The 71,765-nt window shown below is 45.2% G+C and overlaps 2 protein-coding genes and 1 pseudogene across 3 annotated transcripts; all 3 read left to right on the top strand.

Moving 5' to 3' along the window:
• Window positions 1–21,083: 21,083 nt before the first annotated feature.
• LOC115091456 lies at window positions 21,084–22,020 on the top strand (annotated as a pseudogene).
• A 9,189-nt stretch (window positions 22,021–31,209) lies between these two features.
• LOC115091455 (olfactory receptor 51G2-like) lies at window positions 31,210–37,469 on the top strand. Of its 2 annotated transcripts, none has more exons than XM_029601676.1 (2): window positions 31,210–31,235; window positions 36,554–37,469. In XM_029601676.1, the coding sequence occupies exons 1-2, from the start codon at window positions 31,210–31,212 to the stop codon at window positions 37,467–37,469; spliced, it is 942 nt and encodes a 313-aa protein (XP_029457536.1). The 2 variants fall into 2 exon arrangements, with proteins under 2 accessions (XP_029457536.1, XP_029457535.1); XM_029601675.1 differs by lacking the exon at window positions 31,210–31,235 and adding an exon at window positions 33,287–33,321 and having other exon boundaries at window positions 36,551–37,469.
• Window positions 37,470–52,489: 15,020 nt separating this feature from the next.
• On the top strand, window positions 52,490–68,965 carry LOC115091590 (olfactory receptor 51G2-like). Its single transcript, XM_029601766.1, has 3 exons — window positions 52,490–53,395; window positions 59,705–59,734; window positions 68,717–68,965. Exons 1-3 carry the CDS (start codon window positions 52,490–52,492, stop codon window positions 68,963–68,965), a joined length of 1,185 nt encoding a protein of 394 aa, XP_029457626.1.
• Window positions 68,966–71,765: the final 2,800 nt, after the last annotated feature.

Here is a 71,765-nt window from a genome sequence, read left to right as displayed (position 1 = left end):
CCCTGTATCCCAGTTACTACTCACCTTACATGTTCCTGACACGTGAGCACCCACTGAATGAGATCTGAGGGCTGAGTGAGGGCTCCCACTGCTGCACCTGGGGCCTGGGCCTCCTCTATGTCCCTGTATCCCAGTTACTACTCACCTTACATGTTCCTGACACGTGAGCACCCACTGAATGAGATCTGAAGGCTGAGTGAGGGCCTCCCACTGCTGCACCTGGAGCCTGTGCCTCCTCTATGCCCCTGTATCCCAGGTAGTACTCACCTTACATGTTCCTGACACGTGAGCACCCACTGAATGAGATCTGAAGGCTGAGTGAGGGCCTCCCACTGCTGCACCTGGAGCCTGGGCCTCCTCTATGTCCCTGTATCCCAGTTAGTACTCACCTTACATGTTCCTGACACGTGAGCACCCACTGAATGAGATCTGAAGGCTGAGTGAGGGCTCCCACTCCTGGAGCCTGGGCCTCCTCTATGCCCCTGTATCCCAGTTAGTACTCACCTTACATGTTCCTGACACGTGAGCACCCACTGACTGAGATCTGAAGGCTGAGTGAGGGCTCCCACTGCTGCACCTGGAGCCTGTGCCTCCTCTATGCCCCTGTATCCCAGGTAGTACTCACCTTACATGTTCCTGACACGTGAGCACCCACTGAATGAGATCTGAGGGCTGAGTGAGGGCCTCCCACTCCTGGAGCCTGTGCCTCCTCTATGCCCTGTATCCCAGTTAGTACTCACCTTACATGTTCCTGACACGTGAGCACCCACTGACTGAGATCTGAAGGCTGAGTGAGGGCTCCCACTGCTGCTCCTGGAGCCTGTGCCTCCTCTATGCCCCTGTATCCCAGTTAGTACTCACCTTACATGTTCCTGACACGTGAGCACCCACTGAATGAGATCTGAAGGCTGAGTGAGGCTCCCACTCCTGGAGCCTGTGCCTCCTCTATGCCCCTGTATCCCAGTTACTACTCACCTTACATGTTCCTGACACGTGAGCACCCACTGACTGAGATCTGAAGGCTGAGTGAGGGCTCCCACTCCTGGAGCCTGGGCCTCCTCTATGTCCCCTGTATCCCAGTTAGTACTCACCTTACATGTTCCTGACACGTGAGCACCCACTGAATGAGATCTGAAGGCTGAGTGAGGGCTCCCACTCCTGGAGCCTGGGCCTCCTCTATGCCCTGTATCCCAGTTACTACTCACCTTACATGTTCCTGACACGTGAGCACCCACTGAATGAGATCTGAAGGCTGAGTGAGGGCCTCCCACTGCTGCACCTGGAGCCTGTGCCTCCTCTATGTCCCTGTATCCCAGTTACTACTCACCTTACATGTTCCTGACACGTGAGCACCCACTGAATGAGATCTGAAGGCTGAGTGAGGGCTCCCACTGCTGCACCTGGAGCCTGTGCCTCCTCTATGCCCCTGTATCCCAGTTACTACTCACCTCACATGTTCCTGACACGTGAGCACCCACTGACTGAGATCTGAAGGCTGAGTGAGGGCCTCCCACTGCTGCACCTGGAGCCTGTGTCTCCTCTATGTCCCTGTATCCCAGTGGCTACCATTGCTGTGAGATGGTGGATAGAGGTAGAGGTCTGGCACTGTGACAAAATAGCCCTGGGAACTGTTTAAGGGCCCCTGAATTTGGCCCTTAAACCAAGAGGGGGTTCCACACAATGAATGTGCATGAGGTAAATTTTACTTATTTATTTGGCATTTGTTTTCTGCGACATCCGACGCATTTCTCCGTTCTCTCCTTTGGGTCCCTGAACAATATCGCATTCAGTATAAAGTAGCTGCCATTATATTCAGACTTCTGGGCTCTCATCACCTCTGAGACTCCCCTGGAAGTGCCCTCCCCAGAACCGGCACACGTGAGCATCACTAGCCACAGGGCCTCGTCCGTCGCAGGCCCACGGACCTGGAATGAATTAACAGACGCACTACGAACCGTCTCGTGTACAAAACGTCGTAGGAAAGCACTTGACGCTCTTCTATTTCTCCAAGCACTTCAGTCCACGACGTGTTCAGGCCAAAGAAATTCCGACAGCTTAGCTCCTCGCATTGTGATTGTAATTTTAATTCTTTGTTTGTAACTTTCATGAATGTTTTAACCTGTAAATCTGCTTTGAATATTCCAGAAATACGGAATACAAACCTTTTAAATAAAATAATGAACACATTATCCGGTGCGGATCACATTGGAGACAGAGTGCGTATGTTAGACCTTTGTTTTCAGTTTTTATTTTATTTTTTGCTGATAATTTGTCAGTGTTTATTGAACAAAAACAGGAGGAAAATCATTGGGGAAAAAATGAGCCAGGATAGGGGCAATAGAAGGGTCTCGGCTGGCTGGTGCCATTTTTTTAAAGTGGCAGCACCAGGGCACTCTGGCGCCCCCACAAGGATGAGGGAGTTCAAGGGGTGGGCTATGGTGGAGGTGGGGGGACAGGCTCTGGTTTTTTGTTTGGTTTTTTTTTTTTAATAAAAGAAGGGAAGGAGTTTGGTGAGGAGCCGATCCAGCTGCACCAGGGCCTTACACTAGTTTTTAAAAACTCTTTTTCCTCACTTCAGCCACCTCATGGGGGTAGAAGGGGCAGGACGAAGGTCCTCGTGTGATCTCCGTGGCTTTTCTGGGCAGTGCCCCCATCACTAACAACGTGCTCTATTGACCTAGCCATCTCCAAGTGTGGTTTGGGCAATGTAGAGGGGGAGGGCTAATCAGACCACCAGGGGCCCTTTAAGAAGATGGCTGCCTCAGGCTGTGGGGCCACCAATATGTGGGGCTACTAATCCCTGTATTTTTAGGGATGTGCATTTGTTGCTCTATTCGTTTCATTTTGTTTCGTGCATATCTCATGAATGGATAATAAGTGTGTAAAATGGATGCAATGCATGTATGTCTAGTTGTGCATACCATTCGTTTTGCACACCTACTATCCATTTGTGAGATATGCATGTACTGCTGAAATGAAGGAAACGAAATGGAGCAATGAATGCAAAGGCTTATTTTTTCTGCAGTATTTTTACTGTGGGGGAAAATACCATGGGATTTACTTAGCTGCAGTACTCACCCTCCATAGAAAATACCATGGCATAGTAAATGACCCCCTTAGTTTGTAAGCCTCTGGGGCAGGGAAATACCCAGGAGACCTGATTTGTAACTTACTTTGTAGGCAAGTAATTCAAATAAATCCAAATGAAATCCTAGATCATGAATCTAAATACAATTATTATTGATTGTTAAATTTGTAGTTTTTTAATAAAATTACAGCTCCCTAGAGACAACTAAGTTACAATATTAGCAATGGGGTAGTGCCCGGAAAAGCCACAGGGATCCTAGGAGGCTGGATGTTTTGACAAAAGCCACACTCATTTTGCTGGCTGTTAGATTATTGCAAAACTCTGTAGGCTGGACATGGGAAGGGCGGGGGTGCTGGGTGAACTGCATGAGGGATCTTGTATCCTCATCTACCTGAGATGGTGGGATACAGAGATGAAAGCTGGCAACATTCTCTTGGATAAGGAGTGATGTCAGTCATGGGAAGCTCTAGGGCTGGCAGCTGGAGATAGAGCCACTGACCTCGAGGTAGGGGATACTTAGAGTGGAGGGATCGTTGCTTTGTGCAGTTCGATATTAGATTACTCAGAAGTGGTATGTGAGTTTGGTAATCTCCTGTGATTTTAATCGGTGTGAAAACACAGGAGGGGATCATGGAGAGCAGTAATGCCCCTGTTGTTCGGTGGACCCCTGGCCGATACGAGGTTAACGCTACCTCCAGGGGAAGGCCCCTGCAGGTCCTCGTCTTCAGAAGGCGGCTGTGAAGAGCAGACCCAACAGGAGCTTCACCTTACCAGCCCTCGTTCCCCGCAGGTTGAGCCCTTGGGTACTGGGGCCGGCAGGACGTAGGCGCGGGTCACTCGGGAATAACCCTCCCAGAGGAGAGGTGAAGAAGCAGGGCCGGACGTACCAGAGGTCAGGGCAGGTAGCAGTCAAGGAGCGTCGGAAACAGGCACATGGTCGAGGCAGGCGGCAATCAAGAGGCGTTAGGGACAGGCAGGTGATCGAGGCAGGGGGCAGATGAGTGGAATCCAAGGGCCAAGCGAGGGTCAGAGCCAGGAGATCAGTCCGAGAAGGCAAGGAGGGAATGGAAGCCAGGAGCAGAGAACAGGAACACAGGAACCAGGAGGAGGAAACAGGAACACAGGAGCAGGAACCAAAAATCAGGAATGCAGGAGCAGGAACCAGGAATCAGGAACACAGGAGCAGGAACCAGGAATCAGGAATGCAGGAGCAGGAACCAGGAGTCAGGAACGCAAGAGCAGGAACCAGGAATCAGGAATGCAGGAGCAGGAACCAGGAATCAGGAATGCAGGAGCAGGAACCAGGAGTCAGGAACGCAAGAGCAGGAAACCAGGAATCAGGAATGCAGGAGCAGGAACCAGGAGTCAGGAACGCAAGAGCAGGAACCAGGAATCAGGAATGCAGGAGCAGGAACCAGGAATCAGGAACGCAGGAGCAGGAACCAGGAATCAGGAATGCAGGAGCAGGAACCAGGAGTCAGGAACGCAAGAGCAGGAATCAGGAATGCAGGAGCAGGAACCAGGAGTCAGGAACGCAAGAGCAGGGAACCAGGAATTAGGAATGCAGGAGCAGGAACCAGGAGTCAGGAACGCAGGAGCAGGAACCAGGAATCAGGAATGCAGGAGCAGGAACCAGGAGTCAGGAACACAAAAGCAGGAACCAGGAATCAGGAATGCAGGAGCAGGAACCAGGAGTCAGGAACGCAAGAGCAGGAACCAGGAATCAGGAATGCAGGAGCAGGAACCAGGAGTCAGGAACGCAAGAGCAGGAACCAGGAATCAGGAATGCAGGAGCAGGAACCAGGAGTCAGGAACGCAAGAGCAGGAACCAGGAATCAGGAATGCAGGAGCAGGAACCAGGAGTCAGGAACGCAAGAGCAGGAACCAGGAATCAGGAATGCAGGAGCAGGAACCAGGAGTCAGGAACGCAAACATAGAACAACAGGACAGATTCAGGAACGCAAGAGCAGGAACCAGGAATCAGGAATGCAGGAGCAGGAACCAGGAGTCAGGAACGCAGGAGCAGGAACCAGGAATCAGGAATGCAGGAGCAGGAACCAGGAGTCAGGAACGCAAGAGCAGGAACCAGGAATCAGGAATGCAGGAGCAGGAACCAGGAGTCAGGAACGCAAGAGCAGGAACCAGGAATCAGGAATGCAGGAGCAGGAACCAGGAGTCAGGAACGCAGGAGCAGGAACCAGGAGTCAGGAACGCAAGAGCAGGAACCAGGAGTCAGGAACGCAAGAGCAGGAACCAGGAATAAGGAATGCAGGAGCAGGAACCAGGAGTCAGGAACGCAAGAGCAGGAACCAGGAATCAGGAATGCAGGAGCAGGAACCAGGAGTCAGGAACGCAAGAGCAGGAACCAGGAATCAGGAATGCAGGAAACAGGAACCAGGAGTCAGGAACGCAAGAGCAGACAACCAACACTCCAGAGAGAGACCTGTTGCTGAGGCGAGGTCGCATGGGCTGGGCCAGGTTTAAATAGGCCCCAAGCCCTGATGTTATCAGCGGCCCGCAGGGGTTTTCCCACTTCTGGCGCGTGGATCATGCACGCGCGCCTGGGAGTGCCAGAGGGATGCCGGTGTTGAGGCAGACGTGCCGGCCTGGTTGGGCTGGGAGATCGACGGGCTCCCGGGGCTCCCGGGGCCGGAGATAGGACTCTGGGGCTCCCGGGGCCGGCCGCGGTCTCCCACAGCTGGTAAGCACAACAGCCCTGAAACAAGACACACTTTGGAGACGCAATATTTTTCATACAGTGGAAATGCCCCATAAACATAGAAACATAGAAATGACGGCAGAAAAAGATCAAACAGCCCATCCAGTCTGCCCAGCAAGCTCCCACACTTATTTTCCCATTCTTATCTGTTTCATTGACCACCAAGTTCAAGGCCCATTTGAATTTCCTGCCACCCCCCTGCCGTTGATGCAGAGAGTAATGTTGGAGTTGCTTCAAAGGTAAATTGTAAGGCTTAATTGCTAAGGGTAGTAACCGCTGTCCTCCGCATCAAGCAAGTTACCCCGATGCTTGTTTACCCAGAATGCACAGAGCAATGCCTTGTTGGATGTTGTCTGAATGTAAATCCTCTTTTCCACATTTCCCCCTGCCGCAGAAGCAGAGAACAATGCTGTATATGCATTCAAAGTGAAGTATCAGGCTTAATTGGTTTAGGGTAGTAACTGCGGTAATAAGCAAGCTTCCCCCACGCTTATTTGTTTACCCAGACTGTGTAGTTCAGTCCTTCTTGGTTGTTGTCTGAATGCAAATCCTCTTTTCCACATTTCCCCTTGCCGTTGAAGCAGAGAGCAGTGTTGGAGTTGCATTAACCGTGTGAAGGCTTATTGAGTAAGGGTAGTAATCACGGTAGAAGCCTCCACTCCAGCAAGCCACCCCCTTGAAGAAACTATTTCCGAAATATGTCGGGTGCTTTGGTCGCTCCTTATCGCTCCATGTGATGTCCCATATTTGAATTTACAGGGTCAGATAATTGCTGTTTACCTCCCTTCTGATGTTCTGGATTTGAACTTACATACAGTGTAATTCCTGTGTGGTATAAATCTCTTCAATGGCTTTTTAAAGAGACCTAAATTGGTGTATTTTGGGTTATGGTCATTTGTTAACCTGAAGACATTCTATTTTAGTAATTCGAGGATTACTCTGGCGTTACCATTGAGTTGTTCCCTTGCCATTTTTGTGGACTCACACGCAGTACAAGTCTTTTTAAGGGCGGTTTACATTTGATTTTTGCATGCTGTCTTACGTGCAATGTTTGTTTTTCTGGTTTGAATGTGAGTAGGCCCTTTCTGTGTTTTGATTTCTGTATTTATTACTGTATTTTGCAATTGCATTGATTAATGCTATTTTAGATATAATTTATATAATGTGATTTATGAGTGTAATGCATTTGTAGTAATTATTAAAGCTTTATATTGATGTACTATGGTTTGAATAAATGTGTTTCTTTAAATGCATTTGTTACTATTGATTAAAAATTATTTCATGTATCTTTTTGTTTGGTAAAAGATATATTGATTGACTCCCTAATATAGTTTATTATTGTTGAGCGCTAAATCACTCTTAAAGGCGCTTCTCCAGGAACACAAAGGTACCACACCAAATTTAGTAGAAACAAATGTAAGTCTCTTATTGCATATCAATAAGCAATGCAGGCACCTTTAGGAGGAACAGAGGGACCGGACCTCTCCGGCCAGAGCTCAGGAGAAGCTCTATCCTTTGTTTCTCCCCGTACATTAGTAAAGTCTTCTTTTTATAGACAACACAGGCAGTCTGTGTAAGCTAAGCTTGAATCCATGGGAGTATCATGTACAACGTTTCTGGTGTCAAAACAAGATGAATTAAACCTAAGATACCCTGATTCCCCTCCCAAATTGAGGCCCACTTGCCTGATGTTCACATCAATCTTCTGTTAGTCCTCTGTCCTGTCAGGTTTTCACCCTCAGGGAGGTTTCCAAGACTCTGATTTTCCCGGTACCACTTTAGTTGAAACATTAGCCCATGAAATGCTAACCTTTTCCTTCTGCTTTTTTGTGACCCCCATGGCCTTCCATCATAAGTTTTTGACATCTCCTGCTGCTGTCCAGATGTCTGCTGGAATTACTCCAAAATTAGGGTCAATAGGGCATTTAAGGTTCCCATGGCCAGAACTGCAAGCAGGCCAAGGCAGCAAAGGATTCTGGGTGAGCCATAGTCTCCATGTTGGTCTCAGACTCAGGCACACATTTATTTAATATGAGACTGTAACATGAACCGAAGCCTTGGAAGGAATGTTTCAAAGGATTTACTAGAGTAGCTGAGGAATAATTGGGTAAATTATGCTCTTCCCTATCCCAATCTTCCAATAACTACACTGGCTCCCAGTCAAAAGTAGGAAAACTTTCTCTACTTTATTTACAAATGAATGTATAAGCAAGCACCTGAGGACTTCTCCCCACCCCTCTCCGCCACCCACCACCAAGAGATCTCCAGTCCTCCCAGAGCCTCTGCCAGACTGTCCTGCTGGTCCTCCCTGAGCCTCTGCCAGACTGTCCTGCCGGTCCTCCCAGGATAGTAACTGCCACTCCATGCAGGTTACCCCATACCTTCTATTAAGGGCAGTAACTGCCACTCCGTGCAGGTTACCCCCATGCCTTCTGTTAAGGGTAGAAACTGCCGCTCTCTGCAGGTCACCCCCATGTTTCTGTTAAGGGCAGTAACTGCTGCTCCGTGCAGGTTACCCCCATGTTTCTGTTAAGGGTAGTAACTGCCGCTCCGTGCAGGTTACCCCCATGTTTCTGTTAAGGGTAGTAACTGCCGCTCCGTGCAGGTTACCCCCATGTTTCTGGTAAGGGTAGTAACTGCCGCTCCGTGCAGGTTACCTCCATGTTTCTGTTAAGGGTAGTAACTGCCGCTCCGTGCAGGTTACCTCCATGTTTCTGTTAAGGTAGTAACTGCCGCTCCGTGCAGGTTACCTCCATGTTTCTGTTAAGGGTAGTAACTGCCGCTCTGTGCAGGTTACCCCCATGCCTTCTGTTAAGGGCAGTAACTGCTGCTCCATGCAGGTTACCCCCATGCCTTCTGTTAAGGGTAATAACTGCCGCTCTGTGCAGGTCACCCCCATGCCTTCTGTTAAGGGCAGTAACTGCCGCTCCATGCAGGTTACTCCCATGCCTTCTGTTAAGGGTAGTAACTGCTGCTCTGTACAGGTTAACCCCAGGCCTTCTGTTAAGGGCAGTAACTGCTGCTCTGTGCAGGTTACCCCCATGCCTTCTTTTAAGGGCAGTAACTGCCGCCCCATGCAGGTTACCCCAATGCCTTTTGTTAAGGGTAGTAACTGCCACTCCATGCAGGTTACCTCCATGTTTCTGTTAAGGGCAGTAACTGCCACTCCATGCAGGTTACCCCCATGCCTTCTATTAAGGGCAGAAACTGCCACTCCATGCAGGTTACCCCGATGCCTTCTGTTAAGGGATAGTAACTGCCACTCGAAGCAGGTTACCCCCATGCCTTCTATTAAGGGTAGTAACTGCCACTCCATGCAGGTTACCCCCATGCCTTCTGTTAAGGGCAGTAACTGCTGCTCCATGCAGGTTACCCCCATGCCTTCTATTAAGGGTAATAACTGCCGCTCTGTGCAGGTCACCCCCATGTTTCTGTTAAGGGTAGTAAGTGCCACTCCATGCAGGTTACCCCCATGCCTTCTGTTAAGGGCAGTAACTGCTGCTATGTGCAGGTTACCCCCATGTTTCTGTTAAGGGCAGTAACTGCTGCTCTGTGCAGGTTACCCCCATGCCTTCTGTTAAGAGCAATAACTGCCACTCCATGCAGATTACTCCCATGCCTTCTGTTACGGGTAGTAACTGCCGCTCCATGGAGGTTACTCCCATGCCTTTTGTTAAGAGCAGTAACTGCCACTCCATGCAGGTTACTCCCATGCCTTCTGTTAAGGGTAGTAACTGCTGCTCTGTGCAGGTTACCCCCATGTTTCTGTTAAGGGCAGTAACTGCTGCTCCGTGCAAGTTACCCCAATGCCTTCTGTTAAGAGCAGTAACTGCCGCTCCATGCAGGTTAACCCAATGCCTTTTGTTAAGGGTAGTAACTGCCGCTCCATGCAGGTTACCTCCATGTTTCTGTTAAGAGCAGTAACTGCCACTCCATGCAGGTTACTCCCATGTCTTCTGTTAAGGGCAGTAACTGCCGCTCCATGCAGGTTACTCCCATGCCTTCTGTTAAGGGTAGTAACTGCCGCTCCATGCAGGTTACTCCCATGCCTTCTGTTAAGGGTAGTAACTGCCGCTCCATGCAGGTTACTCCCATGCCTTCTGTTAAGGGTAGTAACTGCTGCTCTGTGCAGGTTACCCCCATGCCTTCTGTTAAGAGCAGTAACTGCCGCTCCATGCAGGTTAACCCAATGCCTTTGTTAAGGGGTAGTAACTGCCGCTCCATGCAGGTTACCTCCATGTTTCTGTTAAGGGTAGTAACTGCCGCTCCATGCAGGTTATCCCCATGCCTTCTGTTAAGGGTAGTAACTGCCACTCCATGCAGGTTACCCCCTTGTTTCTGTTAAGGGTAGTAACTGCCGCTCCATGCAGGTTACCCCAATGCCTTTTGTTAAGGGTTGTACCTGCCGCTCCATGCAGGTTACCCCAATGCCTTTTGTTAAGGGCAGTAACTGCTGCTCTGTGCAGGTTATCCGCATGCCTTCTGTTAAGGGTAGTAACTGCCGCTCCGTGCAGGTTACCCCCATGTTTCTGTTAAGGGTAGTAACTGCCGCTCTGTGCAGGTTACCCCCCATTTTTCTGTTAAGGGCAGTAACTGCCACTCTGTGCAGGTTACCCCCATGTTTCTGTTAAGGGCAGTAACTGCCACTCCATGCAGGTTACCCCATGTTTCTGTTAAGGGCAGTAATTGCTGCTCCGTGCAGGTTACCCCCATGTTTCTGTTAAGGGAAGTAACTGCTGCTCTGTGCAGGTTACCCCATGTTTCTCTTAAGGGCAGTAACTGCTGCTCTGTGCAGGTTACCCCATGTTTCTGTTAAGGGCAGTAACTGCCGCTCTGTGCAGGTTACCCCATGTTTCTGTTAAGGGTAGTAACTGCTGCTCTGTGCAGGTTACCCCCATGTTTCTGTTAAGGGTAGTAACTGCCGCTCCATGCAGGTTACTCCCATGCCTTCTGTTAAGAGCAGTAACTGCCGCTCCATGCAGTTTAACCCAATGCCTTTTGTTAAGGGCAGTAACTGCCGCTCCATGCAGGTTACCTCCATGTTTCTGTTAAGGGTAGTAACTGCCCGCTCCATGCAGGTTATCCCCATGCCTTCTGTTAAGGGTAGTAACTGCCACTCCATGCAGGTTACCCCCTTGTTTTCTGTTTAAGGGTAGTAACTGCCACTCCATGCAGGTTACCCCAATGCCTTTTGTTAAGGGTTGTACCTGCCGCTCCATGCAGGTTACCCCAATGCCTTTTGTTAAGGGCAGTAACTGCTGCTCTGTGCAGGTTATCCCCATGCCTTCTGTTAAGGGTAGTAACTGCCGCTCTGTGCAGGTTACCCCCATGTTTCTGTTAAGGGCAGTAATTGCTGCTCCGTGCAGGTTACCCCCATGTTTCTGTTAGGGAAGTAACTGCTGCTCTGTGCAGGTTACCCCATGTTTCTGTTAAGGGCAGTAACTGCTGCTCTGTGCAGGTTACCCCATGTTTCTGTTAAGGGCAGTAACTGCCGCTCTGTGCAGGTTACCCATGTTTCTGTTAAGGGTAGTAACTGCTGCTCTGTGCAGGTTACCCCCATGTTTCTGTTAAGGGTAGTAACTGCCGCTCCATGCAGGTTACCCCCATGTTTCTGTTAAGGGAAGTAACTGCTGCTCTGTGCAGGTTACTCCATGTTTCTGTTAAGGATAGTAACTGCTGCTCTGTGCAGGTTACCCCCATGTTTCTGTTAAGGGCAGTAACTGCTGCTCTGTGCAGGTTACCCCCATGTTTCTGTTAAGGGTAGTAACTGCTGCTCTGTGCAGGTTACCCCCATGTTTCTGTTAAGGGCAGTAACTGCTGCTCTGTGCAGGTTACCCCCATGTTTCTGTTAAGGGCAGTAACTGCTGCTCTGTGCAGGTTACCCCCATGTTTCTGTTAAGGGTAGTAACTGCTGCTCTGTGCAGGTTACCCCCATGTTTCTGTTAAGGGTAGTAACTGCTGCTCTGTGCAGGTTACCCCCATGTTTCTGTTAAGGGCAGTAACTGCTGCTCTGTGCAGGTTACCCCCATGTTTTGTTAAAGGTAGTAACTGCTGCTCGGTGCAGGTTACCCCCATGTTTCTGTTAGGGGTAGTAACTGCTGCTCTGTGCAGGTTACCCCCATGTTCTGTTAAGGGTAGTAACTGCTGCTCTGTGCAGGTTACCCCCATGTTCGTTAAGGGTAGTAACTGCTGCTCTGTGCAGGTACCCCATGTTTCGTTAAGGGTAGTAAACTGCCGCTCTGTGCAGGTTACCCCCATGTTTCTGTTAAGGGCAGTAACTGCTGCCTCTGTGCAGGTTACCCCCATGTTTTTTTCTGTTTAAGGGTAGTAACTGCCTGCTCTGTGCAGGTTACGCATGCCGCCTCTGTGCATGGTTACCCCCATGCCTTTCCCAGAGCACATCAAACCAAACCTCAACACAAATTCATGTTTCAATGTGCATCTGTTTCAGGGGGTTTCATCTCTATCCACCCTAGCTCACAAGGAAGCGACCAGTCAAATCGTCACTCAGAATCATTCCTCATTCATTTTTCTCCTTTGTAATCTCGAGTCTTAGCTCGTTGAAATATAGGACCAGTGGAATATACTTCAAGGGTCTCTGGATTTCTATCTGACAGGGCTTGTTGGTTGGATTTTCTCTTCAGACAAAAGCCCCACGCAAACCCCGTAATATGAATAATCATAAACTATTATCCGATGGTCCAACGTAACCACCAGCAGGCGCCAGCATTTTCCTGTGCTGGATTCCCTCCCCAAGGTTCCCGTTCACGAGGCGACACAGCGGGGAACCCCACAACACAAGGGGGGGCAAGGAATGGCGCAAGATAACACGAGAGAGAGCGGGCAGCAGCTTACAGCGAGGGCTGCCCATTCCTGCTAACTGCATCGAGCCTCACGGCTCCCGGCGGCCATCGCTCCGGCAGGAAATCCCTTTCCATACTTACACGCAGGGAGAGGGGCTCTCAGAAGAGACCATGGGGGTCGATTTTGAGACCCGTACGCACGCACGCAGGCGTGGGTGGATGGCCTCCTCCGTGCAGGGAGGGAGAGGGAGGGAATTTTAAAAGGCCACGCGTGGCGACGGGAATAGGGCTTGCCCAGTTCCCTCCCAGTCCTCCCAGTCTGTTCTAATTTAGGAGCAGACAGGGAGGGAAGTTCCCTATACCCCCTACCTGAACTTCCTACCCTTTCCCCTCTGCTCCCTGACCCTTAACCCTTTCCTAGCTACTTAATTTTTTTTTATTAGAATGGTGCGGTCCCACCTCCAGCCCCGCCCTCTCCTGCCCAGACCCCGCCCCTTTTGAGAGACCCAGCACTTCGGCGCGTAACTGGGGTTATGCACGTAGCACGCACAAGGCCCGGCCATGCACGTAACCCCCCACTTTTATGCACACAGGCTTCTGAAAATTATCCCGCATATGAGAGCTGTATTACTATTACACATTTAGGGGAAGATACTTAAAACTGAACCTTTTAGTAAGTTACCTGCTAACCTTAGACCTGCTATTAATCAGGTCCTACTTATTCAGTTAACTTAACCGGATAAGTTTGAATATCACCATTTATCCGGAAGAAACTGTATTTGATGGGGGTGTGAAGGGCTGATGTGCACGGAGCAGGAGAGAGACCTTGGGGTGATGGTGTCTAATGATGTGAAAGTCTGCGAAACAATGCGACAAGGCAATAGCTAAAGCCAGAAGAATGCTGGGCTGCATAGAGAGAGGAATATCGAGTAAGAAAAGGGAAGTGATTATCCCCTTGTACAGGTCCTTGGTGAGGCCTCACCTGGAGTATTGTGTCCAGTTCTGGAGACCGTATCTATGAAGGGACAGAGACAAGATGGAGGCGGTACAGAGAAGGGCGACCAGGAAGGTGGAGGGTCTTCATCGAATGACTTATGAGGAGAGATTGAACAATCTAAATATGTACTCCCTGGAGGAAAGGAGGAGCAGGGGTGATATGATTCAAACTTTCAGATACTTGAAAGGTTTTAATGATCCAAAGACAACGACAAACCTTTCCATTGGAAAAAATCAGCAGAACCAAGGGTCACGGTTTAAAATCCAGGGAGGAAGACTCAGAACCAATGTCAGGAAGTATTTCTTCACGGAGAGGGTGGTGGATGCCTGGAATGCCCTTCCGGAGGAAGTGGTGAAGACCAAAACTGTGAAGGACTTCAAAGGGGCGTGGAATAAACACTGTGGATCCATAAAATCAAGAGGCTGCCAATGAAGAGTGGGTGACTCGTCAGAATGATGGCTACTGCCTGGAGATAATACCCTTATTCAATAAACATACACATGGTTAATGCGACTCCAACATTGCTCTAAGTTTCAGCGGCAAGAGGAAATGTGGAAAAAAGAACTTGCATTCACAAAAAAGCGGGGAGTAGCTTGCTTGTTAGGGTGGTTACTACCCCAAACCAAATAAGCCTGATACTTCACTTTCAATGCATATCCAGCATAGCTCTCTGCTTCAACGGCAGGGGAGAAAGTCTGACACTTCACTCATATCCAGCATAGCTCTCTGCTTCAACGGCAGGGGAGCAAGACTGATACTTCACGCATATTCAGCATAGCTCTCTGCTTCAATGGCAGGGGGAATGAAGAAACATGGATCTATATTCAGGCAACAACCAACAAGGACTGAATTACATAGTCTGGGTAAACAGATAAGCATGGGCGTAGCTTGCTTATTGCGATGGTTAATACTCCTAACTAATTAAGCTATTTCACTTGGATGCAGTTCCAACACTGCTCTCTACATTAATGGTGGGGGTGGAAGAGAAATAGAATAAAAAAGGTTTACTAAGAGCCAAGAGAAACAGATAAGTATGTGAGAGAGAAAAAAAGTGTGAAAGCTTGCTGGGCAGACTGGATGGGCTGTTTGGTCTTCTTCTGCCGTCATTTCTATGTTTCTATGATGTTAACGGATAACTAGCGCTTTCCTAATCCACCCACATCCTGCCCAGAAGTATCCAGCTAAGAACTTATCCAGCTAGGTGGCGACCGCTGATTACAATCGGATATTCAGTCCTTACGTACCTGGCTAAGTAAGTAACTCTGAATATCGGCCTCTGTTTCTTTGGACTCTAATTTACCTGCAGTTACTGTAAAAAGCCCCAGAGCAGCAGAGAAGTCCCAGACTGTGAGGGCCCTGAGGGATTTACTGAAGATTCATTATAAATTCTCCCACACTGTGAGCCTGGCAGAGACCCCGGGTATCCCTGCTCAGTGCACTCGCATCCTGCTTTCCTGGACGGGGGACGATATTATCCTGACCAGCAGGGACTGTGAGATATGGGTAGATGGAGGGATATCAGGTGATCCTAGCTTTAGTTTTTCTGTGATTTGGATAAGTTGAATGTGCGCTGACTCTCTCCACATGTTAGGTGGATAATGATGTATAACGTAATTGTTATGTGATTGCCATTACTTAGTTACTGCCTTAGACTTAGATGACTATTATGGAGTTAATTTAAATAACTTACCCAACAAAAATGCACATAAATTACCCTTATTTTCAAAGGCATTTACACACATAATTCCACTTTGAAATCAAAACCATGCACTCTCAGTTACACCTGGGGCAAGTTTCCAAATGGGTTTGTTTGCACTCAGCCTGAAAGAAATGAACTCATTCTTACCAGGGTGTGTTTAGTACAATCTCAGTCTCTCAAATTTACTGCAAGAGCTTGCACTGTTCCAAAAAGAGCTTCCTTCTGGAGTGCATAGGATGTAAGGGTTTAGATTTTTTTTAAAACGCACACACGTCCAGGTGTGCACATTTCCCGGCATGCACCACAGGGACCCGGCTATTTTATAACACGCGCTCATTGGCGTCCTCCGTGCGCAGGGGGGAGCACAAGTAGGGCTGCCCAGTTCCCTTCCAGTCTCTTCTGCTTTTCTCCTTTTCCTGCCCCGAGCTCTTTAATCAGTTGGAACAGGAATGTCCCAGGTGACCCGCTTCATGCTCTACAGTTATTCTAGGGTTGTGATCCCAGTGCTTTCCTGGCTCAGCCCATGTGCTTACGCAGCTTGCAGTGGATGAGCCCTGTCACCTTATTATGACTTTCCCATTTCATCCCGTGGCACACAGCGAGGAGATGGGCAACCATTCCCTAGTTCTGTTTTGCAGGATCTGCACGGATCTGTTTTACTGTTTTTAACTCTGCTGCTGGTGAACCATTTTATCTGTGGTCCTGACCAGTGCTGCTTTAATCAATCTCTCAATGTTAGGTTTTAAGTTCCACCTCTCCTTCACCTTTTCTGAGTCGGGTCTTGATTTGCTTTTAGTCTCAGGAGTAACTCTCAGCATTTCCTGCTGTGATTGCTGTTGCTGATCTCTTTTAAATACTTTTTTTCTTGCTTTGCAAATTCTGTTACCTCTTTCCCCCCGTGGGCTGTTACATTCTCACTCATTCCTTCTCCTCATTGAAATGATTGTCCAGCTTAAGAATGGAGACCGATTTTGGGCTGTTTGCTCTCTGCTTCAGGACTTGTTGAGTATGTGGATCTGTTGATGCTCTCTAGATGTGCTTGGGGGGCCTATAATAACAGCCCTATATGCATAAACTATTTCTGTAAGTCTCATACCACCTATAGTGCTTGGAATGTACAATCTCGGCATACACGGATTTCTGGTAGATTATTTGTTAGGTATGGAGTTTTCTTGTTAGATATCTGTTTGATGATTTTTATCACCCCAGTCTATTATTCCAAACTTAGGAGAATGCAGGGATTGTAAGTTGATCAATATTTTGTATCTTATTCCATGCTGTTAAAGCCCTTTTCAATATCAATTTCAATCTTCTATACTATTTTTCACTGATCTTTTCTGCCAGTAACTTAGTCTGCAATGTTGCACCTTTTCTATTCCAGATATTTACGTGTGCCTTCTTGTTCAAGTTCTTTATGTTACAATCTTCAGTCAGAGGTGTTTTCATTTTTATCTAATTTTCCTTTAAGGAAGGTTGCTTAGCGCATTTCTCTAGGCCAAATGTCATTCTAATATCATCTGAAAAGCATTTTAGTACTCAGAGTTGTTCTGCTAAATGATGATCACGGGAGCTGTGATGCTTCAAATCATCTACAAACAGTAATTGCAATGTTATCTGTGGAGCACTGGTATTTCTAGATTTAATGCTAAATCCATAAGGGTAAATTTTTAATTGGCCATGAGCATAAAAAAAACCAGGGGTTACACGTGTGGCTGCCACGTGCCTACCTCCCGTTACGTGCAGAAGTGCCGGGTTCAAGGAAAGAGCCGGGGGGGCAGGGAGGGGCGGGGCTGGAGGCAGCCTGCACACCAAGTTGCTTCTGCTCCAAAGGGGGACTGGGAACTGGGAGAGGCCCGATCTCATCGCTGCGCATAGTTTTGTAAAATTGGGCCTCTCTGCGCGCGCCGCCCAGCCAAGCGCGTACGGATTATAAAATCTGCCCCATAGTCTTCCTCCTTTTCTTCTGGTCTGGTGTCCTTGTTGGTAGAATCCTCTCAGTAATGTGTTTCACTGCCAACACTGCATCTGATTTATTGATTGTCATCTCAATAGATGGTCCCTGGTCTCTTTATGTAGAGTTTGGCATCACTGATCATGCTTTTTTGGTTTGTCCTCTCCTGGACCCCAGCGTACACATCCATTGCCACATTTACACTGCTATTTGGTGCACATAGCTTTACTGAGATAATCTGCATGCATACTTTTACAGTCAGAAAGTAAATGCAGGAGTCGCAGCCCCGCCCAGACTCCGACCCTGGAATGCCACTCCCCAGATGACGCTTGTGCATACAGTGTGGCTGTGTGTAATTTTACACACACCTCGACCAAGCAGTGTTCTGAAGGGCTATTCCTGCGGGTGTGAAGCACGGCTTTATCTGCCAGAGGTCCCTTTGAAAATTACCCTGCCTTTTTCCAGATGACTTCTGTCCCTTCTGATGCTCTGCACTATGCGCGCTCAGTGCTCATTCTGCTTCTGCTGCTTCCTTCATAGACTGGTGGGGGAGGGGCATTTCTTAAACCTGCTCGCATGACTGTTAGGTGCTGGTATAGCCATTTCTCCTAACAGATGCGGCTTGTATTAAGCCTGCTCTGTTTTCTCTCTTTATGTTCTTACATTTTTTCTGTATGTAAACAATATGAGCCGTCCAGGCTGAATATAAATCTCTCCAAATAAAGAAACACGTCCTCGACTGCTTTTATCTGCAGGGCTTGGTGCCACATTTTAAAGGGGAAACTTACAAGCAAACTTTCCCTGGGAAAGCTGCCCTGGTATTTGGACCTGTGATGTGCTTGGCGCCTGTGAGCCCGTGGTGCTGTGGTGAGGTTGACACAGCCTCATAGGTGAATCTTCGAGGCCTACGCCAACAGCTGGCAGACGCGCCTTCCAGCGGGACAGACTGGAGCTTCACCTATAGCGGCCGCCTCCTCCGCAGGTTGAGCGCTTGGGATTCTGGGGGCCAGCAAGGCTTAGGCAGGGTCCCTAGGGTGGACGAACGAGCGGGAGTCCAAGAACAGGCCGAGGTCAGGGCAGGCGACAGGCAGGTGTGGTCAGGTCCAATGCTAGGGTCAGATCCAGGAAGCAGGCAAGCGGGATCAGAGCCAAGTTGGAACTGAGAGGTGGATAACAGGAAGTCAGGCTGAGGGAGAGGACAAGGACAGACGGGAAAGCTGGATGAGGTAAGGCTGGACCAGACAGGGACAAGGCAAGAACAGGAACGATGCAACACGGACTGTGAAGGCAGGAGACCCATTGCAAGGGCAAGCTGCTGGAGTCTCGCTTGGATTTAAACACCCAGCCGCGTGACATGATCGTGGTGCGCCAGCTGGGCTCCTCCACCGCGGGCCCGTTGCGAAGGCAAGCTGCTGGAGTCTCGCTTGGATTTAAACACCCAGCCGCGTGACATGATCGTGGTGCGCCGGCTGGGCTCCTCCACCGCGGGCCCGTTGCGAAGGCAAGCTGCTGGAGTCTCGCTTGGATTTAAACACCCAGCCGCGTGACATGATCGTGGTGCGCCGGCTGGGCTCTTCCACCGCGGGCCTGTTGCGAAGGCAAGCTGCTGGAGTCTTGCTTGGATTTAAACACCCAGCCGCGTGACATGGTCGTGGTGCGCAGGCTGGGCTCCTCCACCGTGGGCCCGTTACGAGGGCAAGCTGCTGGAGTCTCGCTTGGATTTAAACACCCAGCCGCGTGACATGATCGTGGTACGCCGGCTGGGCTCTTCTGCCACGGGCTCGTTGCGAGGGCAAGCTGCTGGAGTCTCGCTTGGATTTAAACACCCAGCCGCGTGACATGATCGTGGTGCGCCGGCTGGGCTCTTCTGCCACGGGCCTTTAAAACGCATACAATTACGGGCGCCTATGGCTGGCACACCAGAGAACAGAGAAGCAGCACTGCGGCAGCACCTCCTATTTGTTTCCCTGGGTGAAAGCACTGCGTGGCAGATCCTCGGGCTTACTTTTACCCAGGGACAGTCTGGGTAATTTGCCCGCTGCCAGTTTCCTGGGTAAACAGCTTCCGAAAATTCTCCCCGTAATCACATGATAGAGTTCTTCTTGTACCTATAGCCTGATGGGGTAATTTTCTTAAGCAAGATAAAAATAATTCCTGGCTCAACCGATTGAAATATTTCCAGAATTGAAAAGGGAGGCCCAAATTCCTAGGCAGTGTTTCTTGCACTTATGATCTCAGATGATCGCTTTGGGGGCTACATTTTTTCTTAATTACATTTGTAAATATAAAGTCAATTACCAAGAGAACAAAAATGTATATTTTTTGAAACCAGCCTAACTCCTGTTTTTTTCTAGAGATTCACCAGCAAAGATCCAGAGTTAAGATAAGATTAGTGGCTCCAGGTCTTCCTTGCCAGACTGAGGAAAATGCTTACTGTTTCCTATGTTTTCTAAGGGCATTCTGGATCCCATTTTAAGGTAAATTTTCTTTGTATATCTTTTTTTGTTTCTTTGTATCCTGCTTTGTAATGAAGGACTTGATATAATTAAATTTATGTGCAAAAATGTTATTTTTTTTCCCTCCTTGTCATTATTTACTCAGTGATAATGTTGTCTTTTCTGTAACATTTAAATTCTTTATAAATATGTTTTTTCAACAAAGTTTTCTGTATGTTAGCTAGATTGCATTAAAGATTCACATTAAATCTTTCCCTTCCACAATGCATAAAATGCATAACTGAAACAGTAAACTTGTCAGTAAGTTTGCATTAAAGATTCCCATTAAATCTTCCGCCTTCCACATTGTATGAGGTGTATAACTGGAATTGTAAACTTGTCAGTAAGATTCCATTAAAGATTCACATTAAATCTTTGACCTTCCACATTGTATGGAATAGTAAATGTGTCAGTTAGATTGCATTAAAGATTCACATTAAATATTTCACCTTCCACATTGTATGAGGTCTATAACTGGAATTGTAAACTTGTCAGTAAGATTGCATTAAAGATTCACATTAAATATTTCGCCTTCCACACTGTATGAGGTGTATAACTGGAATAGTAACCTTGTCAGTTAGATTGCATTAAAGATTCACATTAAATATTTCGCCTTCCACACTGTATGAGGTGTATAACTGGAATTGTAAACTTGTCAGTAAGATTCCATTAAAGATTCACATTAAATCTTTCCCTTCCACACTATATGAGGTGTATAACTGGAATAGTAACCTTGTCAGTTAGATTGCATTAAAGATTCACATTAAATATTTCACCTTCCACATTGTATGAGGTGAATAACTGGAATAGTAAACTATTAAATATAGGGGTGGGGGGTGTAGAAGAGTTGGGGTTTTCTGAAAGGGATCATTAGAGCAGGTTTCATTGTTCTCTTGTTCTTGTTAGACATTTATGTACCCTGACAAGCCACCATTTATACGAGTTTGCTCTGACTGCTGGTATCTCCAGATTCTGTGAAATAAAGACTGTTGTTTGAAGGTACTCCTCGGGGGTGACAGCGGCTGCTTTTAGTTGTGTAAGAAGCTGGGAAGCTGGAAGGAAGCCTTTTCCTTACCCAGCATGCTAAATACAGCCCTAGTCTCTGGACAGGTCCACTACAACATATGCGCCATCATTCTGTTTTTTGTACTAACATAAAGGCTGGGGCTTGCTCGGCTCTCAAACAGGCGTCAGGCCTTCTGACATTTTGTGTGGCCTGAAAAGGGGTTACATGTATATACATTATCACATGAAGTCATGGTTTATTCATACTTTTCTTTCCAAATGCAGGAGATCATTCAAAATCAACACGAACGCTTCACAGTCTAAGTATGGATTCTTCTAACAACACAGATTACAGTCCTATAAGCTTCATTCTGGCTGGTATTCCCGGGCTGGAAGCTTCGCACATCTGGATCTCCATCCCTTTCTGTGTATTATATATTACTGCACTTCTGGGAAACTGCACTCTTCTATTTATTATAAAAAATGGATCGTAGTCTCCATTCACCAATGTACTTCTTCCTCTCCATGTTAGCGATCAATGATATAGGATTGTCACTGACTACATTACCCACAATGCTAAGTATTTTTTGGTTTAATTCTCATGTAATTAATTTTGATACATGCCTGGCTCAGAGTTTCCTCCTTCATACCTTTTCTCTCATGGAGTCCTCGGTGCTCTTAGCCATGGCTTTTGATCGGTTTATTGCAATCCATAACCCTCTGAGATATGCCTCCATCTTAACCAATCAGGTTATAGTTGTGATCGGGATGGCCATTGTAGTGAGGGTAACTGCACTAGAAATTCCTTTACTCATTCTCCTGAAAAGAGTGCCATTCTGTAGGACCCGTCTACTTTCTCATCCATTCTGTTTCCATTCTGATATGCTAAAACTTGCATGCGGAGATACCAGAATCAGTAACCTCTATGGATTATTTGTGGTCGTTTCCACAGCTGGAATAGACTCTGTGTGCATTCTCTTATCTTACATGGCAATTATCAAGACTGTCCTGCGTATTTCATCACGAGAACCTCTTAAGGCATTGAACACCTGTGGGTCCCATATCTGCACTGTCCTAATCTTCTACATCCCAATGATTGGATTGGCTGCAGTGCATAGGTTTGGGAAAAATGCTCCTCCTGTTGTCTACTTTCTAATGGGCAACATCTACATTCTGCTTCCACCTGTGCTAAACCCAATCATCTACAGCATAAAAACAAAACAGATCCAGAGAGCAGTTCTCAGAATATTCAGGACAAAATAGAAACATAGAAACATAGAAATGACGGCAGAAGAAGACCAAATGGCCCAACCAGTCTGCTCAGCAAGTTTCACACTTTTATTTTTCTCATACTTATCTGTTATTCTTGGCTCTTAGTAACCTTTTGGTTCTATTCCCTTCCACCCCCACCATTAATGTAGAGAGCAGTGTTGGAGCTGCATCTAAGTGAAGTATCTAGCTTAATTAGTTAGGGGTAGTAACCACCGCAATAAGCAAGCTACATCCATGCAAACAGAATGTTAGGAATTATTAAGAAGGGAATGGTGAATAAAACGGAAAATGTCATAATGCCTCTATATCACTCCATGGTGAGACCGCACCTTGAATACTGTGTACAATTCTGGTCACCGCATCTCAAAAAAGATATAATTGTGATGGAGAAGGTACAGAGAAGGGCTACCAAAATGATAAGGGGAATGGAACAGCTCCCCTATGAGGAAAGACTAAAGAGGTTATGACTTTTCAGCTTGGAGAAGAGACGGCTGAGGGGGGATATGATAGAGGTGTTTAAAATCATGAGAGGTCTAGAACGGGTAGATGTGAATCAGTTTTTTACTCTTTCGGATAATAGAAAGACTAGGGGGCACTCCATGAAATTAGCATGTGACACATTTAAAACTAATCAGAGAAAGTTCTTTTTCACTCAACTCACAATTAAACACTGGAATTTGTTGCCAGAAGATGTGGTTAGTGCAGTTAGTATAGCTGTGTTTAAAAAAGGATTGGATAAGTTCTTGGAGGAGAAGTCCATTACCTGCTATTAATTAAGTTGACTTAGATAATAACCATCGCTATTACTAGCAACTTTAACATGGAATAGACTTAGTTTTTTGGGGTACTTGCCAGGTTCTTATGGCTTGGATTGGCCACTGTTGGAAACAGGATGCTGGGCTTGATGGACCCTTGGTCTGACTCAGTATGGCATGTTCTTATGTTCATGCTTATTTGTTTACCCAGATTATGTAATTCAGTCCTTGTTGGTTGTTGTCTGTATATAGATCTACTTTTCTTCATTCCCCTGCCATTGAAGCAGAGAGTTATGCTGGATATGCACTGAAAGAGAAATATCAAACTGCTGTTGAAGCAGGTCAAATCTAACTGTTGAATGCTGCATGGCGGCATCTACAAGGCCAAAGTCAAGAGAGGGTCTTCCTCACAGCCAAAATTCTAATAATGTGTGTGACAGGACTCCATGTTAGAGCAGGGATGTGAGTAGGAAGGATAAAGGCTGAAATGCAGTCCAGTGTGGCAGCAGCATCCTAGCTCCGTCTTTCCTACTGACTGCAGAGATGATCAGGGAGGATCTGCCGTACATTCTCCTCCATCTGAAGGACATTTCTCAGGAAATCTTATGGAATAAGAAAACAGATGAAATATTGATCTGTGGCACTTGTTGACGAAAGTTCAACCTATAGTACAGCTATTGTAAGACAGAACACCCTGAGATTTCACCTTGCCAAATGGATATAATATTAAGTAATTATGTAAATTAAGTCATTTTAAATGAGTGAGACAAACAATGAAGCATTTTCTCACTAACAAGCACATACCTTAAGAAGTTTCAATTATAAATCCATTAAAGATAACGCCTGTCTTTGAAGTGATGAATTGGTCAGATAGTCACAGAGAATGAAAATAAATATTTTTATTATATACAAGCTTCTGAGTTTTGGTGTTTATAAATTGTAAATTTAGGTGTTTATTTTCCAGCTATTTAGGAGCTCTTTTGGAATACTAAAAGAGGTGTTTATCACTGTTTTCACGGCGCAGGGTACTATTGGATGGAACGGGCATACTTAAATAATTAATGTTCAATTGTGCCCATGGGGAAATGCAATTTTGAAATTCTATGAACCCTTAAGAATTTTGCGCTCCTCTCAGCGAGGCCTACTTGATGTTACATCTTGTAAATAAGGTACAAAAAATAAAAATACAAAGTTTACCTAGGCTTCAGGGAGGAGAAAAGTCCGTTTTTTTTGTTTTTTTGTGCTGCGATTGTAAAGACTAGAGATGTGAATCGGTGGTGATCGATCGTCTTAACGATCGATTTCGGCTGGGAGGGGGAGGGAATCGGATCGTCGCAGTTTGGGATTTTTTAAATATCGTGTAAATCGTGTAAATCGAAAACCGGCACACTAAAACATCCCTAAAACCCACCCCGACCCTTTAAAATAAATCCCCCACCCTCCCGAACCCCCCCAAAATGCCTTAAATTACCTGGGGTCCAGTGGGGGGGGGAGGGGAAGGGGGAGGGCGGGAAAACCGGCACACTAAAACAACCCTAAAACCCACCCGACCCTTTAAAATAAATCCCCCACCCCCCCCAAACCCCCCCAAAATGCCTTAAATTACCTGGGGTCCCGAGGAAGGGTCCCGGTGTTATCTTTTACTCTCGGACGTCCGGGTGCGTTGTAGAAATGGCGCCGGCGCTACGTTTGACCTGTCATATGATAGGGCAAAGGTAGTGCCGGCGCCATTTTGTTTTTTTGTTCCCCGACGGCAGGAGCATAGGAGATCGCTCCCGGACCCCCGCTGGACCCCCAGGGACTTTTGGCCAGCTTGGAGGGGGGGCCTCCTGACCCCCACAAGACTTGCCAAAAGTCCAGCGGGGGTCCGGAATGACCTCCTGCAGTCGAATCGTGTTGCCGTATGGCCGGCGCCATTTTGCGCAAAATGGCGCCGGCGCTACCTTTGACCTAGGTTGCGTACTTTTTCAGCTAGTTCAATCTTTTGGTTGTTTTTGAGTGTAATAGGATTATGGATGATTTTTAGATTTTTTCTTTCTAGATGAAGGAATTCTGTTTTCTCTATGTTAATAACTAACTCCATTTGGTTGAGAAGCTGTTTGATAATATCTAGAGTGACCAATACTATCCTATAGCAACCAATATCAGGGAGGGAATAGCAACACAACAAGCTATAAAGTCAAAAAGCTATGAACCCAAGCATAAATCTCTAATACCAGTGTAAGTACACAGCGTGATGTTGAAATTAACTTAGCAGAAGACCTCATACAAGGCATACATATATAATGCTAGTTAGCACAAAGTATACCGATAGTATAATCATAGGTCAATCGGTGTCAGGTTCAACTTTTTAAAAAAAAATTCTTTTTGCTCAAGTGAACATTAGAATGGCCCATAATAGGGTATGCAACATTTGCAAAGTTTTGCACAAATGCACTTAGCTTTCTATGATCGAAGAAACAGCAGAGACATGGTTGTGAGGTCATACACAGCGCCAAGCCCAACACGGACCGCATTTCGGCTTCAAAAGCCTTCATCAAGGGCCAGTGAGATCTGCGAATTTAAAGAGCATCCATAGCCTTGCCAATCTTTATATGGCAAATTTTGAAGAACAATTGCTATACCCTGCTCCAATTTTTTCATACATTTCCCACTGGACTCGGTATATTGACGATGTCTTCTTTTTGCGCAAAATTATAAAATCTACCCCTTAGTGAATAGAAAATCACCATCAAGTACAAATATTTTTAAAACAGATTCATGGCAAATTGAAATAGCAAACCAAACTCTAGGCCATGGTATAATTATAGGTAGTGATCGTAATCTGAAGAAAGAAATTAGCCAGAAAATTGGAGATGCTATGGTAAATCACACATGCTAAAATGATTGAACCCCTTTTTTTGTCACATAATGACTTTCATACTGTACTCCACACTTTGATTTTTCTAATCGTGACTATTGTAATGTGGTTTTTCTTGGTCTACAGCTAGCTCTTTATGACCATTACAGTTACTGCAAAAAGTGACTACCAGTGTTTTAACTGGTGGAAATAAATTTGATCACATAACACCTACACTGGCTCCCGGCTAATTAGAATTTATTACATAAATCAATCTACAGTGATAAAATAGAATGGCTAAATGCCTCATTACACTTACACATCCCACAAAGGAACCTGAGGTCCGATCTGCACATTTGCCTGAAGGGAGAGAAAGTGCTATCTCGATGGCTGGCCCTATACTCTGAAATTCCTTCTCCTCTTATTTAAGATTGCAAAAAACGTCCTGATTTTTAAAAAGAACCTGAAGACCTGGCTGTTCGAGCATGCATATGAGAGTTGGTATAATAAAAAGGGACTAAGGCTCATGGATTATGGCAATGTCAAAACATAAAAAGTTTTAGGCTTTTATAATTGCTTTCATTTTTAAATGTTTTAAAGCTTTCTTTTATTTTTAATTCTTTTATTGTATGTATTCATTTTACATGATTATATGATTTGGTTTTATGTTATTGTATAATTGTAAACCGTTAGACTTGGATACAGAGTGACGGTACAGAAATGTAATAAATAAATAAATAAATAAACTATATTGCGGTTACAGGACAAAGTAACTCAAACAGAGGAAGCTACATTTCAAGCCACTATGGGCCTCATTTTCTAAAGTATCGTAGGCCTGCGATACTTGAGAAGATGAGGGGCGGGGGGCGGGCCTGCGCTAGCCAGCAGTGATTGCACTGTTGCGGTGCAATGACTGCCGGTTTCGCACCCAATAGCGCCACCATAGGAGGTGAAGCTATTGGGAGCGAAATAGGCAGCGAAAAGGCACTTACCTTTTCGTTGTCCGTGGTGTTGGCGCAGAGTCGGCCCCGGTGATGCCCCGACTCCTCGTCTTCCGCCCCCATCCTGGTATCACGTGCGAGCGGCTTGGAAAATGAGGCCCTATGAGAGGAGCAAAGCAGCATCAAGAGTGGAATGAACACCCAACAGCAAGTGAGGGGGCAAAACAATAGTAACTGTGGCATGAAAACTCCAAAGCTTAGAGTGTGTGTATGGCAAATAGCACAGTGGCATCATATTTCCAAAGAGATAGAAACTGGGGCATGACAACTAGCAGGGTGGCACCAAAACTCCCAAGATGTATAGTGTGGAGTACGGCAAACAACAGAGTGGCATCAAAATCACCAAAAAATAAAAAAACTGGTACAATATGTGATAGGAATTGTAACAAAAAATAGAGAATAATCACATATGAAGATGAGAAAGTCAACCTGTTAAACCCTCATCCTTGAGCACTTGCACACTTACGCTGCGAAAGCGTTTTAACGTTCAAAACACTCGTTGTTTGTAGTGTTTGCTCAATATGCTTAATCATGGGGTGATTCACGTTGTTTCTCAATTGCCACAGTCTTTAAAGTAACAAGTATTGTATGAATTTTTTTTCAAATTTTTTAAACTTTTCTTTATAGAGGAGAATATTATCCCTCCAGCATCATTTTGAATGAAAAAAGATTTTTTATGAAACTTATCCGTCCAGGCACTGGTGTTTCATAAACTTCGTCAGGGGCTTATATTTTTAAAAGAAAAACATGAAGTACATGCTATAAGTGTCCAGTACATTCCAAATTGAAAAGCTATATGAATTTAACTTACATGCGTGTCTGGAATAGGAAAAAAATTGCTTCATTATGTGGCGTTTCAAATCAAAGATCCGCCATTTTTAAAGGGATGTATTTAAGCTTACATTCAGCTCATGTTGCAACCAATCAGCTTTCAATGGTGTCATTCATGCCCGAGGGAATTCCATTGACAATTCAAAGATCCATCTTTGTTCTTTATAATTCAGTATAAAATGGCTATCTCCTTCTCTAGGGATTTTTATGTTTATGTTTTTTTATGTTTATTATGAATGTTCTTATTGTAAACCACATCAATCTATGGAGTATATAGTATATAAATCATTTTAAATAAGTAAATAAATAAATAGACAAACAATAAAACACAAGGTGCAGAGGACCAATACTATGGGCATTGGTTCTCTGTAGATATATATGCAGTCCTCCTGCCACTTGCATGATAATTCCCAGAAATCCAACAGAGGGAAGTTTATTTTTAAGAAGACCAACTTTTCCACCATCTCTTGCACCAGCCACAAATGATGTTAGCTCATGATGTCCCCTTCCATTGAGAATACCCTTTTACCAGGCACACTAGTTGGTGGGCAGCACAGGAAATGCTGGGCCACATTGTAGCTTCATGTGCCTGATATACCCGACGGATCTGTGGCTTCGTCTTCTATGGGCTCTGGCAGATAGCATGCCATTGATATTTGTTCTGCTGTCTCCTTTGATGGGGAGGGTATTGTCGTCTACTGCCAACTGCTGTAACTATGGCCTGTCTCAGAGAGAATGTTCTGACATGGGCATAGAAAGAGAGCAAATAAAGGGCAGGCTACTTTGTGTTTGAAAATCGAGTTCTCTTTTTCAGCCTGAAAATCTTGCACTTATTTTGTCAATTATCTGGAAGTTAGCAGAATGTAAGATTTCATATAAATAAATAAATAAATAAATAGGCTGCTGAATCTGACTAAAGATTTACTGCGTAATGTGACAGGGTATATTCCCAGGGTGAAAATTCTCAGTCCACTCCTCACCACCCCTATGCTTTCCTTCACTTTTGTGTCCACTGACTTTAAGGCTTCTTTTCAAAAAGGAAACTTAACTGCTTTACTCCCAGGCTGAGTCTGAGGGGGCAAATACGCTGAAACTTCACCTCCCCTGGTACCTGGCACCTTCTCCTTTTCCGGCATCTACGTCGTCTAAACACCTTGTGAAACTTCCTGCCTGAGAGCCTGCAAGCCCATTTTCAAAGGGAAACTCCCTGCGTAGCTTCTTTTTATTTATTTATTTAACGAGTTTTATATACCGTCATTCAGAATCGACAAAAGAACGCCATCATAACAGTTTACAAAATACAATGTTACAGGGATAAGGAGGGTTAAACAGGGATTCCAAAGGTTCAAACTGTTGTTAAACATAGGGTGTATCATATGCAAGATTACTGTTCAGTTTTTATGTTTCACTTCTTGTTTATAATACATAGTTGTGATGAATTTCATTTATTCTTCAGGATGGATTGGAGGGCGATGTTGTTGTGTTGTTCATTGGGTGAGTTGGTATGCTTTGTTGAGCAACCATGTTTTTATATCTTTTTTGAAGGTTTTTAGGTTTTCTTGAGTTCTGAGTTCAGTTGGTAGGGAGTTCCAGAGTTTTGGGCTACCAAGGGAGATTGATTTGAATGAGTTGGTGGTGTTTTTAGAAGTCCCTTATTTGCTGATCTAAGGTTGCTGTTTGGGGTATGCAGTTTTATAGAGGGGCTTAGCCAATTTTCTTGTTTTCCATATATAATTTTATGTAGGATGGATAGTACTTTGTATTCAATCCTGTATCTTATTGGTAGCCAATGAAGTGAAATAAGTGTTGGAGTGATGTGGTTATGCTTTTTTTTTTTCAAAATGTGAGCTGGCAGGCACACTAAAGGCCCCACAGGGATCACAAAAATTAAATCCTCCCTAGATCTAACCCCGCTCCTTTCTTCTCCCAGGTATAAACTATGTGCGCTGTGAAACAACGCATGCTTTTTACTCACACTGAGGACCTTTTTATAACAGTGAAGGCGCGTCGTTTACCCATGTAAAGGATGGTACAAGATGGCACAAGGAACACAAGAGAGCAGAAACAGTTTGCAGTGAGGGCTGCATATTCCTGGCTCTAAGTTCTGTATCCGGCTAACTGCATCGAGTCCAGATCGCTCCAGGAGGAAATTCCATTCTATAGTTACACACAGAGAAAGTGGCTCTCAGAAGAGACTATGTGAGAGCTGTATGAATATTAGACATCATCTGTCTGGACTCTAATTTCCTTGCACTTACTGTAAAAATCCCAGGAGCAGCAGCAGAGAAGCCCCAGACTGTGAGAGCCCGGTGGGATTTACTGAAGATTCATTATAAATTCTCCCACACTGTGAGCCTGGCAGAGACCCCGGGTATCCCTGCTCAGTGCACTCGCATCCTGATTTCCTGGATGGGGAAGATAATCCCAACCATCAGGGCTTCTGTGACCTGGGTAACAGGAAAGGATACGGACTTGTCTTTAGTTTTTCTCCGATTTAGGTAAGATGGAGGGATACGTAGAGGTTCTGTCGTTAACCGTCCTGTGGTCTGAGTAGGTGGAATCAGTGCTGTCATTCTCCCCATGCTGGATGGATAACAATTGTAATTTGACTGCACGTTCAGATATTGCCTTAATTTCTAATATGATTATTGTACATGAGTTTTCCAAAAACACTTTGGTCCTTTCTTCTGATCTATCATATGGCTGCTAGAATCCTGCTTCATTCCTGCTAACATTGATTCTTCCAAACAGTAAACGTACCAGGAGATAAACAGTGATAACAGCAAACTATAACTCTGCTGTACATGCAGACATATGCATGACATTATCTTAAAATAAATGATAGATGTCACTATTTGTGAATCCAGTGGCTATTTACATCTAAACTGGATTATATTCACGTTATTTAAAATCTTCAACAATGGGATTCTTTTATAAAGCAAACATTTTTCTGAAGCATTTATTCAGACAGTTATCATAGTAAAACAGTAACACAGTAATGACATCAGAAAAAGACCAAATAGTCCATCCAGCCTGCCCAGCAAGTTTCTTATGGTAGTAACTGCTGTTCCATGCAGTTACCCCCATATTTCTGTTAAGTAGTAACTGCCACTCCATACAATTACCCCATGTTTATGTTAAGGATAGTATCTCCTGCTCCATGCAGATCACCCCCAGCCTTATCTTAAGGGTAGTAACTGCTGCTTCATGCAGGTCACCCCCAAGTTTCTGTTAAGGGTAGTAACTGCCGCTCCGTGCAGGTTACCTCCATGTTTCTGTTAAGGGCAGTAACTGCTGCTTCATGCAGGTCACCCCCAAGTTTCTGTTAAGGGTAGTAACTGCCGCTCCGTGCAGGTTACCTCCATGTTTCTGTTAAGGGCAGTAACTGCTGCTTCATGCAGGTCACCCCCAAGTTTCTGTTAAGGGTAGTAACTGCCGCTCCGTGCAGGTTACCTCCATGTTTCTGTTAAGGGTAGTAACTGCTACCACACCCTTATCCAGGGATCTATTGAACAGGTCCCACAGCGGACCTGCCAGCACATCTCTGAGCTCCCTCAGTATCCTGGGATGAACCTCATCAGGCCCCATTGCTTTGTCCACTCTCAGTTTTCCGAGCTCTTCTCATACATTCTCTTCGGTAAATGGAGTTTCGTCTACTACACCTCCTTCTACAGTTATGTTAACAAGTGATGGTCCTTCTCCAGGGTCTTCTTTAGTGAACACTGAACTGAAATATTTGTTTAATATTTCCGCCATGTCTTCATCTCTCTCCGCCCATTGATCCTTATCACCTTTCAGTGTCACTAAACCACTATGGACCTTTCTCCTTTCTCTGATGTTTCTGAAAAATGTTTTGTCACCTCACTTTACCTCCTTGGCAATCCTTTCCTCTGCCTACTTTTTGCTTTCTTGATTACTTTTTTTGTCTCCCTCAGTTTCACCAGATAATCCTCCCTGTATTCCACTTTTTGGGATCCTTTATATTTCTTAAACGCTGCTTCTTTTGCTTTTATTACATCAGCCACCGCCTTTGTGAATCGGATTGCATTCTTATTTCTCTTACTTTTGTTTACTTTTCTAACATATAGAGTTGTTGCTTTTGTAATTGCTCCTTTTAGTTTGGCCCACCGTTGGTCACCTCTCCCATTTTCTCCCCATCTTCAAATTCCACTTCCAGGAATTTTCCCATTTCAGCAAAGTCTGCATTTTTGAACTGCAAAACTCGGGTCTTCGTGCTTCTTCTCCGTATCCTTTGTGTGATATGAAGCCATACCACGTCCAACAAATTAAAATCTCCAACAATCAACACATCTCCTTGTATGTCTTCTATCAGCTCTCTGTCCAGTTCTTCTGTTTGAGTAGGAGGCCTGTATATACCACTCCAGTAAAAATGGATGCACCATCATCTTTTCTTTAGGACGGCCCATAATGCTTTTTCTCTGCCTCCAAATCATTGCAGTTCAATTGCTTGGATATTGTTTTTGACATAAAGAGCTACTCCTCCCCCTTTTCTGTCCTCACCCCAAAACTCCGAAAAAGGGCACCAGGAACAGTGCCATAAACCCTTGAAGGCATCTCAAGTGGCAATGCGACACCAAAAGTGGCATTAGTATCCTACAGCAGCATGAATGGGCAACAAAGCAGAAAAGGTTGCAGAAAACCTCCAAGGCAGATGCTGATAAAGGAGACAAGTACACAAAAAGTGGCTGGAAGGCTACAAAGCACCATGAGAAATGCAAAGCAGCCCCCCCAGACTGGCAAGGTATGAGCACTGGGGTACGAAAGCAAGGCAGAGTGGCAAAGAAAACTCCAAGGTGTAAGACCTGAGCATGGAAGAAAGGCTGAGTGGCTCAAACAGCCCCAAGGTACAGGGTGGAATTTAGGTTTTCTCGTAGAATGGGTTTGCCAAATGTAAAGGTTATTATCACATTAGTACACGCTAAGGGGGTCACTGCTATATGGCGTTTTTGCAGGTATTAAGGCATTTTCGCATTGAAAAAAACGCCTTTAATGCATGCGAAAACGCCATGTAAATTAGAAACAGGGGAGGAGTTTGGGGCGGGATTTGTGGCCAAGTGGGCTGGCTTCGTAATTTGTGAAGCCATATCGCACAGCTTTAATGCACATTTTAACTACACCTTTTTCATTTGCGTAAAGCCGTGCGATTGGGCTTTATCACGCTATGTGATGTTTTCGCAAATGCTGTTTTTAGTAGTTTTAAGCTCCTGGAGATCCAGCCTAGCTATGTGAGAGAGAGAGAGGGAGACTAGCCACAATGCCCTCATACTAGGTAGGTATTTATACCTGTATATGAGGCCTCCCTAGTCTCTTGAGGTGAGGTTTAAGTATTAGTGTAGGGGTTAGGGGCTATTTTGACATTCAAAGTGAGACGTATGAACAGAACAATGCTCTCTTGTGAAGGTTTGATGACCTTTGGAGTGAGGAAACTCACCCAAAGATGAGATTTGTGCAATGTTCTCTCAACCTAGCTTGATGTTACCCAGGTAGAGAGTCCAAGTAGACAGTGGTGAATAGAGCTATGAAGAGGGCCCGATGGAATAACAGAGATCTTCTACTGAATACTGGGAGTAAAAAGAGTCCACAACGTTTAACATGTGTATTACCATGTTCCTCAGAGATACAGGGGGTGGTAAAAAGAAACAAGAAGACATTGGCATATTTTACAGCTATATCCTGTATTTAAGGATAAACCGATGATAGTCTTCCAACAAGGGAGCAATATAAAAGATCAAGTGGTGCGGTCATTTTATAGAGGAGATGTGGAAAAAGTTGATGAACAAGTGGGCAATTATCCGTGTAATGCATGCTCAATGTGCGCACAAGCACATTCCAACAGTAATTTACCCTTACAAAAATTGCGGGGTTATAAACCTAAAATGAGAACAACATGTTCATCTAGCAAACTCATGTATGTATATGGTGCCTATGTGAACTACTGTGTATAGGGAAGACAATGAGGAAATTGAAAACTCGCCTGATTGAGCAAAAAAGCGCCCTGAAGTACAAAAAAATGGAAGCCCCTATGGTGCAACAGTGTGGAGACAAGGGGCATGAATTTGAAGATCTACGGTTCACAGTGTTAGAAGTATTATGTTTTGATGTGCGAGGGGGCAATATGAATTTGAGGTTATTGCGGAGGGAGCAACAGTGGATTTTTAAATTGAGCACGGTACATCCCACAGGATTGGTCAGTATATATGTAAGGTGGGAGTTTTGATTGGATGTTGCATAAGTGGGTGTTTGTCTATAAATACCACACTTCCGGGTAAGGACGTATAAGCGCTGAACGCCATTTTGGAGAGCTGCGATGTGAAGCCTGGACAGGCTGTAAAAGAGAGTAAGTCCAGTTGTAGCTGAATGAGGTATGTTAATAGAAATAAGGTAAAGGGCTGTTAGTAGTGTTTGAGCGTTTGCTATGTTCTTGCTGATTGCAGCAACATTGAATCCCCTGAAGAAGGCACGGCAACATATTGAAACGTTGCCAATATCGGGTGTAGATAAATGGGAGCACCGCAGTGGGAAGTAAGAACAATTGAGAAGTTTCAAGCAAATGAGAAGTGCTGAATATACAGAGAGAAGCTTCCAATAAATGAGAAATATTAAATATATGGAGAGTGATTGAAAGATAAGTGAAAATTTATTATAATAAAAAGAAAAACAATTTTTTAGGAAAGGAATTAAATGGAATTAAAATCAATATATGGGAAGAAGTAAATGACGTAAAATCTAGTGCTCACATATGATACTGGTATGAAGCCCATTGCAGGCAAGAGCCTGGAGATTGAAAGAGCTCCCCGTCAGTGAGATGCGTTTCTTGTAAAAATGCCATCTCTGCAGACTTCCTCTTTAGAGTAGTTAGGGTCTTAGCCCGCTTAATAGGCGAAGGGATACCACACACATTCCAGGAAAGTATACGAGAACCGTTCCGCATCATCTATTCACCTGCAGACAGGTGAGGCCTATTGCAAAACATTAATGAGTCGGAAGGAAGACCCTCCCAGCAGTGTCGGACAGGTGAAAAAACCACAACCCGGAACGCAGACCATTGCAAAAACAGAATAAATGCACAATTGTACAGAGCAAGGCTGAGCAAACCTCCCCCCACTTCCATCAGGATACCCTTGATGAGTATCCGAGATCACCCCCGAACAAGCTGGGCTCCTTCTCGAGACCCAGCCCCATCCTTAACAGAGCTTCATTCCCACATAAAGAGAACATAAAACGTGAAGTCAAACCTGGCCCCTCTAAAAAACCTGGGGAAGGCAGGACGACGAGCACGACTCCAGCGGCCATTAAAACAGTTCCTGTAGCCTCCCTCCCTGGCGCAGGGGCAACCAAACCCGCCCCGGAGCACGGAGAGCAATGGCAAGGAGTGGCAGAGTTAAGTACGACATCCCCAGCCCAGCTAGAAGAGTCCGGGTGCCTTAGCCTGGGCTAGAGTCAATGCTGGCCGGCCAGCCATAACCAGGCCTCGTGTCCACATACTGGCAGGACCCGTCCCTAAGGCCACTGGCCCGGGGCGCTAACGGAAATGTTCAAATTGCCCTCCGCAGCTGTCAAAAACCAAAACTGGGGCAGATTTAGAAGGCCAGGATAAGAGAAAAGAGAGAGAAGAGATTAAAAAAAAAGGAAAAATAAACATCTGTGCCAATACTGGGCCTCACTCAGCCGGCCCCCATGGGCTGTTCTGGTTTTTCCTGCTCCTTCACAAAGTCCCGGAGGTCCTCAAGGCCCGCGAACCAGCGTACCCCTCCTGGGGTCTGGACCCTCACTCTAGCCGGATAGACCACAACGGCCCGGAGCCCCAAGGTAAACAATTAGCTGCACAGGGGAGCGAGGGCACGCCGCTAGCGAGGCAGAGTAATCTTGGAAAATCAGGATCTTCTTATTCTGATAGGACAGCGACTTCCCCTCCCGCAGACCGCGCAAAATCTCGGCCTTGTGTGAAAAATTTTATATTTTGGCAATAATAACCCTCGGTTTGTCGGTCGCAGGTCTCGGAGGCCCCAACCTGTGCACACGCTCCACTCGGAGCGGGCCGGTCACCGAGGAGAGGCCCAGCTCCCGTTGCAGCCACTGTTCCAAAAACCGGGTGAGGCCGCCTTCCTCAAGGGTCTCCGGCAACCCCACAAATCGCAAATTTGAGCGGTGAGAGCGATTGTCTAGGTCCTCGATCCGCATTTCGCATTTCCGCAGCGTTGTTTTGAGCTGCGCGATCTCGGTTTGGGCCGCCACGAGGCCATCTTGATTTCCAGAGACACGCTGTTCCACTTCTCCAAAGCGCGCCTCATACCCCGCCAAAGTACCTGACGGTTCCAAGAGCTGAGCCGAGATCTTTTTCAGCTCGGGTGCGAGAGCTTCCACGACCGCAGTTTGGATTTCGCAAGCCGCCGGAGCCACGTCGGACGGCCCTACATCATCTTCCAGCGGTGGGGTATCTGCGGGGCGGGCCCTGTCCCATTTTCTCTCCTTTTTCGCCGCTCTAGCCGCCATCGGAGCTGAAGGTGAGTCCCTCTGTGAATGCTCACAATTACAGATCGGCCCTCATTGTAAATGGATTTCAAGATGGGTTTGGTTGGGGCTGGGAGCGCGAAACAGGGCCCGAGGAGGGGATCTACATCCCTCCTCCTCAGCGCATCACGTGATCTCCCCGGTATATTTTTTAAAGTAATGAAGAGAGATCCTTATAATTTGAGTAAAGTTTTGTTGATATTTATTAACTAAACCACTGGTGTAAGAGCAGGATATCTATTGATCAATCAAAACACTGGTCTAAGGGCGACATCTTTATTGATCAACTGAACCACTGGTCTAGAGCAGCATATCTATTGCGCAATCTATGCCACTTCTCATCTCTCTCTTATTAGGGGGAGTTCAGGACAATTGTGCTCCAGGCATTAACAGCTGTTACTGCTTAGGCTGAAGCTTTGTTGCATGATATCTACATGCTTTATCACATGAAGTCAGAATTTATTAAATCCTTTCTTTCCAATTGCAGGAGACTCTTCAAATTCATCACAGGAGCATCTCAGTCCAAGGATGGATTATTTGAATAATACAAACCACCATACTTTGACCTTCATCCTGCTCGGCATTCCTGGGCTGGAAGCTCAGCACATCTGGATCTCCATCCTTTTCTGTGCTGCGTATGCTATTGCACTTCTGGGAAACTGCTTTATTCTATTTCTTATAAAAACTGAACGGAGTCTCCACACGCCCATGTACTACTTCCTCTCCATGCTAGCTCTCTATGATATAGGATTATCACTGACAACACTACCCACAATACTAAGTATCTTTTGGTTTAACTCCCAAGAAATTAATTTTGATGCTTGCTTAGTCCAGATGTTCTTCCTTCAAACCTTTTCACTCATGGAGTCCTCAGTGCTTTTGGCCATGGCCTTCGATCGCTTTATTGCTATCTGTAACCCTCTGAGATACGCCTCCATCCTAACCAATTCCACCATAGCCAAGATTGGGGTGGCCATTGTAGTGAGGATAGTTGCACTAGAAATTCCTTTAACTCTTCTGCTGAAAAGGCTGCCATTTTGTAAAAGCAATTCACTTTCTCATTCATTCTGTTTTCATCCTGATATAATGAAGCTGGCCTGCGCAGATACCAGAATCAATAGTATTTATGGCTTATTTGCAGTTCTCTCCACAACAGGAATAGATTCTGTGTTTATTTTCTTATCTTATATGGCGATTATGAAGACTGTCCTGAATATTGCAAGACAAGAAGAACGACTCAAGGCATTTAATACCTGTGTGCCTCATATCTGTGCTGTCCTAATCTTCTACATCCTTATTATTGGACTGTCTGTGGTGCACAGATTGGGTAAAAATGTTCCTCTTGTGATCTACTCCCTAGTGGGCAACATCTGTTTTCTAAGTCCACCTGTGCTGAACCCAGTAATCTACTGCATAAAAACAAAACAGATTCAGAGGGCAGTGGTCAAAATATTCATCACTACAAGGCAGGATCAGAGGTAACTGCTGAACGTAGCTTGGTGAGTCCTACAAAGTTAGAGCTGAGTCAGAGCCTTTCTCACAGCCAAAATAAGGACAATAATTTGTATGGGATACTCCACCTTACAGAAGGATGTAGGTAGAAGGGGCAAAGGTTCAACAGAGCACAAAATGTAGCAGCAGCGCCCACGCTCTTCTTCCTGTTGGCTATTGTAGTGACTTGGTGAGAGGCTTCCTGTACTTTCCAGTACAGGGGAGGGCCATTTCTCAGGTAATCTTCAAGAGTAGTTTCTTCTTGCTTAGGAGTTTGTTTCCTACATTCCTGCGTGGTGCCTCTGGCTAAAATTTGCCAGCTTTCTACATTTCAAGTTCTGCTCGCCTCCTTCCAATTTCCAGTGTCAGTCTGAGAAACATCTTTGCTTCCAAACCACTGTACTCACCACTCTGCTCAGATGGCTTCTGCCTCTCATTTTCTTCATTCTCAGAGGACTTCACAAGACTAAGGTCCCAAGATTAATCTTGGGTTTGTCATCAGAAACTCTTGACATCCCCCAATATCTTTCCTCTCCCCCTTCTCTAAGCCCCTGCTACCCTTTCTTCTTTTTCTGAAATCACAGATGAGGAAACTGTTCATTTCTGGTCCTCCTTTAGCTTCATTACTTGCATCTCTGCTTGCATTCTCAGCTAGTTCCTCAGTTATATCTCTCCTGAGGTCATCCCCTCCATCTGTCTTTCCACCACATTCAAACATGCTGTGATCACACCTCTCCTCAAAATCTCTTCATTAGAGCCTCCTGACCTGAAAACTATTATCCTATCTTCCTTCTTCCTTTTACATCCAAACTAATAGAATATGTCATTCACCTCCACCACCTAAAGCCATTCTCAATTCATTCCTATTAGAATTTCAGGATTGAGGAGCATCAGTGTCTGAGTGAGTCTGCAGAAGATGTGACAGTCCCTGACACAGACTGAAGGAGAAATAATGGATTGGATCTGAACGAGTCTGCAGGAGAAGTGTTGGATTGAGGTGGGACAGTCCCTAAAGAAATGTGCAGAGGTGATGGATTAAGGAATGCCATTATCTGAATAACTATGCAGAAGTGTTTCACTGAGGTGGGCAGTCCCTAAAGTAGAATGTAGAAGGGATCAATTGAAGAGTGTCAATAACCGAATGAGTGTGCAGTAATAGTAATTGATTTCATTGGATTAATGTGCGACAGTCCCTACAGGAGTCTACAGGAAGAGTGATGGATTCAGCAGCATCAGCATCTGAACACATCTTCAGTAGGATTAATGGACTGATGAATTTCACCCTCTGAAGGAATCTGGAGAAGGAGTGATGTGATCATCACATGGGAAATCTAGTTTTGATCCATGAGCCTGACTTCAGCTGATCAGGGCTGTTGATAATGAGGTGGAAGCATTCACAACCCCCAGGCAAACATTACAGACCTCACTTAATAACGACACCTGTTGATCAGAATCAGAGTCAGAATACACTGCCTGTGGTCCCTTAAGTGAGGGCTATCATTGCAATGACCAGGGGAAATGGATATTTGCAAGTGTCAGCTCATGGTTCCATGGTCCCAGAAGAGATGAGGTTCCACACGATGAAGACTGCAAAGAGTGACAGTGCCTGAGGAGGTTCTACAATGGAAACACGAGTAAGATGTGCCAGTTGGGAGTCTCTGAAAAGGTAAAGGTTTGGCTCTTTCCCCAACCTTGGGCTCTATGCCAGTTCCCATTGTGCAGGACACACCAATCACAAAACACATAATAAAACTCTTTTCTCACTGCCCTAAGTCTCTGATTTTGATCATGTTTGATGCCTTGTTTGACCAAAGTATTATAGTCTGAAGATCAATAAAATTAGTTACAGAAGAGGAGTCAAGATGGTGACTTGCAAGGCTCTGTGCATGCAGGTGTCTCTATCTTATTTGTTTCTTTATTTCTCACCATACCTCCAAAGCATAAAGGGAAGCCCAGGCAATTCCCCTCCAAATCTGTGACTCTCCCCGGCCATCGCACACTGGATTCGGTTCTCAGCCGGTTGATGGATTTAGGAGGAGCGCAGTCCTTAGCGGCTTCCACTGAAGGAGCGGTGAACTTGCTGGACCTTTCTCTCAGCCCTCCTGAATGCCTTCCTCCACTTCAGCCGGGCTATTCCGACAGCACGGTGCTGAGGCCGTCGCAGGAGATTGGCGCAACTGTAGCCTCGGCGGGAGGGGCTGTTAGCGGAGTAAACCCAGCTGCCACTGTTAACATCTCCCTCAGAGAACTGGGAGAGATTTTGCAACTTTATAGCTCTCCACAGGGCGCTGTAGCTCCAGACAGAGCTCCCTCTTCGAGTCTCCCTTTACAACCTTTGGTAAGACCTGCTGAAGTTACCTTAGATTCCTCATGATCTGTTTTACTCCGAGTAGATTCAGCAATTTCTAATTGTGCTGTGGACATTGGGCTATTGGTAAAATCAGTGACAGAGCTCAGAGAGACTCATTCCCAAAGATTTCAAGAGATTGAGTTAAAGGTAACTAATGTAGAAATGTAAGTACAAAATCTTCAAAGTGTTAATGCCGCTTTAATACAAGATAAGAATGCTATCCATAAGAAAATTGAAAAGCCTGAAAACTTTTCTAGGTGTTTTAATTTGTGTTTTCTTAGTTTTCCTAAATTACCAGGGGTTTCAGTTAAAGAAACCTTAAAGAAATATTTTATTGAATTTCTTGGTTTGCCTGATGAAGCTTGTCCACCAATCACCAAACTATTTTTTGCCTTCTCGCAGAAGAGCTGGGAGTGGCCATACTTTGGGTTCGGACTCACCGCTGGATGTCTCTGCTGTGTTAGAGAGTTCTGTTGAAGAGGCTGCAGAAAAAGAGACTCTTTTGGTTTCTTTTGTTTTTGAGCAAGATGTAAATACGATTTTGAGAATTTACTTTCATAAAGCCCATGCTACTTTTTATGGGAATCATATCTGGATTTATCCACTCAAGAAAGAAGGGAATTCTTTCTTGCTATGCGCCAAAAAGTTTTGTCATTGGGCACAACTTTCTCGCTTAGATATCCGTGTAAAAGTATTATTACTTACATTGGTTCTAGATATAATTTCTAGAGATGTGTATCTCCCAAACCTTTTGCTTTGGGCTTCGTTTTCAGCCCGCCGCAGGAAATTTCATTTTTCCGGTGGATCGGGCTTTCGTTTTTCGTTGGAACCCGAAATTGCAGGTTAGTGTGCACTCACCCAAAAAACAAATTTTACCAAAATTTCGGGAAAAATTCCTTCAGTTTTCGGGGTCCCCGAACAGGACGAATTAGGCAATTTCATTGAAATTGCCTAAGTCATCCAAAACGATTGCACATCCCTAATAATTTCCTCCTCCCTGAACAATTACGTTTCTTTATAGATCAGAAGAAGTCTATAACTTCAGTGCCCTCTCAAGGCGTTTAATAATGTTATTTAACCTTGTCTTTGTAGTAAGTTAAGCTTGTTTCTTATACTGATTTCCTTTTGTTAATAAATTCCCCAAAGTCTGTATCTCCTCCCCTTATTTTTTGGACTAAGGCAATGTATTTTTCCTTTTCCTTTTTATAAGTATTTCTATTGCAGAAATATTTTCTTTTGCTTCACCTTTTCTTTGTCATTTATGGTTTTGTAAGGATAAACTAATAAATAAATAAAAAATTAGTTACAGTAGAGAGGCCATCTTGAGTGTCCTATTCCCATAGTGCTTTGCTGGCTGTGATGTCATGGAGCATGGTACTTGAGGAGCTATCAGGACAGGGACTGAGAGAGAGCAGGCTGAAATCTGCTAAGCGTGCATGAGCAGTTGCTGTCTCCGGAGGATCTGAAGGCCAGGCTTCGGCTTCTCTGCTGTAGCAGTATTTTCAGTGGGGGCAGTTTGTCCCGACTCACAGGGAGGAGGTGCTTCATCCCCTGAAACCGTTCGACCTCTTCTTCGCTTTCTTACCTGGAAGGAAGACGGAGTTAGGAATTCCAGTCCCTTACACGTCTCTTGACATTGACACAGCGGGATGTGGGCACCCAGTAAGGCTGATTGCACGAATGTGGATAGCAGGAATCCCCCCGGGAATAAACCGATAATAGTGTAACCTTCTACCCGAGTCTTATCCCAGTGGCAGCAGGTAGAAAGGTCTGAAAAGTCTTGTATGCTGTCCAGGCATGGATTAAAAAGAATTGGAGCAAAGTGGCACAATTTCACTTTAACTTACAAGTCACTTATTCCATTGATCAAAGCCCGAAAAGAAACAATGCTACATACAGAATAAGTATAGCTCAATACATAAGGTTACATTCAATAAGAAACAAAAATACAGTTAAACATGAACTAATAACCAGAATTTACAGCAAGTCATAATTAGAATTAATCAATTGCAAGGCAAAGTGTTAGTGATACCAGCTCATAACAAAATATTCTAAAATTAACGAGCAAAGGCGATAGCAAAACATCTGCCCTTCAGTCTCTCTCCTTCTTCAGCACAACTACGGCTGCTTGTGCACCAGAGATAAAACCCTTACACCTTATACTAGGTAGTGATGGTCACAAGTAGTAATGGAGAGAAATCCCAGCCTGGCAGGAGAGCAGAGGAGCTGCTCAGGACAGCACAGCAAAGGCCATTCCCTGTATTTCCTGCACTTCTGGATGAGTAAAACCCTTCAAAAGTGCAGAGCCCAACCTTAAAGAACCCAGGGAAACATATTATGTATGGTTTTTGTAAATCGCCCAGGGCGTTTAATACATTTTAATAAAATGAAATGAAAATGAAATTACAAGACCCTTATGCAGATAGCAGGGGATGAGCTTCTTCCAGAAAAAACAGCACAGGGAAGATCCGGGCTCGCTTTGAGCCCAGAGGTGAACTCTGAGAGCCCAGTGGCCAGAGGTCAAGGTAATGACCAAGGAAGCTACATTAAGCCCCACCTCCAAACTGGGGGGAGGGGAGATGTGTAAGCAGAGCGAGACAGCAGGATTATGCCTGCTAATGGGGGTGAGGAATCCCCTGTCTCTGTCAAGGCATTTCACGTCTGATTTGAAGTGCCTGATCGTTTTGTTTTATTTTTTAGGCCCAGCAGGTTTTCCTCCTGAACTCCAGCTCAGTCAGAACAAGGCCTTCTCTCGCATTTTTTGTGGGCTGTGTGCAAAAAAAAGGTTCTCATGTGCAATGCTGTGTGCAAATTTGTGCTCAGTGCTTTTATGAAACTCCATTCTATTTTTCTTTTCTTCACAACCTATGTGCACACCGAGAATTTACGCTTAGTCCGGTCATGGCAAAGACAGACCTCATCTGGAGGCTGTTACAGGTTCAGGGGCTCTGACCTGAGGGGCTAAACTCATAAAAACACACACAATTACTGGGATTATACCTGGGGGCTTGAACCCAGGGGCTTATCCCCTACACAAAGAGCCACATACAATTACTGGGATTATACCTGGGGGCTTGAACCCAGGGGCTTATCCCCTACACAAAGAGCCACACACAATTACTGGGTTATACCTGGGGGCTTGAACCCAGGGGCTTATCCCCTACACAAAGAGCCACACACAATTACTGGGATTATACCTGGGGGCTTGAACCCAGGGGCTTATCCCCTACACAAAGAGCCACACACAATTACTGGGTTATACCTGGGGGCTTGAACCCAGGGGCTTATCCCCTACACAAAGAGCCACACACAATTACTGGGATTATACCTGGGGGCTTGAACCCAGGTGCTTATCCCCTACACAAAGAGCCACACACAATTACTGGGATTATACATGGGGGCTTGAACCCAGGGGCTTATCCCCTACACAAAGAGCCACACACAATTACTGGGATTATACCTGGGGGCTTGAACCCAGGGGCTTATCCCCTACACAAAGAGCCACACACAATTACTGGGTTATACCTGGGGGCTTGAACCCAGGATCTTATCCCCTACACAAAGAGCCACACACAATTACTGGGTTATACCTGGGGGCTTGAACCCAGGATCTTATCCCCTACACAAAGAGCCACACACAATTACTGGGATTGTACCTGGGGGCTTGAACCCAGGAGCTTATCCTCTACACAAAGAGCCACATACAATTACTGGGTTATACCTGGGGGCTTGAACCCAGGATCTTATCCCCTACACAAAGAGCCACACACAATTACTGGGATTGTACCTGGGGGCTTGAACCCAGGAGCTTATCCTCTACACAAAGAGCCACACACAATTACTGCGATTGAACCTGGGGGCTTGAACCCAGGAGCTTATCCCCCACACAGAGAGCCACACACAGTTACTGGGATTATACCTGGGGGATTGAACCCAGGAGCTTATCCCCTACACAAAGAGCCACACACAATTACTGGGATTATACCTGGGGGCTTGAACCCAGGAGCTTATCCCCTACACAGAGAGCCACACACAATTATTGGGTTATTCCTGGGAGCTTATCCCCTACACAAAGACATAAGATTGGAAACCTTTGATCCTACCCACACTATAGAGGTAGAAACCCTGATAAAAAGAATAAAACCGTCGACCCACCCGCTGGACCAAATACCTTCTAAATTTCTGATTCTCATACCAGAATACATCTCCAAATATCTAACCGATATCATCAACTGTTCTCTCTCACAAGGAACATTCCCAGACGCTCTCAAATTGGCCACCCTCAAACTCATACTCAAAAAATCGAACCTGGACCCAGAAGACCTCAACAACTACCGCCCCATATCAAATCTCCCTTTTGTAGCTAAGGTCATGGAGAAAATTGTAAATAAGCAACTTTCAAATTACCTGGAAGACCACAACATTCTACACCCGTCACAATATGGTTTCCGAAAAGAACACAATACTGAAACCCTCCTCACCTCACTCCTTGATCAAGTATACATCGGTTTTGATAAAGGACAGTCATTCCTCTTAGCTCTTCTCGACATCTCTGCAGCTTTCGATACTGTAAATCATAAAATCCTTCTAAACAGGCTTTCAGACATAGGAATTGCAAGTTCAACTCTTAGATGGTTCGACTCCTTCCTCAGCAATAGAGGCTATAAGGTAAAAATCAAAAACAAGGAATCCTCTTACAAAAACGCATCATTCGGTGTCCCCCAGGGCTCCTCCTTATCGCCCACCCTGTTTAACATTTACATATTCCCTCTCTGCCACCTACTCTCAAACCTACAACTTAAATTCTATATATACGCAGACGATGTCCAAATTTTAATCCCCATATCCAACTCACTGGACTCAACACTCAGGTTATGGAACTCCCACCTGCAAATGATCAACCATCACCTTTCAAGCCTCAATCTGGTACTCAACACTTCCAAGACAGAACTTTTGCTAATCACTCCAGAAGGCAGTCCCATCCTTCACCAATCACAAACTAATATACAAATATCCCACGCCAGAGACCTTGGAGTCTTTATTGACAGTCACTTAAACCTAAAGCATTTTATAAAACACATTACAAAGGAGTGCTTCTACAAGCTACAAGTACTCAAAAAACTCAAACCGCTCCTATTCCATTACGATTTCAGATCCATCCTCCAAGTCATTCTGTTCTCCAAGATCGACTATTGCAATTCCATTTTGCTAGGTCTCCCGGCCTCTACTATAAAACCTCTCCAGTTGCTCCAAAATGCATCCTTGTTATAATGTAACTTTTATTTCTCCTTTAAATTGTTCCTTGTTGATTGGTTAGTTATAGTTACTGCTTAGTTCGATGTAAACCGAGTTGATTTGATTTGTATCAAGAAAGTCGGTATATAAAAGCCTTTAATAAATAATAAAATAAATAAAACAAAGAGCCATAAACAATTACTGAGATTATACCTGGGGGCTTGAACCCAGGAGCTTATCCCCTACACAAAGAGCCACACACAATTATTGGATTATACCTGGGGGCTTGAACCCAGGAGCTTATCCCCTACACAAAGAGCCACACACAATTACTGGGTTTTACCTGGGAGCTTATCCCCTACACAAAGAGCCATAAACAATTACTGAGATTATACCTGGGGGCTTGAACCCAGGAGCTTATCCCCTACACAAAGAGCAACACACAATTATTGGGTTATACCTGGGGGCTTGAACCCAGGAGCTTATCCCCTACACAAAGAGCAACACACAATTATTGGGTTATACCTGGGGGCTTGAACCCAGGAGCTTATCCCCTACACAAGAGCCACACACAATTACTGGGATTAAACCTGGGAGCTGAACCCAGGAGCTTATCCCCTACACAAAGAGCCACACACAAATTTGGATTCAGTACATCACGGTTCTAGGTAAGAAAATAAGTTTATTTGAGCAATAGGAAGATAGAACAAATAAAATCAGATCATGTAGAAGAAGTAATGGTAGATAATAACAATTGCTACATAGATATAAAAAGCTTACATTTCCAAAGAATCATCACGTCCAGGGCTCTCTCCCCTCTCTTTCTCGCTGTCTCTCCTTATACACTACAAACGCTTGTGGAAGAAGTGATGTTCCCTCCCTCTGAGTTCTTATCAAATTTCAGGCTCAGCTGTGGGGCCTTCACTTTCTCTCTCAGTCTTTAGTATATGTTAATTGCTAGTTTTCCCATCATAGACTTAGTGGAATAACAAAATAAACAGATGCTTGCCTGTTCGTAAACATTTCACAGTGCAAGACAGTAAATAGGAGTTCACTCAGAGGCTGGCCTGTGGCCTTCAAACTACTCTGTGTGTGGGTGAAAACTCTGAATCCATATGGCCTAACATCTATATACATATTCATCAAAAGTAACAAAAAATGTCTCCAACAGAGGCCATGCAGCTTGACTCCGTACAGAACCAATCAATCATGGTTCCTAAAATCTGGCCACTAGATTTTGCCATTGTGTGATCTCCATGACCCCCTCCTCTCAGAGGTGGTGAGCACTGCCTCTGCAGCATCCCAATGTGTCTGAAATTATTTATTTAGATTTTTTACTCACTTCACTCAACGCACAAATAATTTCACTCAACGCACAAATAATTTCACTCAACGCACAATTAAACTCTGGAATTTGTTGCCAGAGGATGTGGTTAGTGCAGTTAGTGTAGCTGTGTTTAAAAAAGGATTGGATAAGTTCTTGGAGGAGAAGTCCATTACCTGCTATTAATTAAGTTGACTTAGAAAATAGCCACTGCTATTACTAGCAATGGTAACATGGAATAGACTTAGTTTTTGGGTACTTGCCAGGTTCTTATGGCCTGGATTGGCCACTGTTGGAAACAGGATGCTGGGCTTGATGGACCCTTGGTCTCACCCAGTATGGCATTTTCTTATGTTCTTCATCCAACAAAACTCACATTGAGGAACAACAAATTAAGGTCTATGATCCTTTCACTAGGTCTATGCTTCTCCTAGCAGGGGACATATTGAGAATGGGAGAGTAGTGATTGGACTAAACCTTTTAAGGACATAAGAAGTACCATGCCGGAGCAGACCAAGGACCATCAAGCCAGGCATTCTGTCTCTGACTATGGCCAGTCTGGGCCACAAGTACCCATCAGGTCCCCAATAGTTGATCTATTTCTTATATTTCAATCCCTGGTTTAAGCGCCAGCTTCCCAACTCTACCTGGCTAATAACTGTTTATAGACTTCTCCAATCCTATTTTGAACCCCAATATGTTACCTACTTTGACCACATCCTCTGGCATCAGATTCCTTAGCTTCTAGATTCTTACTTTCTAAGATTTATTTAAGATTTGCTAGTTTCATGGTGTGCCTGCTAGTTCTAGTGTTGTTTGAAAGATTAAATAACCATTCCCTATTTACCTGTTCTACCCCACTCATGGTTTTATAAATCTCAATCATAGCCCCTCTCAGTCATCTCTTTTCCAAGATAAAAAGCTCTAATCTGTTTAACCTTTCTCTATAAGGAAGCTTTCCATCCCCTTTATCATTTTTGTTGCCCTCCTCTGTATCTTTTCTATGTCTTTTTTGAGATGGGGTGACCAGACCAGCACAAAGGGGCTGAAGGTGCAGTTGCACCGTGGAGCAATGCAAGGGCTTCACAATGTTCTCAGTTTTGTTCTCTCTGCCTTTCCAAATAATTCCTAGCCTTTTCTTTGCCGTCTTGACTGCACACTCCACGATCCTTTTGTTGGACGGTTATTCTTAACACGGAACCCAGCATTGTGTGCTTGTAGCTGGGATTATTTTCCCTACGGGCATTACTTAGCACTTGGCCACATTAAGCTGCATCTGCCGTTTAGAAGCCCAGTCTGCTTGTCTCACAAGGTCCTTCTGACGTTCTGCACAATCCACTACCATTTCAATTATCAAAGCAATTTTGTGTCATCTGCCAACTTGTTCACCTCGCTGGTTGTTCCTTTCTCTGGATCTTTTATGCAAATGCTAAATAGCACGGGTCCCAATACAGACCCCTGGGGAACTCCACCAACAACCTTTTTCCATTTGGAAAACTTGACCAGGTAGTCCCCCTCCCCCCTCTGTTTCCAGTCTTTTATTCAGTTACCCAATCGCAGAGGGACCCGGCTTTCGTTTCATCACCTTCCAATTCCCGTGCGGGTTCTCAGGAGGAGAAATGCCATTTGCTCCGGCACTTCCCTGCAGGAGCTGCCGCAATGGTGCATTCCAGGGTTTGGAGAGAGAAGCCCAAGCCTATTCTACTCAGAATGAGAAGAGCTGGAGAAGTTTGTTATCACTGAGGTAATTTGAAAGCTGATGCAGGACAATGGATTCAGTTAATTTTGCTAAAGGAGAAGAGTATTGAGAGCAGCTCTAATATTAGATGCTTATCTGGAGCTTAATTTGCTTGCACTTACTGTAAAAAGCCCCAGAGCAGCAGAAAGTCCCAGACTGTGAGATCCTTGAGGGATTTACTGAAGATTCATTATAAATACTCCCACACTGTGAGCCTGGCAGAGACCCCGGGTATCCCTGCTCAGTGCACTCGCATCCTGATTTCCTGGACGGGGGACGATATTATCCTGACTGTCAGGGACGACTTTTCTTGAACCAATGTAAGACTTATCAAAAGATGTTGTAGTGCCTGAGCTCTGAAATCTCCCAAGCCCCTTCCTCTGACGAGACTAAAGAATTTGGATTAATTGAATGGATACAGGATGACTCAGTATTTAGCCTTGCTCTGATTTTGGTAAGTTGAATAGACACAATGTCATTCTCTCCTCCTGTTGGGTCAAGAATAAAATCTATTTAATTCTGAACCTGTAAAATACAGTAAATGAAATTAAATTATGCAGTTACATTTTAATTGTTTTAAACTTATTACATGATTGTACCTTGAGTAGGAGCTTTCTTCCTACATCAAGGTTTGAACACAATTGTCCAAAAACCACAGGTTACCCCCATGTCTTCTGCTAAGGGCAGTAACTGCCACTCCATGCAGGTTCACCCCAAGCCTTATAGTAAGGGTAGTAACATTAATATTTGAAACCAAACAACTGTCAAACCCAGAACTAAATTACTGCTAGCAACATTTTTAGGGGGTGAGCAGCTTTCCTGGTAAATTCAGACAATGCTTTGGTTTTGGACTTGGCCTTAGAAGCAGTCCTGTGTTTTTTCTTTAATGTCTGCATATCTGTACTCCAGATCATAAGGGTTCAGAGCTGGATGTTGCTGAATCCAATTCCCCTTGTTCCCTTTTCATCAATTTCCATCATTTGCTAGTAAAATTTAAGTGGAAACCAAAGCAGCTTCCAATGTGATTATTACTGCTACTCAGCAGCACTATCAGTCAAAATCTTGAAGTCAGCTCTACTGAAATCCAGCATGCTAATATAAAAGGGACAGTCTAGGCATGCTCTGTGATGGGGCCAGCACTTACGTACGTAGGTTTTTATTTTAATAGACACTTAAGCATGTCTTTTAAATACAACTTATATATTTTTACACTACTAATTATCTGGAGTAAGTGATATTAAAAATGGACTTCCCCACCACAGAACATGCCTAGACTGTCCCTTTTATATGTGCATACAGGTCAAGTGTGAAATTGAAAATATGCATGCATTTGCAACTTTTATAACATAAGGAATACGCGAGTAGATATTACTTACATGCATATATGCTAATTTTAGGTGCAAACAGGTGAATTTCCAAAGGAATTATGCATGTAACTTAATGTGGGTAAAACCTATTGACAATTCAATGGCGCATGTTGTTGCAGTTTTCAAAAGCTCACTTGGACGGGTAAACTCCATCTGCACATGTAAGACTTCCCGAGTATATTTCTTGCTAGACTATAAATTTTAACCTAAGATGAGGTCAGTGACACTGTTTAGATTTGTCAGTACAGATCCAGTGAGGCTTCTCCTCTAAGTGGGTAAGAGTGGGTTGCTGATCACACAACATTTCCCCATGTGGAAAGAGGCAACACTGAGGACAGGATTAGAGAAGGCTTCCTAGAGTACACCCAAGGATTTTAGTTTGAAATCCCTGCACCTGCTTTACCCTTTGTACTTGGAAATTCAGTTAGGTAAAGAATCCCCTTAGCAGTGACCCTGTGCCCACCTTCAGTGCGCTTTCGCTGCTGGAATCTTTTTCTCTCTCTTCCTCAGCCTCTCACCACTGTTTCTCTCTAGAGCCTTTTGACTGAATTCCTTGATCCGTCTTTGAATCTGTGAATTGTATCAGACAGGCTGTCTCACCTCTGACACCTCCATGCTACACTCAGCCGTTGCTCTGAGGAATCCCCTTCGCTCTTGAGTCTCCTCAGGTTTACTTCTTCTTTCAGGAACTCCTCCTTCAGCACATTATGGATTCCCAGGACTTCCCACTCCAGGAATGCTGCAATATTCCTGCTCTACTCCCAGATCATTCATGTGGATGGACAAGGCCCACCAAGTGTCCTCTGCTAGGAGAGACCCCAGCATACCTTCAGCCCTGTGCTAAGGGTGACATTTCCCCTCATCAGAGCCTCTCAGAGCCTTCCCCTGCATCACATGGGAGTGGTAATTCTCCTTAACACACCTGCACTACACTAACCTCACAGAGGGCAGAGTCTGGTTGACACCCCAGACACATACTGAGGGGCATGCAGACCAGCTGAAGTCTCTGATGCCATGCAAATGAAGGACAAGACTAATTAAGTGTGGGACTGTTAGAATCCATGAGGAAAATAAGAAAGCCTAAAATATCCTACTAGCAGTGGTGGGAGAGGCCAGCACTTGTAATGGAATCTGAACTTGCTTGGGTCAGATATAGAAGACAGGAGTAGGAACAGGAGTAAGCCTGGTAACACAGCAGGTCATGGGGTAGTTGAGGTGATGCTAGTAGGTCAGCACTCCCCAGAAACCGAGTGGGTCAGTGGTGGGCTGGCGATAGTATAATGGCCAGTTAATGAAAACATACAAACATAATGGCAGATAAAGAATGTATGGCCTATCTAGTCTGCCCATCTATCCTTAGATTTATAAATTCCATCACTCCCTCAAGGATCCCCTGGTTTATCCCATGCTTTCTTGTATTCAAATACTGTTTTTTGTCTCCTTTACCTCTACTGGGAATCTGTTCCATGCATCCACTACCCTTTGTAAAGAAATATTTCCTGAGTTTACCCCTTCCCCTGCTCGCGGATTTACGCGAGCAGGGCCTTGCGCGCCAGTGCGCCTATTTTACATAGGCCTGCCGGCGCACGCAGAGCCCCGGGACTCGCGTAAGTCCCGGGGTTTTTCGAGGGGGGCGTGTCGGGGGCATGTCGGGGGCGGGGCCGATCGGTGCGGCGTTTTCGGGGCGGGATGCGGCGTTTCGGGGGCGGGCCTGGGGGCGTGGTTTCGGCCCAGGGCGGTCCGGGGGCGTGGCCACGCCCTCCGGAACCGCCCCTGGGTCACGTCTAGGCACGCCAGCGGCCCGCTGGCGCGCAGGGATTTACTTCTCCCTCTGGGAGGCGTAAATCTCCCGACAAACGTAGGGGGGGGGGTTTAGACAGGGCCGGCGGGGTGGGTTAGATAGAGGAATGGAGGGGAAGGTGAGGGAAGGGCGAAAGTGAATTCCCTCCGAGGCCGCTCCGATTTCGGAGCGGCCTCGGAGGGAACGGAGGTAGGCTGCGCGGCTCGGCGCGCGCCGGCTACACGAAATCGGCAGCCTTGCGCGCGCCGATCCGGGATTTTAGCAGCTACGCGCGTATCTACTAAAATCCAGCTTACTTTTGTTTGCGCCTGATGCGCCTACAAAAGTACGTGAGGGCGCCCTTTTTTAAAATCTACCCCTTTCTGTGTATGGAAACCTTTGAGATAGTTAAACGGCTCTATCATATCTCCCCTATCCCGCCTTCCCTCTAGGTAATTCAGTTTTAGATCTTTAAGTCTACCCCATATGCTTTAGAATGACAACCATTGACCATTTTAGTAGCCTCATTCTGGAGCGATTCCATCCTGTTTATATCCTTTTGAAGGTGTGGTCTCCAGAACTGTGCACAGTATTCCAAGTGAGGTCTCACCAGGAAACTATACCACCTTCTTGGCAAAGCCAATGGGATCTAATTAGCTAGATGTTTGGGCTGCAGCCTCACTGGTTTTGGTGGATATTTGGATTGTTGAAAGATTTGGATATGAGATGTGAAGATGGTGCTTATGGACATTGGATTGCATTTGGAAATTTGTATATTCAACTGTATTGATTGGTAGAGAACCAAAGAAGACAGAAAAAGTTGGCTTGAATAAGCAGCAATATCCTACAACCACTCAAGCTTCTGTGGCTGGCAGATGAGATGCATCCTTTATAGTGTGAACCGGAATACCTGGGTACACTGAATGGGCCAGTTGACTTGTATCTGCTGAATGTCCTATGTTACCACATTATTATGTAAACCACAAGTTTTCAAGTTTCTACAACTGGCAGCTTGGATTTATCTTTGGCAATGTGAAGTGGAATGATTGGGTGGATTAGATGGGCAAGTTGGTCTTTATCTGCTATCAACTACTATGTTATTGTGTTGATATCAAACTAATCCCCCCTGATTTATAGTGTAAAGACAATGTAAATTTATTTATTTCTATTCATTTCCAGACTGTTAACCCTGAGCACAATATTACCTCAGTCTAAGTATGGATGCTTTGAATAATACCAACAACAGTCCTGTGACCTTTATCATGCTCGGCATTCCTGGGCTGGAAGCTCAGCACATCTGGATCTCCATCCCTTTCTGTGCAGTGTATGCTATTGCACTTCTGGGAAACTGCTTTATTCTATTTCTTATAAAAACGGAACGGAGTCTCCACGCTCCCATGTACTTCTTCCTCTCCATGTTAGCCATCAATGATATCGGCATGACACTGACTACATTACCCACAATGCTGAGCATTTTTTTGTTTAACATCAAGGAAATTAATTTTGGTGCCTGCCAGACTCAGTTGTTCTTTCTTCATAATTTTTCAATAATGGAGTCCTCGGTGCTCCTGGCCATGGCCTTCGATCGCTTTTTCGCAATCTGTAATCCTCTGAGATACACCTCCATCTTAACATATTCTGTCATAGCCAGCATTGGGGTGGCCATCATAGTGCGATGCACTGTATTAATGATCCCAATAATCATTTTACTTAAACGATTGTCATTTTGTAAAATCAATCTGCTTTCCCATTCATTCTGTTTTCATCCTGATGTGCTAAAGCTTGCGTGCACTGATACCAAGATCAACAACCTCTATGGTTTATTTGTGGTCCTTTCCACGGCAGGAATAGACTCTCTGTTTATTGCTTTATCTTATGTGATGATTATTAAGACTGTCCTGAGTATTGCATCATCAGAACAACGTCTCAAGACATTTAACACCTGTGTGTCTCATATCTGTGTCATCCTAATCTTCTACATCCCGATGCTTGGTTTATCTGTGGTGCATAGATTTGGGAAAAATATTCCTCCTTTGATATACACCCTAATGGGAAATGTTTACCTTTTGATTCCACCTGTGCTAAATCCAATTATCTACAGCATAAAAACAAAACAGATTCAGAGACAGATACTCATAATATTCAGAACAAAACAGGACCACAGAGAGATAATGAAAATATGTCACTAGAAATGAAATGAGATGTGAAATTGCAACTCAAGTGTACTCCCACTGTCAAAAATCTCAATAGACAAGACATGCTTTATTGGATAGAAAGTTCTAGAAGATAGGGTCATAATGTAAGGCTGGTAGCATTAGACTCAATGGTAAGGTAAGGAAGTGTTTCTTCACAGAAGGCATAATGGATCTCTGAAACATGATCCCAGCAGAGGTCACTTAGATGGCAGGTTAGGAGAAATGATGACCTGAAGTTTATGGAATCCAATCTTTTGATTGCCTTACAGTTAATTCTACACAATGAGGTCCATTTTCAGACACGGTCCGGATATCAAAGTTAGCCAGGTATATTCAGTAGTTCAGTCGCACTATTGAACATAGCTGGCTAAATACAGCGAGCTAACTTTAGGACAGCTATTTCGTCTGACCAGACATAACTGGCTAAGTCATTCTGCTAACTCTGAATATCGGAGTGAGCCGATTAACTTGGCCAACTAACTCAACTCCTCCCAGTTACACCTCTAAGTTATCTGGCTAAATTCTAGCTGCCAAACCTATTAGCCAGCTAGAATTTTTGTGCCCAAAAAATCATTTAGCTGATTAATTTCTGAGTTAGCTGTCTAAATGCTTTTGAATATAGACTTCTCAGTATCTGTAGCCAATATTCTTATCAACTCCAAACAAGGAAATTTGCACTGGGGAAAAGATGTTATTAGAACTTAAAAAATGCATAGGATGGAAAATGAGATTGTCTAGCTGTGGGAAGCAGAGAAATAACTCATTGTTCATGCAGAATCAGTGGTTGGTAGAGAACATGGATGGGCAAAGTGGACAGATGGATAAAATACAGGTTTGTAAATAGAGAAATAGAGAAACAGAAGGCGAAGTCATTAGCACTTTCCTTCATGTTACATGCAGGAAGGCCAACATTTCTCAGTGTACATCGAAGCGGATTACATTCAGGTACTGGAGGTATTTCCCTATCCCCAGAGGGCTCACAATCTAATTTTGTGCCTGAGGCAACGGAGGGTAAAGTGACCTGACCAAGGCCACAAAGAGCGGCAGTGGGACTTGAACCCTGTGCGTTGGACATGGAAGACATTCGGATAAAAAATTAAATTATCTCCAAAGACTTCCTCCTTCTTCCCAATAGAGGGTGATGGGGATTTGGACCCAGGACTTAACTCCAGATGTTTGGGTAAATGGGCAATTTTAGGGGATGAACATGTCAGAGATTCAACCTCAGGTTCACCCAATCCGTGCCCTCTTTTCAGGAACGTAAAGCCTGCTTTCATATGGATAACAGAGATTTTTATGCATTCTTACAAATGAGACACCGTGGGCCTAATTTACCAAGCCTTTCCTGCTATTCTGAGAAAATGAGGCCTCAATGTGTTGATGCTTCTCTCTGAAAACCCAAACCTATCTCAGTTCTCTGTACAAGACGGGCATATAACAAATAGGTTTTCTCTAAATGTTATACATTTTTAATAACAACTAAACCCAGCTCAGCGTCTTAAAAATGACAAATTAAGAGGTTGCAGGGACTTACAATGGGATAATTTCAGAATAGCTTTAGGAGAACACAACGCATCAAAGGGAATGTGAGTATAAGGGAGGTCAGTTTTAAACTGATGCATCGTATATACTTGTGCAAGCCCATAAAGTCATCTTGTGTGACACACCACCATGTTGCAAGCATCAAATAGAAACATAGAAACATAGAAATGACGGCAGAAGAAGACCAACCGGTCCATCCAGTCTGCCCAGCAAGCTTCACACATTTGTTCTCATACTTAACTGTTTCTCTTGGCTCTTAGTAACCTTATGTTCTAATTCCCTTTTCACCCCCACCATTAATGTAGAGAGCAGTGCTGGAGCTGCTTCCAAGTGAAATATTAAGTTTGATTAGTTGGGTAAGCGGCAGCATAGCTCTCTGCCATGAAGCAGAGGGCAATGCTGGAAATGTGTGAAGTATCAGTTTTTCTTTTCCCCTGTCATTGAAGCAAGGAGTCATGCCGGACATGCACCGAAAGTGAAGAATGCCTTGAAAGTCACATTAACTATCATCAAATATTGAAAAGCCTAATAATTGGTAATACCTATAAGCCCATGAACCCATCCCTGTTTTTTTTTCTTTTTTTCTTTTCTTTTTTTAATTGGGAGATGGATGCCCTTCATCCTTCTACTCTGTGAAGGTGGACACCTACCACCGGCCACTGGCATCCCGCTCCGTTAATGCCTCTGTGGCTACTGCCGCTCCATGCAGTGTTTTACTACCTGCTCTTTATATGCGTCCTCTAGAACTGATGGATCCCATCCCTGGGTTTTTTTATTATTTATTTAATTGGGAGATGACAGCCCTCCATCCTTCCGCTCCGTGAAGGTGGACACCTACCACTGGCCACTGGCATCCCGCTCCGTGAATGCCTCTGTGGCTACTGCCGCTCTGTGCAGTATTTTACTACCTGCTCTTTATATGGACACCTACCACTGGCCACTGGCATCCCGCTCCGTGAATGCCTCTGTGGCTACTGCCGCTCCGTGCAGTATTTTACTACCTGCTCTTTATATGTGTCCTCTAGACCTGATGGATCCCATCCCTGTTTTGTTTTTTGTTTTTGTTTTTTATTTAATTGGGAGATGACCTGGAACTTCTAATCACCATCTATGGTCCTGCCCAGACGTCTCCACTTTTTGGGAGAGTACCTGAGATTCCAGGTTTGTGTGTCCATAGAATGCCACTGGTGTGTTTATTTGACACTGATGTTGAGGCCTCTTTAGCACAAAGTCCTGATAAGCACTTCATATACAGAGGACTTCTAATAACCAAAAAGTGAATAATATCACAATGGTCACAGCCTGAACCACCAGATCTGAAGTTGTGGAGGGAACCAGATCCACAGAGCGATGGAGTGGATGACAGTGAAAGACATGGACATGAAGAAGATGTGAGCTTTTCAGGGAATCTGGAACACGATTCTGGCTTCTGTGCTTTGTCGTATTAAGGGCAGATTTTACTGAGGTAATCGACTGAAGACAATAGAATTTTACAGACTAAAGTACAGAACTCCTATGTGTAAAGCGAGTTTTGAGACAAAGTGTGTCATTACTTTACGTGGGGTTTAATGTGCATGATGGAGCTGGATAGGGAAGGTGGAGAAAAGGGAAAAAGGGTGGGAGGGAAGGGAAGGGAAAGTCTTGGTTATGGCTAATCTTTGAAGAGTTCTTTAGGACAAATATGGTTACGATTTTCATGATTTTTTCATTTAAAAATGTGACTGCATAACACTGAGTGATAAGATTGTAATTTATTTTGCAATTGTAATAAAATATAATTAGATTACAAATAAATACACACAGTATTACATGTTTATTCTAGGAACTTTATATTTTATTTATTATTATTTTTCCAACATTTAGGGGGATTTTTCAAAGACATGCATAGGGTGTGCCTGTAAAAATTAACATATATGTGCATAATTAGCTTCAGGTTTTCAGAAGAATATCTGTCTGGACTGTGGCAGAAGTAGTAACCCTGTTCTTTGTAGGCTTTTTTTTTTATACCTCTCCAAGTGCTCTCTGTCTCCTTCACTGAGTTATTCTCATAGTAACGTAGCAAATGACTGCAGATAAAGATCAAAATGGCCCATGTAGTGTACCCCATTGAATTTAGAAACATAGAAACACGATGGCAGAAAAAGACCATTATGGGCTATGTAGTCTGCCCATGCACACCAGCTACTCAGCTTTTATAATCCCTACCCTTCCTTCAGAGATCCCCTCTGCTTGTCCATGAATTCAGCAGATACTGTCCTTGTCTCCACCATCTCCGCAGGGAGGCCAAGTCTATGGATCCATCACCGTCTTCTTGAAGAAATTTTTCCTTAGATTACTTCTGACTCTACCTCCTTTTACCCTCATCCCATTGCCCCTAGCTCTAGAGCCTCGTTTTCTTTGAGATTCATCAAATCCCTTATGCAAGGATCTCTCTCCCCCAAGTCTTGTGACTCCTCTAGTTTCAGATGTAGGACCTATCCAGCTGTTACTGCAAGTGGGTCACCTGATCCAGTCTTTCATCATCAAACACGACCTCTGCACAAATGATACCCAGATCTGCTTTCTGTGAATCTGTCTGCGTACTCCAATCTAATCTGAAACCCAGAGTCAATGACAGTAACTTTAAAATGAGTACGCAATCATCTTTACATGGGCGTATGCGTGCATGAACGCACATACACGAGAATTTTTAAATCACGCAAGTGCACGTGAACTATTTAAAATATGCTTAGCATGGATATGTGTGCTCGTAATTTTAAGAGCAAACGTTATTCACGTATCTTCCTTAGGAACAGGGCCAGTGCTGCCCCCTCCCCATTCATTCATTCTCTCTCCCGGGCCACTAAAAGAAAGCCCAGCTCCCTCCCTTTAGTGATACAAACTTTAAAAAACTAACACCCCCCTCCCCGAACCCATGGCTGGGGCAAGGGTAGTGTTGTGTTTGGCTGGCCGCGGGTTCCCCCCATGGCCGGCCCTTCTTACCTCCAGCTGGGAATAGAGGGGGTCCCCCTGACACTGCAATGCCTCCTGCAGCGACGATGTGGCAGGCCGCAGCTCAGTCTAAGCCGCGCCGTGTGGGGAATGCACTTCCACTGAGCGAGCGTCCCTAGGTGTACACATGTGCACGTCTTCAGAATTTAAAGGGCCCAAAGCTATAAAACCACCACCGCCCCGGGATGACGTCTCCTGTGCCTCCATACATAAGGACAGCCCGGACCATCCTCGAGTGCCTCAGCAACGGGTCGACTCCTGCGAGTAGCAAGTTGCTTGTGTTCCTTCTCCGGTGGTTCCTGCTCCTGAGTGACTGGTACTGGTCTCGTCCTTGTGCTCCCTCTCCTGCGGTTCCTGCTCCTTTGCCTCTTCAGTTCCTTCCTTCTGGATTGACTCTTCGGATTGGATCTCAGCTTGCCTTGGATTGTCTCCCAGCTGACCTCAGATCCCATCTTGACCTCACCTGCTCTGCTGTCTGCCCCGACTTTGGCCCATACAAACTTGTTCTTCTTGCCTGCTCCTTTCTTCACGGATACCTCTCCATCCAGAGGCCTGCGCCTAACTCCAGCCGGCCCCGGCACTCAAGGGCTCAACCTGCGGGGAACGTGGGCTGGTAGTGGTGAAGTCCCTGTTAGGCCTCTGAATCAGCCAAGTTCTGCCTGCCAACAGACTTTCTGGGCTTCTCCCTGCAGGTGGCACCAACCTAGCTTCGGTTCAAGGGTCCACCGATGTGACAGATATTAAGTGCCCTAGGCGAACCTTATAGTCCCATCCTGCACACAGTTAAAAGTTATGCATTTATATTTAACATGAAAAATATCACAGTACAGTATTCTGAAGTAAAAATATCGCTTACATTGTATTTACATGCACTGCTGTGATGCCACCCAGAAATCCCTGCAAAAAAGATACTTGAAACCCGTATGGTATTAGGCCTATTGTGATGTGGGCTGGGTGTGGGCTTGACCCTCTGAAAGCCATAAAACACTAATACACTGCCTATTAGGAGAATGCCTCACCTCAGTCACACATGCAGAACATAAACAGACCCTCAACAAACACAGAACAGAGCAACCATAAACCAGAAATACAAACACACAGACAAAACTGAACTGGAAACCACAAGAAGCCAGACACTGTATGCAGTGCAACAATGAAAAAAACAGAATGATCATCATCAGGGGCAGCTCAAGGCAATCTGCTGCCTGAGTGAAGGATGAAATTTCCCATTCCCTCCCCCCCCCCCCCTGCATGGCCCGGTGCAGGTGAAATCACCGAAGGCCAGGACAGAGGGAAGGCAATGGAGGGTGAAGTGACTTGCCCAAGGTCACAAGCAATGGCAATAGGATTTGAACCCTGGCTTCCCTTGTTTGCAGCTCAGTGCTCTAACCACTGAGTTTCTGGGCCTGTTATTTTTTTGTTTTCAGTCTTCAGTGTCCACACTAGAGGGCACCAGAGAAATAGAAATGTTTAATGAGGCAAGGCGGGGCAGCCTTTGGCTGACCCACCTCCTGGGTCTAGAAATAGGACTCCTCCATTCCCTATTGCCTGCCCCAACGGGGGGCAAATCCTGGAGAAGGGTGGGAGTCTTGCCTCACAAATCTGCTTCACTTTTTTGAAGGGGTTAATAAACATGTGGACAAAGGTGAACTGGTAGATGTAGTGTATTTGGATTTTCAGAAGGCGTTTGACAAAGTCCCTCATGAGAGGCTTCTACGAAAACTAAAAAGTCATGGGATAGGTGGTGATGTCCTTTCGTGGATTACAAACTGGCTAAAAGATAGGAAACAGAGAGTAGGATTAAATGGTCAGTTTTCTCAGTGGAAGGGAGTGGACAGTGGAGTGCCTCAGGGATCTGTATTGGGACCCTTACTTTTCAATATATTTATAAATGATCTGGAAAGAAATACGACAAGTGAGGTAATCAAATCTGCAGATGACACAAAATTGTTCAGAGTAGTTAAATCACAAGCAGATTGTGATAAATTGCAGGAAGACCTTGTGAGACTGGAAAATTGGGCATCAAAATGGCAGATGAAATTTAATGTGGACAAGTGTGTATGAGGGGGGAGAGAGGATAAAGATTGTGAGGCTCCCTTCCCCAATCCACAACTATCTGTGGGTGATTGGAAATAAAATGATCCCAGGTATGGAGATTTGGAGGTTTTAATCCTATTATTTTAAAAGTGGGGGTATTTCATGTGACTGCTGTTTGAAAAATGTGTTCTTTGGGAAATATTAGAAAACATTTATGGGTCATTTTAATTACTGGATGTTCATTGTCTGTTGCCTACTTGACATTTACTCTTTTCATTAGTATGATTTTAATGTGAATGATGTTTTATATTTCTTGACTTTATTGCTTAATGTTTTATGAGGAATGATGCTGTTCTGTTTTTCCATTGTTGCACTGCATAATACAGCAGCCAGGCTTGCTGTGGTTTCCAGAGCATGTGTGTGTGAGAGAGTGTGAGTGAGCCAGTGAGCATGTGAGTGCGAGAGAATGAGTGAGTGAATGAGTATATATGTGAGCAAGAAGACTATTTAAACCAGTGAGCAAGACCGAGTGAGTGAACATGTGTGTGAGCCAGAGTTTCTGACAGAGTCTGCATGTGTGTAAGGGAGTTTGTATAAGAATGAACATGTATGTTAGAGAGTGTGTATATATGAGAGAGAGGAGAAAGCCTGTGCACACCTATCCCTGAATAAGCCATGAGTCTAAAGTTCCCAGGCATGAACAGCAGGGGATATTTTTAGCTTTAGTTTTAATTATTGGGTTTTATTTGATGTTTCTGCTATTTTGAAATATTTTATTGATGTTTGGAAAATTTAAGAAAACACTGTTATATGTTTTTAATCATTGGATGTTTTATTCAACAGCTGCTTTGAAATATAAAAAGAATACATAAGTATGGCTTTACTAGAATGATGGTTTATATATCTTGATTTTATTGTTTGATGTTTAATGAGGAATGGTGATGTTTCTGTTTTTCCATTGTTGCAATGCATAAAGAGTCTGACTTGTTATGGTTTCCAATTCAGTTTTTGTCTGCATGTTTCTAGTTATACTTTATTGTCTCTTTATTCTGTATTTAGTGAGGTTCTGTGTGTTCTGCATGTGTGATTGAGGTGAGCTATTCTGCTAGCATGTGGTTTCTGTGTAGGGATCTATAGCAGCTTGGCTTGTACTGTTTTCTTAATATCCGGTGTATTGGTGTTTTAGGGCCTGGTGTAATATTTTCAGTGTTGCCTTTACAGTGTTGTTACTGTTTTGAGTGCTGACAGTTAGTGCTATTTTAGTATGGAAGGTTTACTATATTGTGACTCAGTTTACCTACAGCTTTCTGAGGGCTGACCTGTTTTACAATAGTCTTGATACCATATGACTGCAGGTGTCTTTTTTGCAGAGTCTTCTGGTTGGTACCACAGCAGTGCATGTAAATAATGCACATATTATAAGTGATATTGTTACTTTAGAGCACTGAATGTTCTTTTTCATGTAACATCTGTTATTATAAATGCATATTTTTAAATTATTTGTGGGAAGGTTGGGGTCAGGAGTGTGTGCAAGGCTGTAAGGTTCGCCTATGACACCTAATACCCTTGCACCAGCCCTGGCTGCACTGCTCCACAAGAGAAAGCAGGATTGCATCTGAGCTGGGCTGCTCTGGGTTAGTGGTTCTCCCCATTCTCGGCCAGAGCTTAACTTTCTCTCCCAGGGAACAGTATGGGTCACTTCTGACCCCCCTCTCCCCTGGAGTTGATAGGCAGAGCCGAGCCTAGGGAAGCATAAAAGCAGCAGCCTGTGTAGCCTGCAGTTAATGGGAATGCATTAGAGGGGTGGGAGGGTTGCACAAGCTACAGGCACAGTAAGGAAGGAAGGGGAAAGCCAGGAGGAAGTGCCTGTGCAGTGCTGGGGAGGTTTCTGTCTGAGGTGACTGCACTGAGCTCTGAGAGAAGCAGCGGCTGTGGAACCAGCGAGTCTCCTAGAGAATGAGATTGGGAAAGGGAGGAGGCTGCTGGAGAATGGGGAAGGGCTGGCAGCAAGCAAGAGCTTTACACCATGATGCAGCAGCGCTGGACTGGGGGCAATCACTGTGTAAGCAGTACATAAGTAACCTTTCAGAGAGAGTGTGTGTGCGTCTGTGTCAGAGAGTGAGAGAGAGAGACATAACCATACATAGTTTGTCTGTGAGAGAGAGTGTGTGTGCGTCTGTGTCAGAGAGAGTGAGAGAGAGACAGACATAACCATACATAGTTTGTCTGTGAGAGTGTGTGTGCGTCTGTGTCAGAGAGAGAGAGAGAGAGGCACTCATACATAGTATGTCTGTGAGAGAGAGAGTGTGTGCGTCTGTGTCAGAGAGTGAGAGAGAGAGACATAACCATACATAGTTTGTCTGTGAGAGAGAGTGTGTGTGCGTCTGTGTCAGAGAGAGTGAGAGAGAGAGAGACATAACCATACATAGTTTGTCTGTGAGAGAGAGTGTGTGTGCGTTTGTGTCAGAGAGAGAGAGAGAGAGGCACTCATACATAGTATGTCTGTGAGAGAGAGAGTGTGTGCGTCTGTGTCAGAGAGTGAGAGAGAGAGACATAACCATACATAGTTTGTCTGTGAGAGAGAGTGTGTGTGCGTCTGTGTCAGAGAGAGTGAGAGAGAGAGAGACATAACCATACATAGTTTGTCTGTGAGAGAGAGTGTGTGTGCGTCTGTGTCAGAGAGTGAGAGAGAGAGACACTCATACATAGTATGTCTGTGAGAGAGAGTGTGTGTGCATCTGTGTCAGAGAGAGTGAGAGAGAGAGACACTCATACATAGTATGTCTGTGAGAGAGAGTGTGTGTGCGTCTGTGTCAGAGAGAGTGAGAGAGAGAGAGACACTCATACATAGTATGTCTGTGAGAGAGAGTGTGTGTGCATCTGTGTCAGAGAGAGTGAGAGAGAGAGAGACACCCATACACAGTTTGTCTATGAGAGAGAGTGTGTGTGTGCGTCTGTTTCAGAAAGAGTGAGACAGAGAGACACCCATACACAGTTTGTCTGTGAGAGAGAGTGTGTGTGCGTCTGTGTCAGAGAGAGTGAGAGAGACAGAGAGACACCCATACACAGTTTGTCTGTGAGAGAGTGTGTGTGTGCGTCTGTGTCAGAGAGAGTGAGAGAGAGAGACACCCATACACAGTTTGTCTGTGAGAGAGAGTGTGTGTGCATCTGTGTCAGAGAGAGTGAGAGAGACAGAGAGACACCCATACACAGTTTGTCCGTGAGAGAGAGTGTGTGTGCGTCTGTGTCAGTGAGACAGAGAGACACCCATACACAGTTTGTCTATGAGAGAGAGTGTGTGTGCGTCTGTGTCAGAGAGAGTGAGAGAGACACCCATACACAGTTTGTCTATGAGAGAGAGTGTGTGTGCGTCTGTGTCAGAGAGAGTGAGAGAGAGAGACACCCATACACAGTTTGTCTATGAGAGAGAGTGTGTGTGCGTCTGTGTCAGAGAGAGTGAGAGTGAGAGACACACACCCATACATACTTTGTGTCTGAGAAAGAGTATGTGAGTTCGTGTGTGCCAATAAAGTTTCTGCAATCTAACAATCTGCTTGTGATTGAGCGTGTGTGAGTCTGACGCTGGCTGGCAGTGTCATTATTTGGAAATGGTTCAAGAGCCAGACCAGGAATCCAGGATATATAATCTATAAGAGAAATAAGCAGATGTATAGGGGGCCCAACCAATTTGCATGGGGGCTGCAGCTCTGCTCACCCCTGGTCTCTAGAATGTGTTTGTCTTAATTATTTAGGAAAGATGAAGTTTATTTTGGAGATATTTGCCTCAGTTTTGCTGGATTCCAGAGTTGACCCGGGGTACTTTTTGGGAGCTGCAGGAAGTGTGCATGAGGTCATCAAATACCCCATAGGCCTGGTTTGAAAAAATCCCCCAGGCCGATATTTTCCTGCATCCATCCCTGGGTGCTTTACATCATTTTGATGTAACCTAAGGGGTTAAAAGTAAATAAAAAGGGGGTAACATTATGTTTTTAATATTTAATAATGAGGCAAGTTATCATTTATTTTACCTGACTGTGCCCTTGCTGTCATAGCCCACATTACTGGGGAGTCAGTTCTGTGGCGTCCTGATCCTAAATAGGGGGCAGCAGGAAGGGGCAGCTGGTGAGTTGCTGTAACAGCAGCCATAGTTGGGACAGATAGAGAGAGCTGCGGGGCTCAGGACCGCGGGAGAGAGACAGATTAGTCTGCTGCGTGCTGGGCTGCCATCATCGCGGTACAGAGCAGAGGGGGCAGTCAGCTGAGAACATGGCCACGAGGATTTCCTACCTCGCGGGGCTGCCCGGGGGTCTGTGCTGGTGAAGGAGGAGGAAACGCACCCGCCACCGTGGGCGAATCGCGGTGCATCGGGGGTACTTGAGTGTAAGCAGCGGCAGCGGTGGGATTCTGCCGCTGTCCCAGGAGAGAGCCGTGAATGAGCGTCGGGGACAGCGTGGTATCTCCCCAGCGCTTGCAATATGGGGGCGTCTCTTCCAGTTTGATGCCAGTTCGGGGAAAGACTAGCAATGGGGGTCAGATGAGGGAAGCTTTAATACCCCTCCCCCTCTATTTTAAAGTGTTGAGAAGGGTTTAAGAACCCTGATAACGAGTTTGGCAGAGTCTGGGGGAAAGTCTGTATAAATGGCATTTACAGCAGGAATATTCTGTGTCCAAATTCTAAGGGTCCCCAAGTGAGAAAGCTGAAACGAAATCCTAAGAAAGTTTATGTTGAAAGAAGTGTGGGAGAACAGGTTACATTTTGTTATGGTGATCTCTAGGAGTGTTTTACTTTGTAATTGGGTTCAGAGATGTCGAGAAACACTGTGAACCCCTTTAGAGCCCTCACAGAACCATTTTAAAGAGACTATTAAGGTGCAAAAGCCAAATTTTCCAAGAACATCAGCCTCCGTTTCATCTGTCCTCATTTCCAACATGGCAGACTCCATTTCACCGAAGCGCCGTGGAGAATTCCTGCCGGTGTCTGTGCAAATGAGGCAGCTAGGGTTGCCAACTGGCTCCAGGTTTCAGGACAGGTTGATGCAGTCCTGGTTTTACCCCATGGCATGCTGGGACCTATTCTGACTTCCCTATTGCATTCCCTAAGAAAAGCAAGTCTACAAGGACCTGCATGCAGGGGAAGGAAACCAGGTCTGTTTTAGATTGGCCACAGTCTGATGCCATCTGGTGGTGCTACCAGAGCAGTACACACAACCATGCATCCCTTTGAGGAGAACCAAGAAAAAAAGACCACTCTAAACTAAAACTCAGCATAAACCGGTTAGTGTGCTTGTAATTCAAAAATGAAATACAGTGCACAGGGGAAAATCAAATGTTGACGTGGACAAGTGCAAGGTGTTGCATTTAGGGAAAAATAACCCTTGCTGTAGTTACACGATGTTAGGTTCCATATTAGGAGCTACCACCCAGGAAAGAGATCTAGGCATCATAGTGGGTAATACTTTAAAAACGTCGGCTCAGTGTGCTGCGGCAGTCAAAAAAGCAAATAAAATGTTAGGAATTATTAGGAAGGGAATGGTTAATAAAACAGAAAATGTCATAATGCCTCTGTATCGCTCCATGCTGAGACCGCACCTTGAATACTGTGTACAATTCTGGTCGCTGCATCTCAAAAAAGATATAATTGCGATGGAGAAGGTACAGAGAAGGGCAACCAAAATGATAAAGGGGATGGAACAGCTCCCCTATGAGGAAAGGCTGAAGAGGTTAGGGCTGTTCAGCTTGGAGAAGAGACGGCTGAGGGGGATATGATAGAGGTTTATAAGATCATGAGAGGTCTTGAACGAGTAGATATGACTCGGTTATTTACACTTTCGAATAATAGAAAGACTATTTATTTATTTATTTAACAGTTTTATATACCGAAATTCTTGTAAGAGTTTACAAATCAATTCGGTTTACATTGTAACATTAACAGTGCCTCGAAGAGAGCAATTACATTGAAACAGGGTGTACAAACTAGGATCATGAATTGATGAAACAGGGGTATAACTCAAAACTATATACAAAGTCTACAAGGGTTATGATTGGTATGAGACAGTAGTATTGGCAAATGATCTAGGGATTGGGACTTTAGAAGGACAAACAGTATTCATCTATATCGAGCGAAGGTTGGAAAGAGTCAATGGACTACTAGTGAGTGAACTGAATTGGGTCAACAGATATCTGATTTAAGAAAAGGCCTGCTTGAACAGCCAGGTTTTGAGTCTTTTTTTAAATGTGACCGGGCAATGTTCAAGCCGGAGGTCTGGCGGAAGAGAGTTCCACTGTGTTGGTCCAGACGAAGAGATGGCTCTGTTTCTTAATGTGGTTTTTAATGGGGGGACCTGGAGGGTGTCTTTATATGCTGCTCTTACCGGTCTGGATGGTAAGCTTGGTCGGAGAGGGATCTTGAGCCCTAGTGGAGTGATGTTGTAGAGAGCTTTGTGGGTTATGGTAAGTGCTTTGTATAAGATTCTGAATTTGATAGGGAGCCAGTGGAGGTTCATCAGGATGGGAGAGATGTGGTCCCTTTTTTTGGACCTGGTAAGAATTCTGGCTGCTGCATTTTGCAGCATCTGTAATTGTTTGATAGTATTGGCAGGTAGGCCGATCAGAAGAGAGTTACAGTAATCTATTTTTGAGAAGATGATTGCCTGGAGCACTGTGCGGACTAGGGGGCACTCCATGAAGTTAGCAAATAGCACATTTAAGACTCATCGGAGAAAATTCTTTTTCACTCAGCGCACAATAAAGCTCTGGAATTTGTTGCCAGAGGATGTGGTTTGTGCAGTTAGTGTAGCTGGATTTAAAAAAAGTTTGGATAAGTTCTTGGAGAAGTCCATTAATGGCTATTAATCAAATTTACTTAGGGAATAGCCACTGCTGTTAATTGCATCAGTAGCATGGGATCTTCTTAGTTTTCGGGTACTTGCCAGGTTCTTGTGGCCTGGTTTGGCCTCTGTTGGAAACAGGATGCTGGGCTTGATGGACCCTTAGTCTAACCCAGCATGGCAATTTCTTATGTTCGTATGAAATGGGCTAAAAACTCACCCGTGCTGAGCGCACTATGGAAAATTCTCCAGCTCAGATCCCCGATGGGCCTTGAAATATGCTGGGAATAGAAGGATGCCCAATGGGGCTTCTCGCCCTCAGATGGTAGGTGAACATCCCGCCAGATGGTATCTGAATGGGAGATGAGGGCGAGGAACTGCATGGTGTGAAGCACGATTGAGAAGATCTTGCACCTTGGCACTGTACAGAAATGTGCTGCAATAAAACCAGACAACTTAGATGGATTGTCTGGGTGGGGAGGCTGAGGGAGTTCGCGGGGATGTGCAACTGATAAGCAGATTGGACGCACGGGGCTCTGAGTCTGGTGGGGATGTCTGGTCTGCAGAACCCCCTCGAGGAATGAGCGCTGATCAGGTGTAATGGTGTTTCTGATCTCCTGGAGCAGATGACAGACAACACAAGGGGTTTCAAGACCAATGAGATGGACTAGGATCTCTGGCGTCACCCACTCACGTTTATCTTAGTCCAGGAGATCCCCGACCTTTGTGATTCTGGCCAGAATTAGCTGATGGCAAACCACAGGGGACTCGAGCATGCTCGCACTCAGGCATGAGTTGAAGAGCAGAGACTTGGCTAGAAACTCCATGCTTACAGTTGCTGGGACTTCTCTCATGGAGATCAAGTTCTGGGCTTTAATCAGATCTTGATATAAGCCGGGCACCCTCTAAAGGATCCTCTCATAACTTCTTGGACAAGAACAAAAAAGCTGCCAGTCATATTGTAGGGTGCAAAACTGGTGAAGATAGTAACAGGCTAATGTGCACCACTGCAGAGGTAGGGTCTACGTAAAGGAGCCTCTGCAGGGTCTGGAGTCAGAACGTTTGGACCTGGCTTTGGATACTTATCAGGTCCTGCCTGCCCTCTTCCAGTGGGAGGCTCAGGACCCCTGCAGAGACCCAGTGCTTCCCGGTCCAGAAGAAATCTAGCAACCTCCTCTGGGTCTGTATCAAGAATTCAGGGGTTAGACTCAGGGCAATCTTGGGTAATCTCCAAGGCCCTTCTCCTGAGGGATAGCAACTTAAACAGACCCATCCATGACCTCAGGTGAGTGTCCACTTTGTCTTCCAGCTTGTACCAGATGACAGGAGCCCTGGTCTCCACTGTCGACAGGTGGGCTCCTATGTATTGCAACGTCTCTCCACTCCAAGATAGATGATGTAAAGCTTCGGGGTGTGTATCCTCCTATCATCCTAATAAAAACCCGGAACATTTGGTCCAGTTGATCCTCACCAAGGACGCAGCAGATTACACTTGCTGACACTCCTGGGGCCTCACTAGATCAACCGGGTCTTGGGCCATGAGGAGTACATTGTCAGCATATGCCAAAAGAGTCACCCACATCTTGAGTTCCTGAGCACCAGCTTGCTGAGCTTCCTGTGTAGGAGGTGCAGGAAATGCTCGATGGCCAGTGCATACATTTGCCCAGACTAGGTTGATGTATTCCTTGCCTGAATGCCAGAGGTGCTGTTAGGGAACAATTGACCTTCATGAGGCACTCTGCAGAGCTGTACAGGAGTTGAAGACCCATGAAGTGTGGGCCAAATCCAAATGCCTGCAGGGTTTCCATGAGTATCCATGATCCACCCTGTTGAACACTTTCTCTTGGTCTAGAGCAAGAAGGGCGATCTGCAGATCAGTCCTGCGAGCAAGATGGATCAGATCATGGACCCAATAGATGTTATCAAATATGGTACTGCCTGGGAGCATACAGGACTGGTTGGGGTGAATCACGTTGGCTTGCACAGATTTAAGCTGCAGCGAGAGGGCTTTGGCTATGATTTTATAGACTGTGCTGAACAGCTAGACCGGGCAGCAGTTCTTCATGTTGCACAAATCCTCCTTCTTAGGTATCAGAGTTAACACTGCGCAACAGCATGACAGCGGTAACTGTCCGGTCTCGAGGGCTTCATCTAGGACCCTCAAGAGGTCAGGCCCTAGCTCACTCCAGAAGTGATGATAGAACTCCATGGGTATCAGACCTACAGCTTCAGAGATCTCGGTGAGACCAAGAGGTGCGTCCAGTCGGTCCGTCTCACCCTAACCATGGGAAGCCCCTCCCATAAAACCCTGCTGGTGTCCAGGTCAGGGGGATCTGGAGAGAAGAGCATTGAGTAGAATTCTCTAGCTCTGGATCGAATACTCTCTAGATCGTTAAGGAGAGCCCCTTCCGCAGACAAAGGTGAAGGTGTCAGAAGACTCAGGGTGGTGTTCTCGCCAGATGTCAACCAGGGAGAAGCAGCAAGCCAACTCCTCAGGACAGCTGAGCTCTGGTGTGGCTCCTAGCTGTTCCTGTCCAGGGCCTCAAGGGTGCAGTTAAAATCACCCCTGAGCACATTGCTTCATCAACCTCCAAGCTGTCAAGATAGGTTAACATCTAGCTGAAGCACTGCTGCTTACTAGGCCCTGCGCTTGGAGCCTACACATTAATGTAATTAATGATTTTGCTCTCAAGCTGGACCCTGACGTGCAGCAGTCTTTCTGGCATGGTGGCTTTCACATAAAGCACTTCAGGCTCAAAAGTGTCTGCAAACAGTGTCACCGCCCCACAAGATGTAGCAGTGAGGTGGTTAAACAAGACACTGCCACGCCACTCCAGCAGCCAGTTGGCCTCATCTGCTGGAGTGGTGTGGGTCTTTTGGAGAAAGCTCACAGCATACTTCTCCCTTTAAAGGAAGCTGAGTACCTGGAAGTCTCCAAAGCCCCACCCTACAGCTGTTGACATTGAGTGTACCTATGCTAAAAGCCATCCTCTGTCAATGTTATTCTCAAGTCCTTACTTAAGGAGCTTGAGGCTGTTATAGAACTTACAGAGACAGGCATGTTCGGCTGTCCCGTACAGTTTGGCCCGATGGTTGGCTCAGAGAATGGCACAGACCGATCATCGCAGCAACTCTGCATCTGGCCACTTATCCAACACCAAATGCTCCATCTTTCTGAGATGCATGGTCCCCTCCAGAAATTGAAGGGTCTTCTGCTTCAGAATGATGGGAGCCTGAGAAGTCTTCAGGCTCTGCAACACCTACAGACTCGTCATCTGACTCATCATCATCCCTTGTCTTCCCACTGCTGAGGATTTCAAAGCTCTTCCCATGATCAGGGAGAGACTTTTTCTTCAGCTTGATCCAAAATTATTTATTTATCTTAAAACTTTTATATACCTCTTATTCAATGTGGGATAGACCTAAGTGGTTTACAAATAGTAAAACACAAAGAAGCTTAATAGGTCCCTCACTATCCCGAGAAGGCATCTCTGATTGTGAGGGACCCATGGTCTTCCCAGCGGTGGAAAATGGAGGCACTTGGTATAGCTCCTCCGGAGCTGATGAGAAAGCTTCCAGCAAAGTGACAGCCACCCTCTCTAGGAGCTCCTCTAGAGGGGTTATAGTCACCATTACTGGGACCTCAGGAGATTGGCTAGTGAGAGGAGGAGCAACTTCTAAGGAGGCTACAGATGTTGCTTCCTCTCCCTCCAGTGTTTCAGTAGAGCCAGTCTCTATGGCCAAGTCTGGGGTCACTAATAATCTGGAAACCCCTTCCTCCTCAGTCATTGTCTCCAGCTTCATCTCTCTTGAGGCCCAATCTGCTCTGCTGATTGTCTTGACCTCAGTGTCTGTGACCAGGATAAGACCTGGTTCCCCAGTGGCTCTCCCTTTCTTTCTCAGCCACCCGGGTTTCAGAGGGTTACAGGCCAACTGGTGGTGGTTGGAGAGAGAAGAAAGGGGTTATCTTGATGGTTCCTCCAAGAGAAGGATTTTCTGCCCCCTGAGCCATGATGGCAAAGGGGGTATCTCAGCAAAGGAGATCTGCTCAAGGACTCGCTCTACCCATAAAAGCTGATGTTTTGGGGATCGGACCTCTGATGATGTAACTGAGTTGGGATCTCATGTTTCAGGCCTCTGCTCCAGGCCCTTGCTGGTAATTGGGCCTGGATCTTTGGAATCAGATCCCAAGTCCCCTGTCCCATAACGGACCAGCATCCTCCTCCTGACTTTGGGAGCAGACCTTTCCTCCCCTGTGCATTTATTCCACACCCAGTTCACCCCTAACTCCTCCCTTTCCCTCTTTCAGTCTTGATTTCTTTTTTTCCTTCAACAGAGGTGTTGACAAGGGGAGAGGTGACATGGAAGGGGTCAGAAGGGTTTGATGCTTCCTCCGTGGGGGTGGACTCAGGTTTGAAGATTGACAGGGAAGGCAGTTGTTCTCCTTCCTTAAGCCGCTCCATTATCTTATCAGCAGTGGCCAGATCTCCAGAAGTTGACCCCACCCTCTGCTGAAATTGGGGGGGGCAGGGTAGTTAAGGCCTCTGCTGATAGCAGTAACATTGGGATGGTAGCCACATTCTCATTAGATGTGATTCCCTGCATGATGGATGGTTGGCTCATTCTCATCTGTGAGATGTTATTTGCAGGGGGTAGCTGCCTCAACAATACTGGGGTGAGGGGCAGGTCTCTTTGGGAAGGTGAGTAGAGAGACTGCACCCTCACCGTCACTCTGGCATGTCCTGTTAGTTTTTGTTGTGACTTTCTTTGTCACGCCAGAGAAAGTTTTTACTTCATTACCGGGTTTGGCAGTAGGGGTTTCGGCTGTGATGTACCTGAGGACCTCTGAGATGGTTTTAGAGGGCCCCCCTGCTGTTCCTCAGTACTGGCAGTTATGTTGG

The sequence above is a fragment of the Rhinatrema bivittatum genome, chromosome 5, assembly GCF_901001135.1.
Source record: "Rhinatrema bivittatum chromosome 5, aRhiBiv1.1, whole genome shotgun sequence".
Lineage (NCBI taxonomy): Eukaryota > Metazoa > Chordata > Amphibia > Gymnophiona > Rhinatrematidae > Rhinatrema > Rhinatrema bivittatum.
The sequence above is the reverse complement of the archived record's forward strand: the minus strand, read 5'-3'. Positions and strand labels throughout refer to the sequence as shown.

Coding starts and splice junctions, on each gene's coding strand:
- LOC115091455 (XM_029601675.1), top strand. CDS start 33,287: ATGTGCGCACAAGCACATTCCAACAGTAATTTACC. Junction 33,322..36,550: donor CATTCCAACAGTAATTTACC/CTTACAAAAATT, acceptor CCACCATACTTT/GACCTTCATCCTGCTCGGCA.
- LOC115091590 (XM_029601766.1), top strand. CDS start 52,490: ATGGATGCTTTGAATAATACCAACAACAGTCCTGTGACCTTTATCATG. Junction 53,396..59,704: donor TAAAAACAAAACAGATTCAG/AGACAGATACTC, acceptor AAAGTCCCTCAT/GAGAGGCTTCTACGAAAACT. Junction 59,735..68,716: donor TACGAAAACTAAAAAGTCAT/GGGATAGGTGGT, acceptor CTCTTGGTCTAG/AGCAAGAAGGGCGATCTGCA.